General features: G+C 37.1%; 4 protein-coding genes and 1 pseudogene across 5 annotated transcripts in view; all 5 read left to right on the top strand.

Annotated features, from left to right (window-relative positions):
* DEFB110 (defensin, beta 110 locus) overlaps positions 1 to 4,163 on the top strand; it is a 4,618-nt gene extending 455 nt beyond the window's left edge. Inside the window, exon 2 of the mRNA NM_214443.1 lies at positions 3,846 to 4,163. Within this exon, the coding sequence (NP_999608.1) occupies positions 3,846 to 3,994 (149 nt within the window). The 3' untranslated portion in view covers positions 3,995 to 4,163. The remainder of the gene's footprint in view (positions 1 to 3,845) is intronic.
* On the top strand, positions 14,539 to 15,064 carry LOC110261742 (annotated as a pseudogene).
* On the top strand, positions 23,466 to 24,749 carry DEFB113 (defensin beta 113). The gene is made up of 2 exons (XM_021100003.1): positions 23,466 to 23,744; positions 24,398 to 24,749. The coding sequence occupies exons 1-2, from the start codon at positions 23,687 to 23,689 to the stop codon at positions 24,685 to 24,687; spliced, it is 348 nt and encodes a 115-aa protein (XP_020955662.1). The 5' UTR covers positions 23,466 to 23,686; the 3' UTR covers positions 24,688 to 24,749.
* DEFB114 (defensin beta 114) lies at positions 30,712 to 41,649 on the top strand. Its single transcript, NM_001129973.1, is given in 2 exon segments — positions 30,712 to 30,800; positions 40,926 to 41,649. Coding segments are annotated over 2 exon segments (210 nt in total). The 5' UTR covers positions 30,712 to 30,742; the 3' UTR covers positions 41,078 to 41,649.
* On the top strand, positions 48,835 to 53,466 carry DEFB133 (defensin beta 133). 2 transcript variants are annotated; one of them, XR_002345754.1, is made up of 2 exons: positions 48,835 to 49,546; positions 52,425 to 52,557. XR_002345754.1 is itself a non-coding variant. In XM_021098813.1 (2 exons), exons 1-2 carry the CDS (start codon positions 49,334 to 49,336, stop codon positions 52,616 to 52,618), a joined length of 252 nt encoding a protein of 83 aa, XP_020954472.1. In that variant the 5' UTR covers positions 49,273 to 49,333; the 3' UTR covers positions 52,619 to 53,466. The 2 variants fall into 2 exon arrangements, 1 of the variants encoding a protein (XP_020954472.1); XM_021098813.1 differs by having other exon boundaries at positions 49,273 to 49,391; positions 52,425 to 53,466.

Genomic DNA, 72,089 nt, shown 5'->3' with positions numbered 1-72,089 from the left:
CATCTGCAGATCAGTACATTAGTCTCATCATCTTCATTCTGAAACACTTAGCTACCATCAATTCTTGCTGGAAAAAAATATTCTTTTGCATAATTGACTGGTAAGTGATAGGTGGTTCAGTGTTAGCGATGTATTTATCTTTTCCTTCATTTTAATCTATGCCAGTGTGCTACTTCCAGTTTGGGAAGACTTTCTTAATATTCTGTCCTTGGTACTACAAGCAGATCATGTCCCTTGCTGACCTTTCTTTAAATATGTCTGGTTGCTGCCCTTCTATCTTTAAGAGCTACAGATCACATGACTGTTGAGTGTAATAATTGCCCATGAGCTATATTTTTCATGAGATTTTCCCCCTCAAGGATTAGATCTTCATATCAGGTATGTAATGAGATTTTCTTCTCCTGAACTATATGTAAGTATGACTTGTTCAGAAATAAAGTAATAAGTTTTAGAGATGGAGAGATCATTGGGTCTACTTCCTTCTTCTTAAAGAGTTTCAGATGAAAGAGTGAGCTCAAGTATGCCCAATTCATAATACTGGCCCTGAAATTAGGTTCAATTCACTAACTCTCAGAAAAATATTCCTCCCATAGTACCTGGATGACAGGTTTAGGAGAAATGGAAATCATAAGAGAGGCATAGGTGAATGAACTAACTTATTCTTTCATGTTATAAAATCCATAATGACCATCTAAATTGTTCCACATAATAATCTAAGTTATCACTTAAAGGTTGAAAGTGGATAAAATTCTACAGAGGGGCCAAACATTGATGAAGTAACAAAATAATAGTTAATTGTTAATTTAACTTAAAAATAACTTCCTGTCTCTCCATTCAAAAATTGTTGGAAAATGATCTCTGGATTTTTTTTTCCCCAGACCTATAAAATGCCAAAAGGAAATTCTACACAGATTCATATAGATTTTAAAATGTGATAAATCTTTTTTTTTAGTTTTTTCTTTTAATTTCAGTAATAGCTAGCATTAATAGATCACTATGTCAAGTGTATCTATGTTTAATAATTTATTTTTCCTTATAACAGCTATATCAGGTGCCCCTAATAATGAGTAATGTTACTCATGCATTTATCAACAAATTTAAAAATTGTGGATTTTGCAGATTTAGAAATTATCAACCACTTGGGGGATACAGTAGCATAGATTATAACATCAGTATTATGGACTGTGTGTGTGTGTGTGTATGTGTGTGTGTGTGTGTGTGTATTCAAAGTGAAGCCATTGTTCTTGTTAATCATGCATATACCAAACTTTCAGAAAATTCCTAGCATTAGAGATAAAAATATACAAAAGTAAAAGAAATATGTCAAGATGCACATTTTCTTCACAAAATTAGAAAAGGCATCTATGAATTACAGACACCTTAGAAAATACTGAAGCAATAAGAATCTTGTCTTTCATTTTGTAGTTCTCCAGCATATGGTGGTTGAACAAAACTGGATAATAGTAAATGTTTTCTATGTGACTCCTAAGAGTTCCTCAGCTATTTTTCTAAATTTTACCTTCATATAGTGAAAGCTCTTACTCAGTCTTCGTACAAAAACTCCCTTAGACAGTTACAGATGCAAAGGTGTCTGGATAAAAGCCCTTATATTTTCTATGCAGGGAAATTTACAGTGAAGCCACTGAGTTTTCCTCTTCATTTTTTAGAGGTTATAAAGGTACCCAGTGTCTAGAAAGGAAATATTTTTTCACTCCTACCTATTATTTTACTCTATTTCTCAAATTGAAAACTGTGTTATTGCCAACCACTTTTTTTTTTAAAGTCTGATCTGTACTTTAGATATAGAAGAGTATAGTTTTGTGCTGAAAGGGTAGTCATGGTTTTCCCCCATTTCTAAGAAGGTGAATGGGAGCCTAAAGAGTAAAAGAGCAAGTCAGGGAGAATAAAAAGAAACTATGGGTTGAAGATAGAGTTTAGGAGATAGTGTGCCCATTTTTAACTTATACATTAGGTAGAGTTGTATATATTGTTTAAATATTTTAATTCCCTAACATGTGAAAATGTTATTGATGTTATATGAATGATACTGTGAAGTGCTTTGTGAGAGTGATGGAGAGATGATTTTCTTGCAGGTGATCAGCAGAGATTTCAGATAGAAGATAGGATTTGAACAGTGTATCCGAGGATAGAGATGGTATATGTTTGGCTTATCACAGCATGCTTAGAACAGTGGTTTTCAATAAGAGGAATCTTTGTCCTCAAGGGGACATTAGGCAATCTGGAGACCTTTTAATTTGTCACAACTAGTACTATTGGCATCTAATGAGTAGAGACCAGGGAGGCTGCTAAATACCTTTAACTGAATAGAATCACATCCCGCAGCAAAGAACCACCCCCAAAGATCCATAGCACTTATAGTGACAAACCCTGCCCTCCAGACTGTCACAGAGTTTGGCAAGAAATGGACTTAATAGTTGCATGAGTGGATGAATGCTTGCAAAGATGAGTATTCATGATCCAAACATATAGGCTTGAAGAATATTCATATTTAGAGGTCAGATTGAAGAGAAAGAAGAAAATAGTATTTTTAGAAAATGAAATAAGACCAAGAAGGAATAAGAAAAGGGTGAGGTCTATTTAGGGTGGTTATTGGACAATGGTATCAAATGTGACAGAACTCTGGTAGAAAGTGAGTGTTAATTCAGGTTTCTACCATTGGCAAATCATATATGGGCTTGAGGATAGTAACTCCTTAAAAATTGCAGAATAAATAATGATATTTAGAAGTTAGCATTTAAAGTGTGCAGAGTCAACTATTTTTTGGCTACTCACACTCACTGTTGGAAATGGAGACAGAATACTTAGGCAAAAAGACCTGATCTTTAAAGGAATCACTGGACCTCAAATCTTAACGGATAGCAGAAACTAGTGGCCAAGATTTATTTGCTTTCATACCATGAATATATATAAAATATTTGAGTCTGCCTTTTGGTGAGCCACTGCAGAATTTAGAATTCTCCCACTTTAGTTTTTCCTAATCTCACTGTATCATAAAGTGAGTGCTTATCCAAAGCAATGTTTATATTATAAAAGACTCCAAAATAAAGATCTTCTTTATAGGTCAGCACATAATGTGAAATACGAAATTAAAATAGATTTGGTTTAGAATGGATCTTACAGCCTGTCTATCCAACATCCCTCAATTCCCTGAGCATTTCCAACTATCCTAAATAATCAGTTTCTAGTGAGAGTCCGTCTCAAAACTACAAGATGGAGCTGGGACTACAAGTAACTTTAAAAATCATGCAGTGGCCAAAAATGGCCCCATAGTCTGGTCATTCTCTCACTCTTTTTTTAAAGCAATACTGTCCTCAAACATATTCTAAGTTAGTTTGTTTCTTTGGGGGAAGTCAATCTCAGAATATTGTTGTAGGAATTTAGATAAATTGCCTAACATTCCCTCTCCTGACATTAAAGAAAAGTCACATCAGGCTGCAGTAAAAAGCTCTTAAAAGAGAGCTCAGAAAGCACAACATTCAGTCTAAACAATGCGTGTGAGAGCAGAAGATAAACTACATGGACTTCTCGTATTGTCAACTTTGAGAACAAGCTTTCCGTTGCTATCCGGTCCCTTGTGAGGAAGCAAGCTGGCGCTTTCCAAGTCTTCAGTCCAAGACACTTTCTAATTTCCAGGACTGACCTTGCTTCAAAGAGCAGTCCATCCACTTCAACTTTCCTCCGTCAAATTCTCACGGTCATAAATTAGAAGGGGGGTTTTTCTTTTGCCCTGCTCTATGATCTTTTGCTTCTCAGCTTTTCTCCTTTTAAAATACGGAGGTGTGACAGCTAGATTGCTAATTCCAGTCGTTGTTTCCTTCTTACAGCCAGAAAGAGATATCCTCAGTATGGTGGCTTGGATTTGAGGAGAGAGTGCAGAAGGGGCAATGGTCGATGTAAACTTGAGTGCCGTGAGGGTGAAATTAGGATTGCTTACTGCATGAGACCTGCAACTTATTGCTGCTTGCAGAAGTAAAAATGACAGAAGAAAAGAAAGAGACACATGCTCCAAGAAGAGAAGACCACTGTTACTAAGCCTTCCTTCCCATCTTTTCAGCACATCCTTCCAGGCCTGTGTATCACTGTCATACACAAAGAATTAAATAAAAGTTAAGAGTGAACCATTCAGAAGTGGTTCGAAGTCACCCATGCATCTGGTGCCTTTACATTGCATTTCCTCTTGATCTCTTGGTACCAGAAGCAAGCACGATTTAATCTATGCAAGTTCTTCAAGAACGGTGCCACGTCTAGGTGCCCTGTGCTAGTTTGACATACACAATGTGGGGAGAAACCCTTGGTCAGGGAGAGGGACACACCTTATTTCTGAGATACAAGTCTCCAGTAGAGAGGCGCTGTTATTGTGCGACTAAACACTTCCTATAGATTATCCCATGAAAAAATATAAATCCGCTGGGCATGGGAGACTAGACCTTGTGAGAGCAATTCCTTCTCTTGAAAGACACAGAGCTGGAGTGAGAGAATGACAGAGTCTAAAGGCAGAGGAGCAGAGGAAAAGCACATCAGCTCTGATTTCCATCTGTATTTGTCATGGAGTGGAGAAAAACGTGCACCAGGAAATTGAAGAGGGAGTGCCAAGGGAAGAGAATCATTTCCTAAGGAGAAGCGACTACATCTAATTAGATATTTTAACCAAAAAAGTCAGAAACTATGGCCAAAAGCTGAACTCAGCCCCTTGTCCTGAGAGGTGACTCTTTGGGGAGATGCACATGGCAGAAGGAAGGAGGAGAGACCCTCTCCCTTCAGCCCCATTCTGCTGACCTCCTCTCATTACCTCCCCTGAAGGTCCCAGATGTTTTCCCAAAGTCCTAGCAGCAATACATCCATATCACACATTTTCTACTCAAAAAATGTAGATTCTGCTCCTTTTATCAATTTAGGAATGCAATTTAGGAATTTGTATTCATTTACAATTTTTTAGAAAAAATGATTAATACCAAAGCATAGTAATGAAACAGAAACATCTCTTCCTCCCAAAATAAAATTAAATCTTTTGGCGTTCCCATTGTGGGGCAGCAGAAAAGAATCCAACTAGGAACCATGATTTTGCGGGCTCAATCCCTGACCTCGCTCAGTGGGTTAAGGATCTGGCATTGCCATGAGCTGTGGTTCAGAAACCATATTGCTCTGCTGTGGTGTAGGCCTGCAGCTGTAGCTCCGATTTGACCCCTAGCCTGGGAACCTCCATATGCTGCAGGTGCAGCCCTAAAAAGCAAAAAAAAAAAAAAAAAAAAAAAATTAGGAATTGAACTAAAGGAAAAGGAAATTGGGACTTGCACTCAGAAGGGTACACGTATTTCAGGCCCCAGGTACTCTCTTGATGTTTTTGTTATGGCTTCTCATCCCATTTACTAAATGCAGATATGAGACCAAAGGTCTGTGTTTGTATTAAGCATTATCTATTATAGTGAAATGCTTGGGAAATAATTTTTCCCCACTTATATAAAGTTTCTAGATCTATTTCCATCACATGGGACAGTTTAATTTATAGTTTTGTTTTAATAAATGTGAGTACCCATTAGGAAACATTTTTTTGTAGGCATACATCAGGCCCTTACATGCATGGCCTTTCACATTTTCATAACTTGAAATGGATGTGACTGTCCAGTGTGTTTCCTTGCTGTATAAATATCTTCAGAAGTATTTTTTTTTTTTTTTTGTCTTTTTGTCTTTTCTAGGACCACTCTCGTGGCATATGGAGGTTCCCTGGCTAGGGGTCCAATCAGAGCTCCAGCCCCTGGCCTACGCCAGAGCCACAGCAATGTGGGATCTGAGCTGCATCTGTGACCTACACCACAGCTCACGGCAATGCCAGATCCTTAACCCACTGAGCAAGGCCAGGGCTCGAACCCACACCCTCATGGTTCCTAGTCGGATTCGTTAACCACTGAGCCACGACGGGAACTCCCTTCAAAAGTATTTTTACAATATTCATTGAGGCTGAGTTTCTCAACCTCAGGATCGCTGATATTTTAGCCCAGATGATTCTTTGTTGTGGCAGCTGTCCTGTGCATTCTATCTTTAGCAGCAAGATGCTTCTCCCTATCTATAGATTTTACTGGCCAAGAAGCACACTTTCCCCTACTTGTGACAGTCAAAAACATCTACCTGCATAGCTAAATGTCCCCTTTGAGGCGGCGGTGCAAAATCATCCCCTTGTTTAGAGCCACTGGTTTCTAATTAAGCACTCATTCTCATAGAAATTTAAGAATAAAAATGGAAGCCAAAAAATCAATATTTTCAGATAGTAATTTTTCTGTGTCTTATGAGAACAAATATCAATTTAAATTTTTCAAATATTATTAGAAGTGAGCTGGAAATGATACATCAATGTCCCCAGAAAAAAATTAGCCTGACTTTTGAACAATAAATATATTGGCCACATTGAGAAGGAGATGAGTAAAATGAAATACTTGAGATGAAAGTTGGATGATCATTTACTCTACCTAACCAGATACTGAGCTATTATTACATCAAGGCTCGAAAAGTAGAATTGAGGAGCCTATTCATAGGGGACAAAATAGGAATTGAATTTTCTTAGAGTTCCCATTGTGTCTCAGTGGTAATGAACCCCACTAGTATCCGTGAAGACACCTGGCCTCTCTCAGTGAGTTAAGACCCAGCATTGCCATGAGCTGTGGTGTAAGTTGCAGATATTGCTCAGATCAGGATCCTGCATTGCTCTGGCTGTGGCATAGGATGGCAGCTACTGCTACAATTTGATCCCTAGCCTGGAAACTTCCATATGCCATGGGCATGGCCCTGAAAAGTAAAAAAAAAAAAAAAAAAATTGCGTTTTCCAGTGGTCAACAAGAAGTGGTAGACGGTGAGAGGTTCCTTAGAAGAACCTCTGCACTTGAAATAGTCTGTACTGTAGACCCTCCCTCTCTCTGTTCTTAACAGAGAAAACTAAAACCATCTAAGTTTCTAGGCCAGGAGTTCCTTTCGTGGCTCAGCGGTTAATGAACCTGACTAACATCCATGAGGATGCGGGTTCGACTCCTGACTTTGCTCAGATCCTGGGTTAAGGATCTGGTGTTGCCGTGAGCTTTGGTGTAGGTCATAGATGCGACTTGGATCCCGCATGGCTGTGGCTGTGGCATAAGCCAGTGGCTACAGCTCTGATTGGACCCCTAGCCTGGGAACCTCCATATGCCCCAGGTGCAGCCCTAAAAAGACAAAAAAATTTTTTTCTAAGCTGGTCTCTCCTTGTGTAGTCTACTTGAGGATGAATGTAAACCTATGCGCATCAGTTGTAAAATTAATATCCTTCCATAAAATCTTTTAACTGTGTATGATAGCAATCGAAAATTCTACAAGCCCCTTGGTGAAGTTCTGCAGCTAGTTTTCTTAAAAAGAAAGAGGTGTCACTGATTATTCATATTGCCCTCAAAATTTATTAACAAAAATGGAAGAGAAAAAAGGGGGCAAATGCTTAAAAATGAGAAGATTTCTGCTAAATTTTGCTCGCACACTCTAATTTTCATCGCATTTGTTGACAGAGAGCTAGATAATCTTAAAGTAATTGGCCTGAAAGAGCTGAAAGTTTTGCATTTTCCCTTCCTTTGGCCTAGAATCTAAATTTCCATGACATTATGTATTTTGCTTCATCATGACAAGAGAAGTCATCTTGTTTTACAGGTTTTCCCAAGATTATCTTGTTTTCTACAATGACTTCCCCTATCAACAACTATTTTTTCTCAATATCTTTCCCAAATCGCAAAGCTGTATTTACTACTAGTTATAGATCTTACTTATTTGGCTGACTTCCAAATTCTTTAATCCTCATATGTCCAAAAGAGAGCTCATCTGACAAAGTCTAAAATCAGTCCTCTTCCTTTTATTTTGTGTTTCATTTATTGTTATTATCAACTACACAATATCAAGGGCTGTTTTCACTGGTGCTGTTTCCCACTAGTATTTTTCCCCCAAATCCAAAAGTAATGGGGCTGTTTCTAATTCATAAATATCTTCCTAACTTCTCATCCTCCTTTTTATTTTAAATCCCATTAGCTCAATCACATTTCTCATTATTTTGTGTTTAGAATGGTCTAAAAACCAACCATCTAGCCAGCCTCTCTGCTACAAAACTCTACTCCCTTAAAGTCAAAACAGTGCTTAAAATCTCTCTGGTTTCACCTCTCTAATCATGATAATATTCCATTCCTCAGCTTTGCAGGTCTTTTGCCACCTATGCCCAGTTTGATCCTGTATTTTATGAAGTCTGTGTCCACACCATTTCCCTTAAGCTAAAAGTGACAGCATCCTACATATATCATACATTCTTTCAAAACACTGTATCTATGTTGAGGATATGTGCGTGTGTGTGTGTGTGTGTGTGTATATATATATATATATAGATAGATAGATAGATAGATAGATAGATAGATAGATACAATAGTAAATATATGTATCTATATATATATATCAGTTGGTCTTATGGGTGAAATGAGAATGGTTATGCCTATCTCATAAGGTCACTAGAGCATTAAATCAGGTAATGAATGTAACTTGCTTTGTAAAGGATCCGAAACCTAAAGAACACTTAGTTAACCATAATTGTTAATAATAACATATAAACCATAATGATCGATGATAGTAGGAGTTATAGTAGTGTAGTAGTGTTGGTAAAAATAGTCTTTTCCAGGAGGAGCTTTTTATTTTTTGCCATGAATACATTTTATTTATACCTCAAAATTGCCTTAAGAAGTGACTTTTTTTTTTTCATTTCTATGCCATCCTCTCCCAAGAAAAGACATAAGCAGTCTTCTAAGGCTGGGAGTTTAATTATTTTATTTATTTTTGCATTTGCAACCAGCACGGTGTCAAGTACAACACATGCTTACTAACTGTATGTTGTATGAACCACATATTTTATTACATTATTACATTTTTATTACATATTTTATTTTTATTACATATTTTATTTTTATATATTTTACATATTACATTTTATGTGTGTATTAAATATGTATTTATTTATTATATATGTCTTTTTGTCTTTAATTTATATATGTATTTTATTACATATTTAATTACATTATTACATTTAGTTGCTTAATAAATGTGTGTTGTGTTGTGTGAACCACATACTTTATCACATTATTACTTTTAACTCTTCATTTAATGATGAAAGTGAAGAAAAATTGGTGCATTAATATGGTTTTTATCATACTAAGCAAGTCAGAAAAAGAAAGACAGATACTATATGATATCACTTATATGTGGAATCTAAAATGTGGCATTAATGAACCTATTTACAGAACAGAAACAGACTCACAGACATGGAGAATGGTCTTGTTGTTGCCAAGGAGGAGGAGGAAGGAGAGGGATGGACTGGGAGTTTGGTGTTAGTAGATGCAAACTCTTACATTTCAAATAGATAAACTACAAGTTCCTACTGTATTGCAATATATCCAACTATATCCAATCTCTTGTGATAGAAAATGATGGAAGATAATATGACTGGGTCACTTTGCTGTACAACAGAATTGATGCAACATTGTAAATCAACCACAATTTAAAATTTTTTATTTATTTTATTTTATTATTTAATTTTTTTAATTTTATTTTTTATTTTTTTTAGGGCTGCACCCATGGCAAATGGAGGTTCCCAGGCCAGGGGTATAATCAGAGGGAGCTACAGCTGCCAGCCTACACCACAGTCACGGCAACATCAGATCTGAGCCATGTCTGTGACCTACACCACAGCTCATGGCAATGCCAGAGCCTTAAACCACTGAGCAAGGCCAGGGATCAAACCTGTAATCTCATCATTCCTAGTCAGATTCGTTTTCATTGCGCCACAATGGGAACTCCTAAAAAATTTTAAATAAAGATTTTTCAACCTGCCACAAGCCTATAAATCATTCCTATTAACGACAAACATGGGCTACAGAATAGTTCCATTTGTGTTAGCTCATTTGATTGGTATACAAGCTATAAGTAAGCAGTTACTATTAAACGCATTTCACAGTTGAAGAAACTAGCATAGGTGTTAAGCCCTTTGCTTTGTTGACAGGAAATAACTGATGGAGATTGTAATGAAGTCCAGAGAAGCTTTCAGTATGTAAGACCAGTTAGATTCCTATCTATGATGACATGTTTGTTTATTCAGCCATTTTGTCAGTTATTTACAAGTTTAGTGAGTATGTTATGTTTCAAGCATTTGGCTACATACTGAAATAAATCAGTAAACAAGGTGGGTAGCCAACTTGATCAAATGCAGCTTTAAGACTGGAGGTTTGTGCTTGCACCATAGCAGAGCATAAGCACTAACAACACTTTTTCATTTGGGGTCAGTTTTAAGGGTAAATCCAAAAGGCAGGTAAAAACAAGGGAATGAAAGTAACCTGATTTTGAAGACATTCATATTTTAGCACTATAAAAGGAGTTTACATATTTTATTGCATTATGACTTTTAAATCCATTTCATGATACCTTCGGTTTCATGAAGAAATTGAAATACAGTGGATTAAATCATTTATCCAATATATCACAGATAGTAAATAGAGTATACAGGGTGGGAATGTAGTAATATCTGATTCTGAAAGATGGTACCCTTTCAAAAATAGCACACAAAATAGGAACTTGCTTCTACCTTGATAGCAACTTGGGCCCAGTGAAAGTAGACATCCTCCAAACCCACTTCTTCTTACTTCGAACTCTTTCCAGATCATGAGGTGGGCAGAAGAGTTATCTGTAGAGAAGCTCCTCCCTCCGAGATGAGGAGATATATGCCAGACATTTTTTTCTGGGAGGGTGAAGAACCCACCCCCTACACACACATAGACACAGAACTTGTGAAAACAAACATTTAATAAATGAACCATTGAGCCTGTTGGTTTTCTAACAGAGTTTTCCATATGGATAGGCAAGCAAGGACTTGTTACAAGCTACCATCCACCATAAACTTCCACCATATTTGTAGCACTTCACCCCCCCGCTTTTTTAATTTTATGGCTGAACCCACGGCATATGGAAATTCCCAGACCAGGGATTAAATCTGAGCCACAGCTGTGACCTACACGAAGCAGCAATGCCAGATCATTTAACCCACCGTACCTTTAACCCGCTCTGCCTGGCCAGGGATTGAACATGTGCCTCAGTAGCCACCCAAGCTGCTGTAGTCAGCTTCTTAACTCACTGCACTTCAGCATGAACTCCTGTAGCACTTCACTCTCGCCCAGACTGCTAAAAAATCTTTCCAGGGTACATATTCCATATGGTGCCTCCAAGCTCGTGTTTGTATTTCTCTTACCGTGAAAATTTGTTAGCATCAACTTCATTTCTCCGGTGATGTTTAAAATGTGCAGAAGTAGCAGTAGGTGAAACAGATACTATGTGTCCTTCTTCCAAACAGTTATTTATTTTTCTTTCTAGGTAGTATACCTCAACTAGTTGTAACCACCACACACGAATGCTTCTGTGCTCAGGGATGACATTTATATAGCGTTATACAGATTATAACATGTTACATACCAATATTCACAACAACGCTGAGAGGATGTTTTATTCTGATTCACAGTTTTCACATAACATAGTTGTGATTCTTAAATTACACCTTATTTGGGAGTTCCCATTGCGGAGCAGCAGAAACAAATCTGACTATTATCCTTGCGGATGTAGGTTCAATCCCTGGCCTCGTTCAGTGGGTTAGGGACCTGGCGTTGCTGTGAGCTGCAGTGTCGGTCGCAGATCTGGCTTGGATCCTGCATTGCTGTGGCTCTGGCTCTGGCTCTGATTTGACCCCTAGCGGGAACTTCCATATGCTGTGGGTGCAGCCCTAAAAACAAAAACAAAAACAAAAACAAAAAAAAGTATACCTTATTTGCAAATAACTAAGAAGTGATAGGCCCAATTTGGGGGGTGCATGCTCTTTGTTTCCAGATCATGTAGTTCTATACTTCATGGTTGTTTTAAACATTTTTACTCTTTGAAAAACTGAGAAAGTAAAAGCAACATTAGAATATTTTAATGTTACTCATGCATATTTCTCTTTCCTAAATTCAACAAATCTTAATGAACATGGATTTGATGGATTGACAAGATATTAGGGTCTCAGGAATGTTGATTAGCTGACTCAAAAGTCCTACCCAGACAAAAGATTTTTAAAAAGCAAAATGACGTCATACATCACATTCTTTCCTACTTTAAATTATATTAACTATCGCTCTGAAATAACTTTTTTTGTGTGTTTTTTAGGGCCACACCCACAGCATATGGAGAGTCCCAGGCTAGGGGTCGAATCAGAGCTGCAGCTGCCGGCCACAGCCACAGCCACAGCAAAGCCAGATCTGAGCCACATCGGCAACCACAGCTCGATCCATAGCTCATGACAACGCTGGATCCGTAACCCCCTGAGCGAGGCCAGGGATCAAACCCACAACCTCATGGTTCCTAGTTGGATTCGTTTCCACTGTGCCACAACGGGAACTCCTGAAATAACTTTTGATTTCACCAAAATTCATCAATGGCCAGGGATTCTGTTTTCATGAATTAGCTTCCCTTTCCCAAAGGAGATACATACATTCACATGTCAAAGCCTTTCTGACAATCTCTGACTTTAAGCTTAACTTCTTTCTCTTTTCTACTAACTGTATTAACAACAATAGAGTTAGTACATTTGAAGTCTTCTGTACATTCTCTAAGTTTGAAGTTTTTTCTCCAGTTCTCAACCTAATGCTTAGAGAATGCTATGTACTCAAATGAAATATCTTTCTGAATTTCAGTTAGACTCAAGGCAGACAATTAGTTTCTATGAGTTGACAATCTATAACTAACCTAAATTCAATTCAATTAATTCTCCAAATTTTAATGAAATTATTTTGCTTTTTTGTGGACATACACGTGTAAAATTTAACATTCTAAATATTTTGTGATAGCTATGTTTATTATACTCTGTAATACCAACAGGTGGAATGACTCATCCACGATAAATAAGCAGTATGAAAAAATTGGAGGGAGGTGTTTCCGTCGTGGCTCAGTGGTTAACGAATCCGACTAGGAACCATGAGGTTGCGGGTTCGAGCCCTGCCCTTGCTCAGTGGGTTAAGGATCCGGAGTTGCGGTGAGCTGTAGTATAGGTTGCAGACGCGGCTCAGATCCCACATTGCTGCGGCTCTGGCATAGGCCGGTGGCTACAGCTCCAATTAGACCCCTAGCCTTGGAATCTCCATATGCCACAGGAGCGGCCCAAGAAAAGGCAAAAAGATAAAAAAAAAAAAAAAAAAAAAAAAAAAAAAAAAAAAAATTGGGGGGAAAAATACACCTGACTTCAAAATATCTTTTCTATTCTAAAACACTGGTTGCAGTACAGTTGAATCATTAAGAAAAATAAAATCTTAAGATACCAAAAATATTTGCTTTTGTTCACTATAATTTAATATATGAACACAAAACTGTGAATTTGAACTCTCAGAACATCATTCCTTTCATTGTCCTAGATGACTCACAACAACTAGAAGGCTAACATGGGGGTCCACTGTCTACTAAATGCTTAATGTACAACAAAACTGTTTCTGTGTGCATATCTAAAGTGGTTTAGGTTTTTAATAAATTATTCTATCAGTATTTTCATGCCACTATGTTACAATTATTCAGGCCATATTGGGTAGGGGATAAAAAAGAATCAAGAAATCATAACTATCGGATAAGGGTTTATATTTTGGCTGTAAGAATAAAGTATTATAATAAATGTTTAAGAAACATAAATAAGTACTAAATTATGTTATGTAGGCTTTTGAAAGGAACCTATCCATATAATCTAGTATAATGAAAACTTTTCAATTAAGAGTAAGATCTGGAATGGAGAAGAAAGTATTAAACAAATGATACCATGAAAAGGTGATAAGAGTAGGTTTTGAGAAAACATGAAAATTGTAGGCTTTGGAGTTCCCGTTGTGGCTCAGTGGTAGGGAACCTGACTAGTATCCATGAGGATTCAGGTTCAATCCCTGGCCTCACTCAGTGGGTTACGTATTTGGCACTGCCAGTGAGCTGTGGTGTAGGTTGCAGATGTGGCTCCGATCCTGTGTCGCTATGGCTGTGGCGTAGCTGCGCCGCTCTGATTCAACCCCTAGCCTGGGAACGTGCATATACCAAGGGTACAACCCTTAAAAAAAGAAACAAAAAAAAGAGGGAGAGAAAATTACATGCTTCTAAAGAATTACAAACACCATCTTAACATAAGAATGGGAGAGTAAATCTGTTTTTAATAAGGTAAGACAAAAGATAGGAAAACAAGGCTCCCTACCAGCCAGCTGAAATTTAATACTGATGTGAGCTCTGAGATAAGGGCATACACAGTTTGTACTACTAAAATGTCTGGAAACCGTGGTCATTTTTCTGCAACAACTGATAAACCGTGGTATAAAACAGCATGACATTCCAAACACTCCAGGAGTCTCCCACACATGATCTTGTAACTCGAACAACTTTGGTTTTTTTTGTTGTTGTTCCCTTTAGTAAAAAAGTCATGACAAATCAGGTCGATGACTTCAAATGTCTTTCTTGATTGCAGCCAGAAGTGAACTTCAACCCAAGTATAGACTTGAGTGATGCCAAGAAGTGAAAGGAAAATGTAAACCATTTCGTGATGATGCTGAGTATGATTATGGATACTGCATTAAATGGAGAAATCAGTGCTGCATCTAATCTCTGGAAATCAGAGGTACGACTGAGCATCAAAGTCGGGAAGAGAGATGCATCTTACGGACTCGAGAGTAGGTAAAAAGAAAATGTTTGGGATCGTTAAAGGAAATACGTGCTATTAAGTCTTAAATATCACTATTTATGTAAATAAAAATAACTTACAGTTTTTAATCCGTCTATTCTTTGCTCAGTTTCTCTGTATTTCAGATGGATGAACATATTAATTAAGCATGGGAACAAACGCTAACTGTGCTTATAATCTCATTTTGGCCAGTTTGCCATTCATATATTCTTCCTACTTATCTGAGTTGCTCTGTTTCCTCACTAAATAAATCTAGGTGGCCTTATTGCTGGGTTTACTGTGAGAGTCATGGTTCTCTTCATACATCCCTTTTTTCCAGATCAAAATCTCTATAGCCTTAGTTCTTTCTTAAAATAAAAGGCATTTTTTTCTCCCTTTCAGATGTGGAAAGGTTTAATCTTGATTTGCCTAATGATTTTTTGTATGCATTTAACCAATTCCTGTGAGATGACACAGTTTCATATTTCTCAGTAGGGCAGTTAAATCCTATGCATGGCACAACAAAAGGCTGAACAGCAAGGTCTTAGAAAGAATGAGAGAGAGCTCCTTTTATTGATGCAATCTTTTTTATTTTATTTTATTTTATTTTTTGCTTTTTAGGGCTGCACCTGTGGCATATGGAGGTTCCCAGGCCAGGGCTCTTATTGGAGCTACAGCTACAGGCCTACACCACAGCCACAGCAACACCAGATCTGAGCCATGTCTGGAACCTACACCACAGCTCACAGCAATGCTGGATCCTTAACCCACTGAGTGAGGCCAGGGATCGAACCCACAACCTCATGGTTCCTAGTTGGATTTGTTTCTGCTGTGCCACGACAGGAATTCCAATCCATGCAATCTTTTATTCAAACAAAATCCATAAAGAAGCTTAGTAATAGGTATTCTTTTCTCAGCAATTGAGGATTTGTGTTTGGCCAACTCAATCTGCTCTTCCCAAAGAACACATCATATGAGGGAATATTTAATTTTGTTGGAGGAAAACTTGGAATCCCACAATCTATGTAGCGTCTTAGGAAGGAAGCTCAGTAAGCTGATGTGTAAACCTGACAGCTGCTCAGAACACGTGTCTCTGAGATCCGCTGTGAAACTGAGCAGGGTTGGTTTTGTCTAAAAGAGTGGGGATGGAGAAGTTTGTAAGAGTGGCTTCACTTTTCACCACTATACAGCTGATGGAGAACTTGGGAAATGTCCTAGTGAGCCCAAGAAAGATGAAGACGGCTAGAAAGCAATGATCACCTGGTAGCAAAAATTAGGTCACTTAAAGACCGAATTATTTACCCTGGATATGACCCCTGAGGAAAGGACAACTTTTGCATTTTCAGAAGCTGTGCTACTGTGGGGGCCAGGAATAAAGAGATGACCCTTCGTTTAAATAGACATTATTAAATCACATACACTATGTGTTTCAAATTAATCAGGCTACTCTCTTTGAATTCATTGTTATACTGTTTGCATACATATCAATGCATCTTATGATTCCATTTAATCAAGACAAGTAATGAATTTCTCCACCAATGGGGAAAAATATCATTGTTTTTGTGAAAATGCTCTTTCTCTGACCACAAGGTCTTTGAAGATAGGACTGCTTAACACAGAACTGAACTTTTCTTATTCTTAGTATGCTCCAGAGAGGCAAGAATTCTCTTTTGCCTCATTTCAACAACACAGGATATGAGAAGGAATTTCTTTTCTTCTCTGCTATGGAATTTTCTACCATGAAGAGTCTTCTTTTCTCTCTTTTTAAAAAGTATTCTGTTCTATAAGATCAGAATTTCATGAGGCAACAGATACATTTTTAGAGGAATATTTATGCTGCTGAATTAAAAAGTAATCACCCATTTCTTAAATTATAATATTCTAGGCACCAAAGGATCATGACACTCTTCCCATTGCTATCATCCCGCTACAGTTATTTTTATTTCAATCTTCTTGGACATTGCACCTAGTTAGAGAAAATTTTAGATATAGTTTTTAGCACCAGTCAGAAGCTTTAGATAAATGCATTTTTTAACTTATTAATTGCCAACTTAGGGTCATTAGACCTAGAGAGCTTTACATCTAGGCAAAAGAAAAAATCAAAAGCCCAAAGAGAGGCAGCCCAACATAGGGTGGAAGTAGGGAAGTTACAACACACCCAGCAAGCCTTGAGGTTTTATACCAAGGCTGTGAGAGACATAGTCACAATTCTATGCAAGACAGATAATTGGGGGGGGGAGCACTGTTTTTAATAGTGACATGGAACATTACAGCCATCTCATGAGGAATGCTTCTGAAATTAAGAGTGTATGGATATCCCATTTGGGGACCTTGCAAAATGAGTCACTGAATTGGTCAAGAAAAGAGGAGACCAGACTTCAGCTGGAGCAGCAATGATAACAATAGAAGCATGGGGAGCAGTGACACACCCCCGTATAAGAAGATGGGAAGTGCGATATCACTCAAACAGCATTGAAAGTCAGAACTGTGAACAAACCACAGAGTTGCTAGTCAATTCAGAAGGAGGTGAAGATTGACCAGCCACTTCAAAGGAAAACGTAATAGCTGTCAAGCAGGACACAGAAGCCACCACAGGACCCCACAGGAAACAAGAGAGACCTGTAGGCTGCAAGTTTGAAAGCAGAATGTCTGGGACTCAAAGACGAATTGTTCAAGAACTTTCACCCACATGGTTTTATTATGTTTCCACGGATAACTATAAAAGCTGGGGAGTTCATTTAAAAAGGCTAATAAAGTCTTCTAAATGAAAATGAGAGGGTCAGAGATCGGAAACTTAAAACCATTACCCAGTAGACTGCCCAGGAGTCATTAACGAATTTACAGTCCTTGAAAACTGCTAAGCCCTGGATGACAGCATGCAGGTTTTCTTTAACTTTTTTGGAGGTGTGTTGCTGAAGTTTTTCAGCTATAATCTTGCTTAATCAGCTACAAATTCAATAATCTTCTTAGATTTAGAACTGAACTATAAGCCATCCCAGTAAACTATAAATATGGATATATATGTCCCTCATTTCAACCTCTAGTGAGCTTCATGTGTATAATGTCATTGTTTCTTGCTTTAAGAAACTTCCTTAAATTTTAATCTGAAACTCTCTCCTGTGACCTTTGTTCAGTAGAGGCTTAAGCAATACTTATTTAATGAAAATGAGAGAGTTTCAGATTAAAATTTCTATATTATTGTACAAAAAGGTAAAACGATAATGGGCTCTGCTCACTTAGCTATGGATTTCTTTTATAATGTTTCTCTCACTATTCATTAATGTAGATTTCAGCATCTCTTTTACCTTTCCTTTATCTTTCTTATCATCCCCCTGTCATTAATACCCCCAAACCCTAGCCGTGAGCTTAAGGACACTTTTGAGAGTGCAGAGGTAGACACCTTCGTACACACTGGAAAAGGTCACTATTGGAACTGAACAACTTAGAGAAACATACCCATTGTACTAAAATGTAGAAGTAGTAAGAGTAGTTTTGATTAGGCAGAGGGCTTCACACTGCAACATCAATGTGGTATGACTATAAGCAAATTCTCAAGATCAATTCTTTCACGTGTAAGTTTTTACAAATGATCGAGCACCCTTTGTGGCTCAGTGGGTTAAGAACCCAACATAGTGTCCATGAGAAGGTGGGTTTGAACTCTGGCCTTGCTCAGTGGGTTAAACCTGCAGCATTGGTCACAGACGTGGCTTGGATCTGACATTGCTATGGCTGTGGTATAGACCAGAAGCTACAACTCCTATCCGACCTTTAGCCTGGGAACTTCCATATGCTGCAGGTGTGGCCCTAAAAAAAAGAAAGAAAGAAAAAAAAAGTTAAAATGATTCACAAGTAATAAGGAGGCATAAAAAATACATTTGTTAGACTATAAAATTTGTCACCAAAATCAAGATGAGGCACACGAGCCAACAGACACTGAACATTTTCCCACCAGACTATACATTCTAATTTTTATCTTTAATGTTGGTTCAAAATTCAAGGTTTGTTGCCTTTAGCACCCATTTATGTCTTAGTATAGAATAAGAACAACTAGTCACACCAGAGGTCTGCATGAGAAATTGTTTTCGACTCATCTCAGTGACAAGGTATGATATGCAAGTTTCTTCTACTCCTTAGAATGCTGAGGAAGATTCAAGCTGGGGTAGGAAAGATATCTGTTGGGATGAGAAGAGTTTGCACTATTCTCTGAGGTATTTCTAGGTTCTTCTAAGAAAACAATTCCTGGGCGTGATTTCTTTTCAAAGTTTCTGCTTTCAGAAGTGTTCCTCGGTGTAAAAACAAAGGTTGAGAACAAATGAATTGTAGTATTTCTTTTACCTTGGAAACCATTTGTTTCCATAATTATGTAAGTCCCTAAAACAAGCATTTCAGGGAGTTTCCTGGTGGCTCAGCGGGTTAAGGATCCAGCTTTATCACTGCTGTGGTGCAAGTTCAATCCCTAGCTCAGGAATTTCCACGTGCTGCAGGTACAGCCAAAAAAACTAAAAATTAAAAAAAAAATTTCAGGTGATTTGGATATGTAGTAGCAATAAGAACTGTTAAGAATATGGACTCTGACAATAGACCATGTTCAATTCTAGTTTCACCACTAATTAGCTAGCTGATTCATTTTGGGCGACATAAATCTCTATGTATTAATTTCCTTGTATGTGAAAAGGGGGTTAAACATTATACCTACCTCCTAGGGCTTTAATGAGGCTTAATATTAGTATATGTAAGTTACACAGAAAAGTACCTTGCACATAACCCATATTTTTTCTTTTTTATTAAAGTATGGCTGATTTACAATGCTCCTTCAATTTCTTCTGTGCAGCAAAGTCATCCAGTCACACATATATATACATTCGTTTTTTCATACTATCTTCCATCATGCTCTAACCCAAGAGATTGGACATAGTTCCCTGTGCCATAGAGTGGAACCAACTGCTTATCCATTCTAAAGGTAATCCATATTTACAGATATTTTTAAGGTGCAAAAAAAATTACAGATGTTTTTAAGGTGCATGGCAGAGACGCTGAGCCTCTTGGACTCATGGATTCTAAAGATAGGAAACATCAATAATTATTGGAGCTTGCATAAGAGGATTTTGTAGTGGAAAGAAGTAGAAATTGTAGCAGAAGACCTAGCCACTGATATTTATGCAATTTTTCTTAGTAATTTAATCCCCAAAGTCCTCATCTATAAAATGTTTTATGATTGTTTCCAATTTGAAACTTTCCAATCTGTCATGGGTTTGTAAAAATAATCCCATAATGACTTTGTAATCTTTAATCCTAAGCTTTTGCATCCATCACTGAACTTAAATATACAGTGTTTTTAAGGGGGGTTGAAATAAGGCATGATGTCTAGCAGTGAAGAGCAAAGAATGAAAATCACATCATAATTTTGCAGTACAAAGAAATCATGATGTTATTTTAGGTTTCATATTTCTAAAATGTGAAAGCTAAGACCCAGTGCAAGCCCAAAAACTGAAGAATTTGTGCAGGAAAGTGGCAGAAAGTGTCAAGTGTTTTACTGGAGACTCTTGTAAGAGAAGAGCATTGCACTTGGAATTTTCTTTTGGCAATCGAAATCTCTTCTTAGCATCACACCTATTTTGCATTCCCATCATCTATGCCTTCCTAGAAAAGTTTTCGTGATAGACATATCTCAGCTGAGCATCCCTAAGCTTTGCCACCCCCTCTTCCTAAGAACTTACAACTTTGAGAGGCCTTACATACAGTTCTAAATGATAAAATTACTATGATCCTCTAACTTCATAGGAAGAAATTTAAAACATTTGCTTCATCTAAAAATCCAAAATCCTGACTCAAGTAGAAATATGAAGGCTTACTCATCTTACCTTTCATTTCTTATACTTTAGGTCAGTTCTCCACCCTTAAAAAAAAATCCCCTCTCTCTCTTCCTTTTTTCTCTCTCTCTTCCTTTTTTCTTAATAACTACTTGCAATCTCATCCTTGTCCTTCTTTCCACATTTTTTCGCTGCCTTCCCTTCTCAAAAAAGTTTCTTTATTAATAGAAATCTAGCTTCTGGATCTCTCCCAAATGAAACCCTAGGATATCCATTTTAAGCAATAAATCAATAAGTTATCTTCTCTCCCATGCATCCAGTTTGGTACTATTTATGTTGCTTCCTTTAGAGAATTGAAATGAGAGTCACTCACATCCTTATCTTTGTTCTGAGTGGCCAGATGTCACTGTTGCTAACTTCATATTTAAGCAAGGAAAGAAAGGGTCATGCAATTTATGTTTAGCTGATATTCCAACTTGATAAGACTGGCTCACTTTGTACAGGTGAAATGGATACAGCTCCACTGAAGTAAAAATGGTCCATTTAGTCCTTGGCCATCCTCTTATCCATGCCATCATTACCATGCCTGGCCTTGCAATCTTCTGTTGTATTTCATAACTGATATTTTGCTCTGCTAACATATAATAGGTCTTTATTAAATCTCTAGCCCTTTAAAGGGTCATTTTTTTCCTTTTTAGGTCCAAAACAGCAGCATGTGGAAGTTCTTGGGCCAGGGGTCAAATCAGAGCTGCAGCTGCCAGTCTACACCACAGCCACAGCAACACCAGATCCAAGCTGCATTTACAACTTACACTGCAGGAATAGTGGATACTTAACCCACTGAGTGAGGCCAGGGATTGAACCCACATCCTCATGAATACTAGTCAGATTCCTTACCCACTGAGCCACAATGGGAACTCCTAAAGGGTTATTTTTTGTATTTTAGAAAGATGATATCAAGAAAATAGATTTTCCATGGTTTGACTATAAATATATAGTCCACTTTGAGATAAGGAATGGAGCCAGAGGTTTATAAGAGGACTAAATTACTATTTTTAAAACTCAGGTGATAAGACCCTGGATAACTTGTTTTTCCTCAATGACTCAAGAAGTTAGACCATAAATCAGGCAGCTGTAAGTGGATACCTTTTTGGATGTTCATTCCCAGGCAAATGGCTTAATATTTAAATATAATCTTTACCATAAACCTCTCAGTCTGGCCATTCCTACCCATCCAGCCTTAAAAGAGGGAATCTTGAGGCTCATCTAATGAATATTTATCCCCAATATACAGCTAGTAAACAAAAGCGTCAGATCTCAAGATTACTTTTCTGCGTATAAATTGAGTGTTCTTTCAAGGGAAAGAAAAATACCATATGATATCACTTATATGTGGAATCTAAAATAGGGCACAATTGAATCTACAAAACAGAAACAGCCTCACAGACATGGAGAACAAACTTGTGGTTGCCAAGGGGAGAGGGGAGGGAGCGGGATGGACTGAGAGTTTGGGGTTCGTGGACACAAACTATGACATTGAGAATGGATGAGCAATGAGGTCCTACTGTACAGCACAGGAAACTCTATCCAATCTTTTGGAAGATAATATAAGAAATGTACATATGTATGACTGGGTCACTTTGCTGTACAGCAGAAATTGACAGATACTATACTTTAATAAAATCAACTATACTTTAATAAAAATAAGAAAACAAATTGAGTGTTCTTTCACTTTTTTTTTTCTTTTTTTTTTTTTTTTTTTTGTCTTTTTGCCATTTCTTGGGCCGCTCCCGCGGCATATGGAGTTTCCCAGGCTAGGGTTCTAATCAGAGCTGCAGCCACCGGCCCACGCCAGAGCCAAAGCAATGCAGGATCCGAGCCGCATCTGCAACCTACACCACAGCTCACGGCAACCCCGGATCGTCAACCCACTGAGCGAGGGTGGCAACGCCGGATCGTCAACCCACTGAGCAAGGGCAGGGACCGAACCCGCAACCTCATGGTTCCTAGTCGGATTCGGATTCGTTAACCACCGCGCCACGACGGGACCGCCTCTTTCACTTTTTAATGAACTATTTTTCCCTACAAATGAGGCAACCGTATGACTGAGTCATTCCACGGTATACAAAGAATTATACTGATTTTTCTTACACTCTGTAACTGTGATCATTTTTAATGTTAGCTGTCCTAGAACCAAATCCTAGAAATATTTTCTGTTTGCGGGAAAACTGAATTTCAGATATAGTGTCTAACTCAGGCCATATGTACAGAGAACAACTTCACATAACGAACTCTCGTTATTCATTATTCAGTTATGAGAATGAAGAAGGTGGGGTTGAGTATGGACTCTGGCTTCCCATTCCTGGAGTCCATCTCCATTCAACATGTGTGATTTGAGTCAATTATATAATCCCTCTGCACCACAGTTTCCTTGACTGGAAAATGAGAAGTTTCTATGTCACAGACATTGTCATGAGGATTCAACTAATTAATCTGTATAAAGTGCTTAGAACACTGCCTGGCCCATCATAAACACTTAAAAAAACATGTGGCTGAAAATGTCAATGCTGAATATGAGCTTTCACTTAAAAAATGAAGAAGACCTGGGGTTTCTGTTGTGGTTTAGCAGTAATGAACCTGAATAGGAGCCATGAGAATGAGGGTTCAATTCCTGGCCTCACTCAGTGGGTTAAGGATCCAGTGTTGCCATGGCTGTGGTGTAGGTCGCAAACGCACCTCTTGCATTGCTCTGGCTGTGGGTGGGCCAGCAGCTGCTGCTCCAATTCAACCCTAGCCTGGGAACTTTACACAGCAGATGCAGCCCTTAAAAAAAAAAAAAAAGGAAGGAAGAAGAAGACCTTAACCCTATTATTTGTTTGTATAACTGAACATGAGATCACATTTGGCTCTTTGAGGTGCTAATGGAACTAAGCCCTCTCTTCTGCTGGTTGCTGTTTCACAATACTTACATGAATATCTGCTCGATCTTGAAAGGCAGCATTAATCAGCATAGTAATCACCCTAAGAAGGCTATAAAAACAAAAGTTTATCTTCCTTTGATTGAAGAATAGCACCTCTCTGTCCTTTTGAACTCTGCCTCAACCTCACTCAAGTGATTGTATCAGCAATGAAGATATTTTGTATTTTCCTGACCTTTGTCTTCACTGTGTCTTGTGGTCCAGCAGGTAATATCTGTTAATACGGGAAAAGAGGGAAAGCCAACTTTTTTATATAAATGCTTGACTCTGGAAAATATATTGTTAGGAGGCTCCATATGAATTCATAATGCAATTCACTGATGATTTTGCATGAGAGGCAATGAGTGGAACTGATAATTGAGAATATAATAGGGAAGAATGACCAACATAGTAGAACTAAACCTGTTTCTTGTTTTGTTTTCGTTTTTAAATGCAATTTAATTGATTCAAGCTTCTACAACTGGTTTGGTAATACAGGGTAAAGGAGAGGGGTCTTGGGATGGATGGCTATTTACAACACAAAATATATAGATTACACTTTCCACATTCTTTTCTCTTTCTCTTGAGGGAGGATGCACAGATTAGATATTTAAGAGTATTCTATTTACAACAACAACAAAAGAGTTAATGGCAAAGAAAATATTGTTGGATAAACATGTACTTACAGTGTACAAATCTCTAGTGAATATAACCCAAATTCTTTAACATGGTTTCCTGGGCATGATTTTAGAAACAAAATAGTTTAACTTTATACTTTAAGCAACTTTATTTACTCATCTATCTCTCTAGCTATCTCTTGATCCATCTACCTACACAAGGGGATTAAGCCTGGATTCATGATCATACCTATTTTTTCCTAGTTTTACAGAGGAAAACAAGAGAAAAAACAAGAGAAATTGAAGAAAGAAAAAGTCAATGTTACCTTGTTCGTGGTGCTTGCAAGACTTCATGCAACACCTGGGAATACGTATTTAATTACTGTGATTCCGAGCCCTGCTGTGTTGTACGGGAATACGTAATACCAGGCAGTCAAAGCACCACCACTAAAGCTTATGAAGATGTAAATTATAGTTTTATTACACTACCTGCTACTACCCATGCAAATTATAATTCTTCTATTTTGTTACCTAACAATACTGATGTAAATTAAAATTCAAGTATGTAACACTACATGGTAACCATATTACTAATAAAAATGAACTTTCTACTTTCTGTAAGTCTATTTTCAAATCTTCTCCTTTAGCGTTCTGGGTTATACAACTATGTCACGGCAGCTGGTGAGTTCGATGTTAGGATACTACAAGAGAAATAAAGAAGAGTGGCAGTGTCTATTCAACTGCCAAAAGTGCTCTCTATATGCACATGGCCAGCATTCGGCATCGTGAAGACTTCCCTTTACCTCCGGCCTATTTATTTGCCCTGTGTACTACTCTGGTTAATTTCATATGCTCTTTTAGGTATCAGCCATCAATCATGGTTTAACACTACCTTTCCATAGTTTCAGTAAAAATGTGCTTGGACCTTGGACACAAAGTCATATATATTTTAGTCATGTAACAAGACAGTATTGATAATATAATTATGAGAAAAAGCAATCGAACAAAACTTAACATGGAGTAAAACGTGATAAGAATAAGAACGAGTTAAAAACATTTGAAAGATATATTTTTTCTTTCTGATAATAAGAGCATTTGGAGGATTACAGAAATGTTTAACTATGAAAAGTCATGTCCAGTTCTACCATCCAGTGCTATTACTTATAATCATCTTTGAACGGAGGCAACCAATCCAAGGATATTTTCTCCTGGTCCTTAAGAATTGAACTACTTCATCTTACAATTCTGTATTTCATGCTGTCTGTCCTCATCCCTGTCTTCAATGAACTCATTGTTTTCAGTTTTCCACATTCCACCTTAGTTTTATAATAATATGAAATTGTTAAATGATCTTATGAATTATAAAGCTTTTCATTAGTAAATGACATTCAGAACTTAAAGTCTTCACTGAGGGTTTTTCACATATAGCCACAGCGTATATCTGGACGATGTAAAAATTTAGGTGAGAATCTGATCAGAGGAAATGATATACATTTAGTCAATTTGAGGTTTAAGAGGAAAAGGGTAAGTTTCAGCTTTCTTACTTGAAGAAGTTGATGAACGATGCAATCACTCATTAGGAAATACAGGAAGAGGTGCAGATTTAAAGGAAACATGATGTTCTAAGTTTAGATTTTCCTACTGTATACGTGTGTGAAACTCAGGGCAGAAAAACCTGCTTCAGATACAGACCTGAGGAGCCATTTGTTGAAACAATGAGATAAATCACCCCAGGGAAGATTGCAGACTGAGAAGAAAAAAAAGTCTAAAATTTCAAGGAGTAAGATTTTAAGATTTTAAATTGGATAGTACAAAGGAGGATAAGAAGAAGGTGGCCAATGAAACCTCACTCCCAGGTAAGGTCCCAGACATAAAGGAAAAGAGGCAACCCATTCTTGCCATGCTCTACATTAATTTTTATTTATTTTTTATTTATTTATTTTGTCTTTTTAGGGTCACACCCACAGCATATGGAGGTTCCCAGGCTAGGGATCCAATTGGAGCTTCAGCTGCCGACCTACACCACAGCTACAGCAATGCAGGATCTGAGCCATGTCTGTGATCTGCACCACAGGTCATGGCAATGCCGGATATTTAACCCACTGAGTGAGGCCAGGGATCAAACCCACATCCTCATGGATGCTAGTTGGGTTCATTACTGCTGAGCCACAACAGGAACGCCTATGTTAATTTTTAACCCACAGAACTGATGAACATAGTAAAATGTTTCTTGTTTTAAGCCATCAAATTTCAGAGTAGTTTGTTGCATAGCAATATTAACCAGAGGTGTGTGTAACTTCCAAATAACAAAAATGTTAAAAAAAAAAGAAAGAAAAGAAAAGAAAAAGAAAAAACATGTAATGAATTATAGGCAGGGCTTCTGAAATGATGAAGTAAAATACTCCCCAAATCTGCCCCTTCTTAAAAGTAACAAAATACTGGCAAAAAAAAAAAAAAAAAAAACAAACACGTCAACATCAACTTTTTAAGACTTCTGCAAATTAACCACACACTTGCAAAAGTCCTAGGAGTTTTTGTCAAGGAAAAAATGCTCAATCTCAGTAAGGACATCTACCTTTGAGGCATTTTAACTGCCCTATTACCATCCAACTCTCCCTAGCTCTACAGTAGCCTTGAAAACCAGCAATCTCCCAACCATGATACCTGAGAATATGTAAAGAATATCTACAACTGACTAATTTTTTTAAAAAACCACAAAATATAAAATAGACTAAGAAGTTGGATAGATATTTCACCAAAGAAGAGATGCAAATGTTCAACTAGCATGTGGAAATGTTTATCCGCAATAGCCATCTCAGGTGTGCAAATTAATACTGCAATGAGTTACCACTTTCCACCCGTTAAACTGGGTTGGGCTGTAAACAAAACAGGACACATTAACAAATGTTGGTGAGGATATGAAGAGATTAGAACTCTCATATGTTGCTGATGGGTAAATTGGTACAAACACTTTGGAAAACAGGCTGACATTTCCTGAAAAGTTTAAGCATGGAATCTTCATTTGATTCTGCAATCCCACCATTGGGCATATATACAAGAGGAATAAAAGCATATGTCACACAGAAACTTGCACATGGATGTTCATAGAAGCTTTATACATAAGCCAAAAAATAGATGTCCAAAAAATCCCAAATGTCCACAAATGGATGAATGGATGAACAGTACATGACATAGCCATACAATGGAATGTTATTTGACAATAAAATAAAGGGAAATATTACTCATGCTACAACATGGATAAACCTTGAAAGAGCATGTTAAGTAAAAGTAAGCCAGTCACAAATTGTTACATATTATATTATTCCATTTATATGAAATGGCAGATCTACAGGTTCAGAGAGTAGATGAATGGCATCTGGGAAGAGGACCTTGAAGGTGGGGTAAATGATAGCTAAAAAGTACAGGGATTTTTAGGGGAATATAAAAGGTATTCAAAAATTGATTGCGAGGATGGTTACATAACTCCATGAATGTACTGAACAACACTGAACTGTACAAGTTAGATGGATAAATTGTTTGGTACCGGGATTAATTCTCAATAAACTTGTTACAAAAAAAAAAAAAGAATACAAGCAAACTTCCTGTCAAAAACTATGCAAGCCAAAAGACAATGTGTCAACATTTTTAAATACTGAAAAAAATTCTGTCAATCTACAGTTCTACTCAGTAATGCATTGTCAGCAGAACTTTCTTGAACACATATACAAAATTCTTCCAGTGGAAGGAAAAGTGTACAAGATAAAAATTTGGATGTGCACACAGGAATAAGATAAACTGGAATCTGTAAGTTTGTAAGTAAATGTAAATATCTTTTCCCTCAATTTTTATTAGTAAAAATAAATTAGTAAATGCTAATTCATTGCTTAAAGCAAAAGTAATCATATATCATGCAGTTTATAGCACTGTAGAGGGAAATAAATGACAATAATAGCTCAAATCATAGGAAAGGGAAAATAGAAGTAAGGGATTTTAAGACCCTTATATTATAAGTGATAGTTAGAGACCTATACTACAGACCCTAAGGAAAGGACAGAAAATATATACAGCCCATGGGATAGATAAAATGTAATCATAAAAAAATACACAGACAGGAAAGGAAAGAAAAGTGAACAAAAGTAGAGAGAACAAGTAGAAAACAAATACAAGAGAGCAGATTTAAATACAATCATAATATAATTTTATTAAATATAAATAATATAGTGACTATAACAATTAAAAGGCAAAGATTTTAGGACAAGCTGTTGTAGTAATTATCTGTTTCTATATAACAAATGACCCCAATAAGTGACAGCTTTTAAAAAATCATAGATTCTTTTTTATTTTTTAGCTTTTTTAGGGCCACACCTGCAGCATATAGAAGTTCCCAGGCTAGGGGTCGAATTGGAGCTGCAGCTGCCAGCCTACACCACAGCCACAACAATGCCAGATCCAAGCTGCATCTGTGACCTACACCACAGCTCATAGCAACGCTGAATCCTTAACTCGCCAAGTAAGACCAAGGATCAAACCCGTGTCCTCATGAATATTAGTCAGGTTTGTTACCACTGAGCCAAGATGGGAACTCCTCATCTCATAGATTCTGTGAGTAGGATCCCAGGAACAGCTTGGCTTGGTGCTTTTGTCCCAAGATGTCTGATGAATTTCCACTTACGTAGGTGGCCTGAGCTAAAGAAATATCTATACTCAACAGGGCTGAAGGATCTTCTAAACTCACTCATGTCGTTGGTAGGCTTCATTCTTGAAAGCTACTGGACTTAGGGCTTCAGGTTTTTTGTTTTTTGTCTTTTTGCTATTTTCGGGGGCTGCTCCCGCGGCATATGGAGGTTCCCAGGCTAGGGGTCGAATCGGAGCTGTAGCCCGCAGCCTACGCCAGAGCCACAGCAACGCAGGATCCGAGCCGCATCTGCAACCTACACCACAGCTCACGGCAACGCCGGATGGTTAACCCACTTAGCAAGGGCAGGGATCGAACCCGCAACCTCATGGTTCCTAGTCAGATTCGTTAACCACTGTGCCACAACGGGAACTCCAGGTCTTCAGTTCTTTACATATTGTAAAATAGAAGGTTACAAATTCAAAGGCCATAATCTGGGTTATCCCATAAGGATTCTCATAGCATAGTCTGTTATTTCTCTTCGAACAAGTGATGAGAGAGACAGAACCAGAGACAGAGACACAGTGATACACAGGAACAGCAGAGAAAGAGACAAAAAGACAGCTCAAGATGATAACCATTATCTTTTCAAATGGTTATATTTGAGTTCCTATTGTGGCTCAGAAGATATGACTCTGACTAGCATCCATGAGGACGAAGGTTCCATCCCTGGCCTCACTCACTGAGTTAAGGATCCGGCATTGCCATGAGCTGTGGTGTAGGTCGCAGATGTGGCTCAGATCCCACATTGCTGTGGCTGTGGTGTAGGCCTGTGTCTACAGCTCTGATTCAACCCCTAGACTGGGAACCTTTGTATGTCATGGTGCAGCCCTAAAAAGATTAATTAATGAATTAAACGGTTATATTAAAAATTAAGAAATGTCTGAAAACAAAAAGAATGCTGGTGAAAGAAAGGGAAGACACAAACAGATGGAAAGATATACTGCATACTTGGATTTGAAGAATCAATGTTGGCTTGAATGGTTAGAGGGCTAATATCTTCATTTAAATAGAAAAAGGTTAATGCTGTGACTAAAGATGGTGGGAAAAAAATAAAGTATTTAAATATTTAAAGATAATCTACTGATATCTTAACGTAACTTCCAAATATTTGAGGAGAAGGACATTACAAGAGAAACTATAAGTGGTCTAAATCCTTTTTTTTCCCCCTAGTGGAAACCAAAATATATACTCTGTGGTTTCCAAGCCAGACAAATTCTTATGTTGATAGCAACCAGAAGACATAAAATAAGGAAACTGAGGTAGGAAATTATTTATATCCATTACAAGTTATTTTTTTCAATATTTATTAAGTATATGTATTACTGTGATAAAAACTATAAAACAAGTGGACACCATTGGACTTTTCTAGGAAAAAGCAAAGCTGTATAAATATTCAATTCACATGTTTTAAAAATGTAATAAAAATCAATGGAAAAATGAGATATAATATCTGGACTTTGGTAAATGAATCATTGATATAAGGTAGGCTTTTGAATATATCAACATATTGATGAGTTTGCATACCAGATTAGTGATTGGAATATATTTTAAAACAAACTCAAGAGTTTAACTGTCATAGTAATGTTCAGTTGTTTTACATCTAAAATGGTATATAATTCTCTTAAGCCCACTCTGTGCATGATCCTTGTGTTGGTATTTAATTGATCACCGTTGATACAAAAATCTCCTGTTTACAATTGTCTTCTTCATAGAGATTCCTCTCTAAAGATTACTTAATTTCGAGTATTTTCAATTTGGGTGATTCTGCCCACAACCCTAGTCAGTGGAGCAGAGATAAGTACACAGACTTAAAACAATATCCGGATAAAGAGCTGTTCTTCTATTAGAAAACTATAAATAGTAAATGTCTCTTGGCTTTTGGAAAGTGTTCTAGTTATTACCAAAATCCTTTGGCAGCTTCTTTCTACAGAATGAAGATCTTTTACTATCTTCTTCATTTTCTCTGTTATATGACCTTCATTCTACCAGGTAATAGATGCTTCTGATGTGTTTGTATATATCCTACAGCTTCTAGCTAAAAATAGAAATGGTAAAATATGAATTAGAAAATGCATATTCTTAACCCAATCTTTTCAATTAAAGAGTCTCTTCATTATGTTGAATCTCGGTTTTCTCATTTAGAATAGTATTTTACTAATGTACTTTATCTCATTTTGAAAGTTAAAATGCAGGTAACATAAGTCGATTAAGGTGAAATTCTTTTGGGTGTCTTTTTCTTTAGACATTCAAATTACTAAGAAAATCATAATTTCTTAAATTTATTTATTCTTATATCAGTGAAGACTTCACAATCAATTGGACCTCAGGGAAGATGATTGGAGTAAGAACAACAGTACATAACTCTTAAGATATCAATAACAAAAATCTATAAAGTAATCCAGGATGTAGTCTCAGAATATGCTGGAAATGAGACACCATAGGAATAGAAAAGAAAGAAAAGAAATAGTACCTCAAAAATCTTTGTTGAATTACTTAAAACATTAGGAAAGGAATATAGCAATGGTTTTATGAATCAGTTAAAAATAAATGATCACAATATGTAGTACAACAAAGCCCCTGGTGTTGTGTCTACATGCTATTCTTTTTTTTTAACACCAAAATTAACTATTTTTTATGATGCAATTATTACTATTATTATTTTTTTTATAATTTTTTTATTTTCCCACTGTACAGCAAGGGGGTCAGGTTATCCTTACATGTATACATTACAATTACATTTTTTCCCCCGCCCTTTGTTCTGTTGCAACATGAGTATCTAGACAAAGTTCTCAATGCTATTCAGCAGGATCTCCTTGTAAATCTATTCTAAGTTGGGTATAGCCACCAAGGCAATCCAGACTCTCTAAAAAGGGAGATATAAATTTATGCCCCAAAATGTTCTAATTTGCCCCTGGAGAATTGAAAGTTCTAAAGGTGTGACATGTATTAGAAACAGATTTTTTTTATAATTTTTATTTATATTCTCTGAGCAAGGTTCACAAGCTTTTGAGTAGGAAGCTAGTAATGAATCCAGAACTGAAATTAAACTTAGAAAATCTAGATTCATTACTAGCTTCCTACTCAAAAGCTTGTGAACCTTGCTCAGAGAATTTAAGTAAAAATTATAAAAAATGAAATATCTGACATAAAAGTTTGTGCCAATTAATTATATGCACCTCAGTTAAGATTTACTGAAATAATGTATTGAAAAGTAGCTCTATAAACAGAAAATTAGTTTAAAAATTTAGGTACTATTACTATTATTACTATTATAGGTTTGCCATTGTTATGGTTTTTATTAATAATGAAAGGGACCTGAGTATGTGAGGACCTCAAATATGATTAAGGGATGAGTTGATGTACATGGTACTAGTGTGTCAGTCAATAACTGTCTAACATTGAGTGCCTAGTAAACTACTGTGCAAAATCCTGGACTCTTGAGGAAACAGAAATAAAAGGCACAGTAATTCTCTAGGAATACTTACAAGCTAGATGACTAAACCCAGATTAATCAATGGATTTGCTTCAGTTAGAAGGTTTATGTTAGCATGTTTTAAAGTGTAAGACTGGTGCAATCATGGCCATACTGGAAATTTGGGAGAATATCCTAAATTCTCTGATGAAGAGTTTTGAAATTAGGGGTGTTTAGATTTTGGAAGGTGAGCGAAAGAAAGGGAAAACAAGAAGCAAATATGAGTGTCTAGTATGTACCAAACACCATTCCATAACTTTCCGTGTAGGTATCTAATCTGATCTTCTAGATAACATTGTGAGACAGCTGTCATTGCCCCTTTTAACAGAGTGGAAAGTGACATAAAATATCGTGTTTCAAGTTCATACTTATATAAATATCTGTGATAAGGGGCATGCAAATCCAGGCTTTTCAGATCCCAGCATATTTGTTCTTTATATGACATCAAACTTCCTATAATAGAAGGCACCGAGGTTAAATAAAAGGCTGAATAGATAATTTTATCAAAAGCACTGAGGTCATGTGGGAAGACGACTACACTTCAGGTGTATCGGGTCTATACCATCAAACTCTACATTTATTCGCATTGCAGAAAACTCTGAAGAAGCCTATGAAGACACTTGGTCTATGAATACGACCACAGTCTTTCCTTCTCCCTTTGATCATTCTAACAGATACTAAGTTATAATGTCAGCTGGAATCAAGAGAATGCTCTATATTTGGCCTTTGATAGATTTAAAAAAAAAAATCAGGAAGGGTAACACCAGATGTCAGAGTGGGTGGTTTTGAAGGAGTTCATTGAGTAGTACAAATTAGTTACACAATAGTGTGGTTTGACTATTGGTAAGACCTTAAAGTCACAAAAGAAGCAATGAAAAATGTCCAATCTAAATGAGTACTTTATGAAGATGGAAGATGACCAGTCCAAACAGGGATACAATGCTAGAGAAACCAGTCATAACATGATAGAGACCAATATCAATGTTGGCTAAAACATAAAAGTATTTTAAGGGAAGTGCAAGCATAAAATAATCCATAGAGACAGTTGAACATTGCATACGACAGTAGTTTCTAGAGTGAGCTTGCCGTTAGATAGATTAGGGTTTATATGAGGACCCAAGCCTACTTTGTAACTATAAAAAAAAAAGCTTTAGTTCTCTTAACTGGCATCATGGATGGTAATATCATTAAGTTTATAATGTTTGAGGAGTTCCCTTGCAGTGCAGTGGGTTAAGGATCTGGCATTGTCACTGCAGCAGCTAGGGTTCGCTGCTGTGACTTGGGCTTCCACCCTGGTCCAGAGTTTCCACATGCCCTGGGTGTGGCCTAAAAAAAAAAAGAGAGAGAGAGAGAGAGTTTATAAGGTTTTGAAAAGATTAAAAGAAACAATTTAAGTAAGTATCACACTGAATGTTGTATTGCAATATTTCAAGTAAAAGAAGTGGAAAGAAGAAAGAAAAAGAAAGAAAGAAAGAAAGAAAGAAAGAAAGAAAGAAAGAAAGAAAGAAAGAAAGAAAGAAAGAAAGAAAGAAAGAAAGAAAGAAAGGAAGGAAGGAAGGAAGGAAGGAAGGAAGGAAGGAAGAGAAAGAAAGAAAGAAAGAAAGAAAGAAAGAAAGAAAGAAAGAAAGAAAGAAAGAAAGAAGGAAGGGAAAGAAGGAAAGAAGGAAGGAAAGAAGGAAAGAAAGAAGGAAAGAAGGAAAGAAGGAAGGAAAGAAGGAAAGAAGGAAAGAAAGAGAGAAAGAAAGAAAGAAAGAAAGAGAGAGAGAGAAAGAAAGAAAGAAAGAAAGAAAGAAAGAAAGAAAGAAAGAAAGAAAGAAAGGAAGGAAGGAAGGAAGGAAGGAAGGAAGGAAGGAAGGAAGGAAGGAAGGAAGGAAGTTGAAAGGAAAAGGAAAGGAGAAAAAGTAGAGGAGAAGGAACAAAAGGTAGTGCTCTGGTGTAGCCAGTTCTTAAGAAGTCTTAGAATAGACTGTGGATCTCCAATGGCAGAAACATGGTGGCCTTGGCAGCTTAGTGACCCATTGCAAGGGGAATGAGAGGCTGAACCTAAAATTGTGAAGGAGAGTCATTCCTCTGTGTTGAAATGTTGGTAAAAAGAGAGTATCAGTCTTTGTGCTTCAAGTTTTATTAAGTTTACAAGTAAGTAGAATCAGTCACCAAGACAATTTTGTTACTTGAGAAACATGATAAAATTGTTGGGAAAAAAGCAAAACCCACAATAATAAATAACCTTATCAATGTGGTCAGGATTTTATTGTTTAGCTAAGTGTGCAAGTCATAGTGCAAGTCATAAGATAAGAGTAAGTATAATTCTTGCCAAACTGATAATATTTCAGGAATAGAAAAAAAGTTTAATCCTAAGATCTGAATAAGAAGTGGGTAAGAGATGGGGAACAGAAAGTGAGATAAAATTCCCAATTATCAAAACTTTGAATTAAGACATGTCAAAGTAAATGGAATTGATTTCTAAAATTCCAAATAAAGGAGCCAGAATGATTTTATTTTAATTTGCCTAAGGTAGAATTTTTTCTATTCAGATTGCAGCCTGGAAAAGCACTTATTAAGTATAGAGAGAGAATTACCAAGAATGTAATACCAATGATTCTTTACACATGTAAATATTAATTTTACCAGAATCCCTTTTATTTGTCATTAATTAAACACTTCCAATTTTTATAAGACTGGAATTTTTTTTAATTTTTAAATAATTAAGGCTCTTAGGGACAACCAGATCTATTGCAAGAAGTATCTAATTTGAGGCAATATTCAGATACTGGCTGAATAATTTTCATGAATCAATTTCCAAATTTTTCAAGGTAGAAACCATGGATTAAATATTTAAAGTATGATTCTGGATTTAGAACAATTTAAGATTAAGTTCTGGGTTAAGCATGCATTAGTTTTGCATCCTAGGGAAAATTATTTAGTCACCCAAATCCTCAGGTTTTTGAATCTGAACAGCATCTACCTCTACGTTTTATAATAATTGAATGAGATAATGCCTACAAAATATTTAAAACAATAACTGACTCATAGGTTTTCAATGAACAAAAACTATTTTCATTATTATTTATTTGGGGACCCAAACATATCATGTCCTCTTTCAACTCTAGAATAAGCATCTCTTTGTTTTATCTCCAGAATAGAGCCCACCATGTGGCCTAAAAGTTGTACTGAATAATGATTTAGTTTCAACTAAAGTCTTTTGTTTACCATTTAATTACAGTTCTTAATCTGTCAGAAGTTATTATCTTCCACCATTGTAAACATACATATGAACTCATCATGTCTCAAAAAGACCATGAACTACATGGTACTACTACTGTCTCCACTTTACAAGTGGGGCAACTAAGGCTCCCAGAACTTGAGTAAGTAGCTTACTCAAAGTTCCATAGCTAATAAATGGCAGCATTAAAATTCAAGCTCAAAGTCCATGACTATAAACCCATCTTCACTCTGCAGTTTGAAAGGACTATCAATCTATACCACACAAGGATTTTGAAAAATAAGAAAAGTGATTTGTTTGCTCCATCAGCTGATGTTTTGTTTTGTTTTGCTTTGCTTTTTAGGGCCACACCTGCGGCATATGGAGGTTCCCAGGCTAGGGGTCCAATCAGAGCTAAAGCTGCTGGCACATGCCACAGCCACAGCAACATCAGGTCTGAGCCACATCTGCCAACTACACCACAGCTCATGGCAAAACCAGATCCTTAACCCACTGAGCTAGGCCAGGGATCGAACCTGCAACCTCATGGTCCCTGGTCAGATTCGTTTCTGCTGCACGACAGGAACTCTTCTATCAGCTGTTAAAACAGTATAAAATTATAATAGTCTATTTCATATAGCAATCTGATATTAAAACATACTATAAAATTATAACAGTTTTTAAATATAGCTTCTCCACTGAGAGGCATAGATGAACAGAAAGAAAAGAAAAAACTCTGTTTAAAAGCATTGTAGAGTCACTTTGTTGTATAGCAGAAATTATCACGGCATTGTAAATCAACTATACTTCAATAAAACTTTAAAAAATTTAAAAAAAACAAAAAGTTTTACTTAAAAAACATTATAGAGTTAACAGTTCAATTAACAATTAAAGAAAAATTACATAGTTAACAGATCTGGTTGATAGAAATTTTTCAACCATTCTTGAAGAGGCAGGAGAAAAGCAGAAATCTGATAATCCTATGCTACTTCTGGGACAAAAATTGTAATTCAGAGCCTGAGAAGGAAGGAGAACTATGGAAAAACTGGCAAGTTTTAGATTTGGATCCCTCCAAAATCTATTTTTAAAAAAGGCCTATGTTTGGGGATGTTGGGTTTTTTTTTTTTTAATTTTTATGTATTTTTTAAGTGGGGGCTAAAGCATTTTACTGCAGGGTGTGGGGAGTGGGGTAAGGAGACTTTAAATTATTACTTAATTAAGGCAAGGAGGGGTGAGGGGGGAGAGAGCCCTCCCCAGCCCCTGTTTCCTCTGTCCATCCGTCCCTCGGCGTGCAGCTACACAGGCACCAGCATCTCATGGTACTCGCCCACACGCTCCCCCTCATCTGACACCTGCTCTGCCTCATCAGCAACCAGCCATTTCATCTCCCGCTCAGTGAACACCACAATGTGGAGAGGCACTGTGAGGATGAGGATGAAGGGGAAAGCCAGGGAGGCAGCTGTGGAGCTGACAGCCCACAGCAGGGCCAGGCAGAGCAGCTGCAGGGCCATGGACGGGCGCATACAGAGGGTCTGCAATTAGTTCAGTTGTCCTAAAGACTAGTGAGCACTCTCACATTACTTTAAATTCTATAAATGGCTTAAGATCATCCAAGCAGGTTGGTTGGTGGTTCTACCCACCAGCAATAATAATAATAATAATAAATCATTTCTGGAGAGAGAATATTTTTCTGGCCCTCGAGTTACTTCCCAAATTTTTGACTATGCATATAACACAAAAATAATCAAGAAGAAATGAAAATAAGATTCTCCAATCAAAAATCAAAAAGCAACACATAAATGGACAGATTAATGGAGGATCCAGATAATGGAGTTATCAGACCAAGTCTTTAAAATAAGAATGTGTAAGCAGCTTAAGGATCCAGCATTGTCAGGGCAGGGGCTGGAGTCGCTGCTGTGGCACAGTTTAAATCCCTGGCCTGGGAACTCCACATACTGTGGGAGCAGCCAAATAAATAAATAAAATAACTAAGTGTAATTTGTTTAAATAAATAAAAACAAGATTAAAAACATGTGTAAAAATAAAAACTATAACAAAAAACAACAAGACTCCAGGACTGAAAAATGAAGCAAAATAAAATACATAAGAAACAGGTAAAGCGAAGTCAATGAGACTAATATCTCAATATTAGTGAGATATTTAATGAAGATGAAAGACAAATCAGAAGAAATTATCTGGAAGGAAACAAGGGTAAATTAATTATTGAAAAATAGAAAAAAATACTGGAGGAAGAGAGGGAAAGATAAAGGAAACAGGAAAGGAAAAGAACAAAGAAAAAAGGAAGGAAGCAAGGAAGGAAAGGGAAGGAAAACAGGAAATCACTTTCAAAGGACCAAATACCAAATTGCAAGCTGACTTCTCAACACCACCACCAACTATGCAAAAAAGTGTGTGATAAATATCACAGATAAAAGTTATTATCCTTAATATAAAAAGACTTTTTGGTAATTCTCCAAGAAAACAAGACAATCCTTAATATGTTTGCATCTGACAACAGAGCATAAAACTATGTGAGGCAAAAAAAAAAAAAATGGATAGAACTGGAAGGAAATAGAGATAAATTCATTATCATTTTTGGAGACTTCAAAAGCCCTTTCTCAGAGACAGACCTAACAGGCAGAAAATTCATATGGGCATTGTTAAACTCAAAAACACAATCTATCTTCCGGATATAATTGACATCTTTAAACCACTTCGATCCACCAAGAGTAGAGTACACCTTCTGCTCAAGCGCACATGGAGCATTCATCAGAACAGAACACAGCTGGGCCATAAAACGGATCTTAACAAAGATAGAACAATAGAAATTACACAATGCATTCTGTCAGAACACAACAAAACTAGAAATTGCTAACAGCAAGGTAACTGGAAAATCCCCAAATACATGGAGATTAAACAACACATTTCTTAGTAAACACGTGGGTCAAAGAAGAAATCTCAACAGAAATATAAGGCTATTTTCAATGAAATGAGGATGAAACAAAACCTTACCAAATATGTGGCATACAGCAAAAAGCAGTGTTTGGAGGGAAATTAATAACTTTAAATGAATGTGTTAGAAAAGGACCATCTAAAATCAATAATAGAAATTCTCTCTTCAGAGAAAATCAAAGTTGGAGAACAGGAACTACGTTAAGACTTACTATAAGGCCACAAAAATCAAGATGATTATTAGTACCAATGGAGGAAAAAAATGACAAAAAGATCAATGGAACAGGATAGAGAGCCCAGAATTTATTTATATCCCATAAATATATTCGACTGATCTTCAATAAAGGATCAAAGGAAATACAAGGAGCAAATATCAATAAATGATATTGGAACAACTGGACATCCGCATGCAAAAAAAAAAAAAAGAAATTAGACACGGACCCTACCGGCCACCAAAAAACTGACTTAAAATAGATCATAGACTAAATTAAAACACAAAGCTACCCAGCTAGAAGATTACATAGAAAAAAAAAAAAGTAGCCATCCTTGGGTATGGCAATGATACCAAAGGATGATCCATCAAAGAAAGAATTGATAATGTATACTTCATTAAAATTTAAAATGTCTGCTCTCAAAGACAATAACAAGATAATAGAAAGCCACAGACTGGGAGAAATATTGGCAGTAGACACATCTGGTTAAGGTCTATTACTCAAAAAGCGTAAAGAACTCTTAAAACTCAACGGTAAGAAAAAAACCAGTCCAAAAACGGATCGAAGACTGTAGTCTCACCAAAGAAGACATATATGGCAAGTAAGCATACAAAAGGATAAGTCACATAATATGCTATCAGATGAATGAAAATTAAAATAATCACATGCTGTCTCATGCTTATTGGAATGGCCAAAATCCAAAATACTGACAACATTTTGGTGACAATACCTCACCAAATCCTGGTGAGGATGTGGAGCACAGGAACTTTCATGTATTGCTGGTGGAACTGCAGCAAGTACAGTCACTCTGGAAGACGGTTTAGCAGTTTTTACAAAAACAAACATTCTGTTACCATGTAATCCAGCAATCTTGTTCCTTGGTATTAACTCAAAGCAGTTGAAAACTTATGACCACACAAAAATTCACACATGTATGTCTAAGCAACTTTATTCATAATTTCCAAAACTTGAAAGCATCCAAGATGTCCTTCAGAGGGTGAATGAATAAACTGTGGTGCATCCAGACAATGAAACATTATTCAGTGCTAAAAAGAAATGAGCTATTAAGCCATGAAAAAAATAGGCGGAAACTTCAAATGTGTATTACTAAATGAAAGAAGTCAATTTGAAAAGGAATCTGTGATTCCAAATACATGACATTATAGAAGAGACAAAATTAGGAAGACAATGGAAAATGTGAAGGCTATCAGAGAAGTAAGGGAAAAGAGAAATAGGCAGACCCAGAATTTTTTTTTGCCTTTCAGGAGCACATTTATGGCTCCTGAAAGTTTCCAGGATGTAGAATTGGAGCTGCAGCTGCCCACCACAAACACAGCAATGTGGGATCAGAAAATTTTTAGTGCAGTAAAAATATTCTGTATGATATTATAATAACAGATATATATCATTATACATACTGTATAGCACCAAGAGTGAATCAAAGTAAAATATGGATTGGGGGTGATTATGATGCTTCAATGTAGGTTCATCACCATTAAGAAAAATGTACTATTCTGATAATAAAAAGATATTTATAATGAGGAAGGTTATGCATGGATGGGGCTGGGGGATATATGGAAAATCTTTATACCTTCCTCTTAATTTTGTCTGTATATATCTAAAACTGCTCTAAAAAATAGTCTTAAAAAATAAGGTAGAAAATAAAAAGATCTCTAATGAATTCATTAACAAAAAAATTATGCCAATAGCATAACAAGCAAAGAATATAAACAATTAAATAAAGAAAAAGAAAGGAAAGTTGTTCAAAATAAATAACCAAAGACATAAAAATTAAAATTTCAATGGATATCATTTTATTTGGGGCTAAAGTTTAAATATAGTGTTGGTGGCAGTATATAAACTATGAGCACTAGAATAAAACTCTTTCTTTTACAAATTATCCTAAATATAAATCATCTAAATAGTAAAATATGGACTACAACTTTTCTTATCTTTAACTTTAAAATGGTAAAATTTTAAATACAATGTAATGAAAGTTGATAAATTGTCATATATAATTTCAAGGGAATTTTATGTAGTTCTAAAAATCTTGAATATTGTTAAGGAGAATAATATGTGTCATAAAATTTAATCCTATATTAATTAAAAACATTTCGACTTTATATATAATGAATATATGTAATACTTTTTACTGTCTTTTTATTTTTGGTATATTACAAATTTGTTACAATGTACACAAAGTACTTTTTGTAGTCATAAATGATATGTTCTCAAATAAGTGATCAGTAATTTCAATTACTCTTCTTTTACTGCAGCCATATGTACCTTGGTGGATCCTGAACGATGCTCAAAAATGTACGGTCAATGTAGAACACGTTGTTATAAAATTGAAAAGCAGATTGATATATGTTACTCACCAAGTAAGATATGCTGCATTCAGAGGGCGTTTGAAGAAGATTTATCTTGAAAAGGAAGATGTACCTCTGACCAAAGATGCAATGTGTGCACCAGTACAGAGAGGTGTAGGAATGTAATTAGAAGGTCTGTAATAAACAAATGCATAAGCTGATATCACTATTTTCCTTTGTAGATGTTAATTACATTTTCAATGGAATGAGGTAGGGTCTTCTAATCTTCTCTGGGCTGGAGCTTTAATAGAGGCATATTTCATATTAATTTCTTATCATGAATACCATGTTTGCATCCATGTAGGATGATTTTTGATGTGTCAGTGGTTTACCTAAATGTACACAGTTGAACATTTCCCAACTTAACTACAACTTCACTACAAATTTAATTCATGAAAATTAATACTCATAGGCTTATCAATTGTCTAAATAATCACATTATTGACTTGAAGAGATGGGAAACTTAAGTACAAGATGAATGCTAGAGCTTCAGTAGAGCATGGTGATGCTCACTGGCCTTCTGCCTCTTCTCCCAAGGTCCTTTTCATTCAAAAAGACATATTATTTTAATACTATCTCATGCTGATACACTTGACCCTGGAACAACACAGATTGGAATTGCGAGGTCTACTTACGTGCCAGCTTTCTTCAGTAGTACTCTACCATGCAAGTTGTTTGAATTCAGGGATGCAAAACCACCAATACAAAGGATACAAAGATACAGAGGAACTGTGCATACAAAGCACCAACTATAAAAGAACTGTGCCTACGAGGGCCAACGATAAACTACATGTAGACTTTCAGCTGTGTGGAGAATGGGGACCCCTAAATCCTTCTTTGTTCAAAGGTCTCCTGTATTATTAAACTGGGTTTAAATACAATCTGAATTTTGGATAGTTTAGACTCACAAAATATAAGCTCTGCTTTTTTTCCTACTTAGGTCTGGATGGGATGGGAAAATGCATCAAAATCTCCATATAAAATCTAGACAACACAAAGAATCTCTTTAGTGTTAAAAGAAAAGAAACATGAAGACTAGAATTTGGTTTTTAGCTAAAAAACAAGGATAAGTCAACCCTTTATCAATATTCTACAAGGTCCCCAAACATATTTTTAATCATCATGGTCTTTAACTTAAATACTGGCCCAAGATTATCGCTTTAAAAAAAAAATTTAAAGTTGAATTTTCGTCATAATCCAGATCACTAATTGTGGATGTTCCCTCAATTTTAGTCCTTGGGCCTCTGTTCTTTCTTTAGTTCAGCACATAAAAATCCCCAAATCCTATTCTCTCCAAGGCTCTCCATGATCTTTTGCAGTTTCCTTCTGGGAACTTCTACTTGGAAATTCTGCTTTCCATCCAAACCGAAAATGCCTAAAGGAGAATTTTGGAGAATATAGTAGAGTGAGCAGAAGTATTTTAGTATTTATCTAATTCCATAAGGAAAAAAAAATCACTCCAAACCTAGTGTCTTGAAAACAAATAACTATCAATTGTTTTTCATGGTTTCTACAAGTCAGGAATTGAACAGTCGCTTGGCTGAGAGAGCTCAGGTCAGGGCCTCTCTGAGATTGTTGTGAATATTTGAGTTGCAACCATATGAAGGTTTAAGTAAATGTGGAGAATGTGCATGTTGTCTCAGGTGGCAGCACGCTGGTACAAGCTCTTGGGAGGGAACTCAATTTCTCTCCCGGGAGAATCTCCCATTGGCTTGTGCTTACTCACAGAGTGGTGCAGTTCTAGGGTTGAACATTTGGAGAGACAAAAAACCAGGCACTGGTTGACTGTACTGCATTGTTTAGGGTAGACACAAACTCCCACCCAAATTTGAGGAATACCCATAGACTCCCAGCTTAGTAGGAGGAATGTCAGTTACACAGTTAGAAGAGAATGTAAGGCAGGATGGATATACCACTTTGGAAATTATAGTCTGCCCGTGTTTACTGAGGCTTTTTAAATTCTGTCCTCCTACGATGTTTACAAAATCGTAAAGCTTGGGTGTTCCCATTGTGGCTCGTGGTAATGAACCTGACTAGTATCCACTAGTTAACCACTAAGCCATGACGGGACCTCTAGTTTCTGCAGATATTGAAAATAATATGGGAGTTCCTGTCCTGACACAGTGGAAACGAATCTGACTAGGAACCATGAGGTCGCGGGTTCAATCCCTGGCCTCACTCAGTGAGTTACAGATTCGGCATTGATGTGAGCTGCGGTGTTGGTCAAAAATGAGGCTCAGATCTGGCGTTGCTGTGGCTGAGGCATAGGCCAGTGGCTACAGCTCCCATTTGACCCCTATCCTGGGAAACTACATATGCCATGGGTGCAGCTCCAAAAAGACAAAAAAATAAATGAATAAAATTTTTAAAAATAGAAATAAGTAACCACATGCCATAAATTTTAAAATATGTGCACTTGACATACATATTTAAAAGTACAACTTAAAACTGAGGAAAGAGATGGAAACAATTCAAAAGAATAATCCTGTATGTATTTAGTAAATTAAATCATAGTTAAAATTCTTATCAAAAAGTAACTCCAAACCTACTTAGCATTGCTGGTGAGTTCTACAAAATGTTCAAGAAATGAAATTTTCTAGTATTGCACAAAATCATTAGGGAAATAGAAAGGAAATGAGAGCATGTAATCTCTAACTCAATTAAGGAAACTAGAATTTTGTAAGTGGTAATACATACATTTGATGCTAGTTCTTGGAAATCAGTTTTTCTTATATGGCAACTCTTGGCATCTAATTTGAGAAATATCTTATGTACAGAAATAACTTTTTAGCAGAGCTGCCCCTATGGTGTACAGGATCCCAGGAAAATATTTCTTACAGAGCAGCTGTTTACAAAAATCACTTGATTTGAAAATGCAACACAAAACCCATGTGTCCATGTGAACTATAGCCATGTATCAATGAAGCTTTAGAATAATAAGTATAGAAGAAGCATGTTATGCATTTGGCTATTGTCCAATTAGTGCCTGGGAAGGTTATTCATAGTTTACAGGCCATATTTCTCTGTGTCCTTTATTGTCAAATGTCTGTCCCTCATGAATTTCATGCCTCCCCCACACTTAACCAAAAGTGGGAATGCTGTTATTATCATGCCATGATTCTTCAAAACAAGTTCTTGTTAAAATAATGTATCTTTTTATGGTGTTGCATCATTCATTTTGCTGCCAGTGAATGCTGGGTTCCAATGACTCTCCCCATGTCATGGTGAGGGGTTTTTTTGGTGATTACCACAAAGGCAGGTCTTCCTGAGATTGCCAAGAAAGGTGTGAATGATCCTTTGCTTTCTGATCACGTTAAAGTTACGGTTAGGAATTTTATAGCACGTAGGCTGTACCACACATTCTAGCTACTTCTTAAATGTCTTAGGTCTCAAACACCACGTTCTTAGGATCTATTTCAATGTTGTCCATTCCTCTACCTTCCTTGAATCACTCTCATACTAGAAGAAGGAAGAACAAGAATTGTCTCATTGAGCAAGGAATGTTACTCCTCCTTCAGCAGAGCTTAAGAATAAACTGGGAGAGAACAATATCACCACATCCATTAGAAGAAAGATAAAACATCAACTGACCCAGAGGGCTATACCATTTCAAAATGAGGAGCAACAATTTAGAAAATTCTCAGAAGATGGGCTTACTCATCCTCAGAACCACTTGACAACTGGTCCACCTGCAGAGGGAAGTGGTAAATGGAGTGACCACTCTGAGCACCAGCAGATAAAGGAGAAGGGTGGGTTTGTAGAGCAAAAAGTAAGGAAACCTACCCCCCCCGGGTGCCTTCCTTAGGTTCTCCAGACTGGAGGTGCCATTGCTATGGAAACAGAGAAGAGAAAGAAGCCCCTATTTTATGATCGCAAACTCACAGCTCAATTCCAAGGGCAGCCATGAACCACTGATAGCTCTCATCTTTGCATTCCTTCCATGTTCCATCTGAGTGAGCATTGCCCAATATTAGGGTGTCAACACCATTTTGGCAGCCCAATCTCTCCTTTTCCTGGAAAAGAATATCATGCCAGCCAGCAAGATCAGTTCACCTGCCAGGCCTCCTGCCCAAATGGGGCCTCATTATGGGTCCCTAGGATGAACTTTAGTCATGAAACCTAGAGCTCCCTGAAGTATCTGGTCAGGCCTTCTAGGAGAGGATGGGGAGTCAAGAGATAACCTATATGAAAGAAAAATAACCAGAGCCAATTCAGGTCTGGTCAGGGCTTAAGGAACTCACACAGATGGCTCTGCCAGCTGTCATGGTCCAAAGATCTCAGAAAAATTCTGGAAAGATACTCCAAAGTACAGAGATGGTAAGGGAGTGCCTGGTGTAACAGGGTCCAGGATAAGGTCTTCCCTGATAGACTACCCATGTGGTATATGTTCTAGCGTAATGAACTGTGACAAAGAAACTTTATACCTATTTTCATCCTATCAGAGTATTCCAACTCCCAATGAGTGATTTTCCTGTTCTTTTCTTTGCATTTGTTCATTGCTACTTAGAGAGACACACCTGAGATCTGAAAGTGGGAAAAGCAGGAGCACCATTTTAAAACCTACTTTTTTATTTTTCCAAATCATTTTTGAGCAGCTTAGAAGGTAAGCATGCCTACAGAAACACTGGAAACACAAGAGCGGATAAGAGGTGATCCAAATTCTCCCGTGTATGAGGTGCACCTGTTGGAGATAGAAAGATATTTATAGACATTTATGAAGAGTCTCAATTTACTTTGATATGCACAAGTTCACAAACTGCTAAAGATATTACAAATGATTCTCTCTCTCTCTCCATATATATTCATCTTTTTTCTTTCTTTTTTTTTTGTTTTTTTGTTTTTTGTTTTTTGTTTTTTGGCTTTTTATGGCCACACCCACACCATATGGAAGTTTCCAGGGGTCTACGGCTGACCTACACCACAGCCACAGCAACAAAGGATCCTTAACCCACTGAGCAGAGCCAGGGATCAAACCCACATCCTCAGGGATATTAATTGGGTTTGCTACTGCTGAGCCACAACTGGAATTCCTACATTCATCTTTTTAATGACTACTGAGTCTATGCTGGTGTATAGCCATGATAAGTATATTTTTAATCACCTCCTTAGTTATGCTCATTTCAATTTTTCCAGTTTCTCATTACGTTGCGTTAGGTATCTGTGCTCCCACAGTTTCATACATGGTTTTAGGCACACTATCCGTACAAGGAACATGAACTTTTGGAATTCCTGAATCCAAGCACATTTTTAATGTTTTTACATAGCCAGGATGTCCTGCCGATTTTTCCACAATAAGCCCACCATTCATGATTACTCTTTAAAGAACAAAAAAGTGCAACACGTGATTATGAAAAATATCATAATTGTATCTATTCATGTTTTGCTCATTCTCAGTGAGTTAAATATTTGGCGTAAGTTTATTAGACTTTTGTATTTCTTCTCCCATGATTTGCCTTTTTATAAGTACCTCTTAATTTCCTTTAGGATGAGCTGTATTTTTAAAATAATTTTGCACTCATTCCTTTTGTATAGCAAACTTTTGGTGATTATGTGTTGCAAATATTTCATTCAAGATTTGCTTGATTTTTCATCCATCAAGATATTATCAGTTTCTGGATAGTTAAATCATATTATCTTCTGAGACTTTTATTCTTGCTTAGAAAGGCCTTCCCTGTGACAAGTTTAGAAAATGTTTCCGTATAAATGTTTGATGTATTTTATAGACATACATACACAAAATCACAGACTCATACATATTTCACATGTGATTATTTTTACTTTAAAGTATATATATATATATATATATATATACACACACACATATATATATATATATATATATATATATATAAGTGTATATTAGGAGACTTGGGTTTCTGCAGATTTTTCTGATAGTTTCTAATCCTACTATCATTTATAAATATGCCAAATATGCCTTATTTTCAACAGAGATTTGAGATGCTATATTCATGATACACTAAACTTACCAATATATGTGTGGGCCTGTTAATCAATTGATATAATTTTTAAGGAATACAATCTCATTTTTATTGTTGTAACTTTGTGGTATGTTATGGTACCTAATAAGGTTTATCCTTCTTTGTACTGTTTTTTTTTTTAGGAGACCTAGTCTTAAGAAGATGCCCTCGATCCTATCTGTTCAAGTATCAGAAATCAATGTTACAACTCTAATATCACACAGAGTCTCACCTTCTGGGGTTCTTAAAGAAGTTTCTTCCTTTGAAGAACAAAGAGACTTTGCTATTGTACTTTTGTTCAGTACATGTGACAGACTGATCATTAAATGATTAGATGGGTGCAATGCTTCGCCTTATGAACACCAGCTAAAATGATGTGCGACATGAATACCTAAAACATTTAACAAGCTCAACTAAGCTGTTCCAGAAATTACAAAATTATGTTTTGAAAACCATATTAGCAGGATTCGATATCTCAATGATTTCATAGTAATCACATCACTTACAATTTTCTAGTCTTTTACATTTACAAACCTTTTAATCTATGTCATGCCATGATCAATGGAAGAAATCAGAGTAAAATAATGTTTTCACTGGTGAGGTGTAAATAGTTTAATGATAATCTTCATTACACATTGTATGAAGTGGTCAAGAGAGGCACCTCTAGTATCCAAGATCCTCAGTTCAATTCCCTTCACTACAATTTATTAACCAGGTAAAACTGGATACCTTATTTAATCTCCTTACATCCCCGTTTCCACATCTATAAATAGGAAACAATCATTTTACCTACCTTATAGGATGTTGCAAGGATTGAATACGTTAATATATATATAAATTATTCAAAACAGTTCCTACCCTGTAAATGATGGACAAATGTTAGCTTTCATTGTTCAGCGATAAAGGATGTGAAGCCTGGGTAGACACATTGACAAAAATATTTCTTAGCGAGTCAATAACACAAGGAAAAGAACTCAGGTACCCTAACTCCTACATAAGCACTCTTTCCAGATACAAAAGAGGCTATGGTCCTTTGAAAGGAGCTCACAGTATGTGGAAAGATGGGCTTTTGCTATTTTCATGCTCATGTCTCCTTTCATCTGTTTCTGTAATCTCTGTTGCAGCAAAAGCAGCCTTTGCAATGACTTTGCTGAGAAGGAGAATAAGTCCTAAAAACATCAGTCTTGGAGGAGCGCCAGGGCTTATGAACTGAGAGTCATGCAGATCTGAAGCTCTCTAACTTCACTTTTAATAATTACTAAGACTTTGAACATACCCTAAGAATAAGGATAGTTCAGAAGACCCTCTTCTATTTTTGCAAATTTGTTGCAGAGACTGGCCCTAGGAATTCAGCAATTTCCTATATAACAGCCACTGAATAATCTTGCAGTGTTCAGGTTTCTTATTTCAGCAATTAAGCATAAGGGAGTTTATTGTATTTTTTTAAGTATTTAATAGAGAAACTTTCCTTGCTTTCTAAGAACAGAGAAATCAAATACCTTTAAATTGGGCATTTCATTCACACTTCTCTTTAATGAACATGGTGGCCACATTTTCCAAAAATCTTGTTACTCCTAGATCTAAGAAAAAGATCACCCAAAGCAAAGCAAAGCAAAATTTAACCTGGATCTTTAGCTAACATTCCTTGTATGTAATCCTAATTAAATCAGCTCCTTACAGACACCATTCAAATAATTCAGTCTTTTACTAAAATGACTTAGTAAGCATTTACTGATGGTGTCATCATTTTACATTTTACATATTGTTATTTGGCCGTGTGTGTGTGTGTGTGTGTGTGTGTGAAATTTTCTTATGTATATTGTGTCTCTAAGATCTACATGGCCTGTGAGAGGCAGTAAATAATTATTTCTATAATGAAGAAGAGGGTTTTAATAATGATCATAGATCATCACAGGGAGAAAGGTGGTTCTAGTGTCAAAATAAAAGAATAGACCAGAATTTCTACCGCTTTTAAAATTTAGTAGTTCTTTTTGCATCACTTTTTAAGAAATAGAAAAAAAAAAGCAAAAATTGTATTCTCATATTTAGACTCCTCAGACCGCCTGTGGGAAACTCCCAGTGATACGGAATTATTAGACAACTATTTAAAATCATGATAATCAGCGATGTCATAAGCCTTTTATATTTCCAAGATAAAAGAAAAACAATGCCCAGCACTTTTGCCCCAGGCACTGCTAAATAGGAATGTTAACTTTTGATAAACATGAATGATTAAATTCCTCTCACTGCAGGGAGAGAAATATAAAAAGATACACTCTCTACCTTCTTTTTACTGAAAGACTTCAGAGCTACTGATTTGATTGGCTTTCTTCCATCATGAAGATCTCGGTCCTTCTCTTTGTTTTATTTTTCTTTCTGATCTCACTGCCACCAGGTAAAATGGAAATGTTCATTTGAGTGGTTAAAATCTTTACGGAGGGGTAGGTCTTGGTTGATGTAGACTGGAGGTAGAGGAGGGTCGGAATTTCCAAGAGAGTGGTTTGTGATGATCCCAAGAGAAAATCATGGAACTCAGGATCCTACTAAAAGGTGAGCCATATCCTTATGGGACACAGTTTAAGGACTGGATCAAATGCTTTGTTCTCACCCTAGGCTGGCTATCCAGAAAAACCAGTTAGATCGGACGTTAAAGGAGAATCATCTGGCTCTTTGAGAAAATAATGGGGCACCCTGTCCTGGGCAGTAACGTGGATTTCCCACTAACTTACCCTGAAGGATAGATTTGGTTATAATATGTGGCACAATGTGCTTTGAGAATTCTCATTTTTAAAAATAAAAATGTGTTTTTAGCTGATTTAGAGTAAAAAAAACCTTTTAATAGCTCTATTACTGCAGGTCCAATGACATAGCAATTACTATTAATCAGATAATGAAATGAACATGGCCTTTGGATAACTGATCGCTGTGCTCAGATTGGTTTTTGCACCTAATGGGGACATAACCCTATCAGTTCATTAACTTTCTATCAGTATCAATTTCTACATCTGTTAATTAAGTATAATAAGTCTACTTCATACTATTATCATAACAATTACTTATATGTAAATATGCAAAGTGCCTAATATAGACTATTGAATATATTATATCCTTCTTAAATTACTTTTACATTGTCTTAGAAAGAAAGTCACTTCTTTGTGACTCATTTTGGAGGGATAAACTCTTTGACATTGAAAGCACTATTTCCTCTTTTGGATTTCATGTGCTTGGACTATGTACCCTCCTTTGCAAAACTTTGTGCTTATCACCCTTAGGTTGGATTAGCAGCCAAGCGATGTGTCTTGATGGATATCATTGAAAATGATGTTTTGACATATTTCAGGCTGCCTGAGATAAAAAAATATTTTTCATGTATATTCAAGAACACTGTGAAAAAACACACCTTAAGAAAATAACTCCACTCACCTTAAAAACAAGCAAGCAAGCAACAACAAAAAACTTTAGGGACTTCTGATTTAGGAGTAGCCTAGAACTTCAATAGTTTACTAATTGAACTCAAATTCCATTCCTTGATAGAATAAATGAAACCAAGTGTTCTCACAATAAGTTTATCACTGAATAAATTTAAAAACTCAAACACCTAAGTGTTTTGGATAATCAAATGGTTTGAATTATTTTATAACATATAAATTTTCTTAGATGAAATTCATGAGGATTAATATTGCGTTACATCTGTATACACACAGGACAAATTGAATTAAAGCCCAGGTTTTGTTTTTTACTAACCCCAAACAAAGGTTTCCTTAAAGTAAAGAAGATTAGTATATCGGATAACCACATTCAAGTAATAAAATATTACCTTCAGTTTTGTTATCATGATTTGCATGTGTCCCTCATGTCACTACTTTTGAAAAACATGTGCAAATCTTCATGACATTTTCAGCATCTTCAGCAACATAAGAGACTTGTATATGTTCATGGTTTCATCTAAAAGTTGAAAAATCTATAATTCCTTCTTTTGCATAACCATGAATTTTTATATGATGCAATACCTGTCATCTACAGAGAAGATACTTGTTGTTTTTGTTACTAATGGAAATATGCTAATTTAGAATTGCCACTTAAATAATGCTATTCTTTTCCTCATACTGGTGCTTGACAGCTGTCATCTTCTGTTATTTGTAAATTCCAATTAAGTCAACATACATGCTTCACACCCCTCGTGTAGGACAATGTAATTTGAGGATGCATTTTTAAGCTGGTGAAATAATGTCTTTTCCCTCTGGCATCAAAGGCAATAAATAACATTTCTCTAGATATTACAAATAAAGAGACATCATTAATTATTCAGTGAAGCAGTGATATCACATGGCCTAAAATATATAGCCAAAAAAACTAAAAAGCCCAATGTAATATGGGTTTGACTTTTTTCCTATAAGTCCTAGTTTTCCAAAGTAACAGGCAGTTTATGTCAATATAAGTGTACTGAAATCAGAGGGCCTCCATATGTTGGGTTATCAGCACCATCAACTCCATCACATTTGGGTCCTAAGTAGTAAGATTCCAGGGAAAGAAGGAGGAGCACTGTTTATATACCTTCTTTGCAGATGCCTAGTAGTAATAGTAGTAATTCACCATTGTGCTGAATGCTTTTATTTTGGGAGCCTCCCTCCCTTAGTGACCCATTTAAAAAATGCAAACATTTCTTGAAGAGGTCAAACAGCAAGTCTTCTATCCATGACATGGATGAGTTTGTCAGCTGGTACATGTTTAGATGATGGAGGTTTGAGTTCTTTATTAAGGAGAGGACTCTGAGAAGAGAAAACACGAAGAGGTGCTAAGCCATTGTACCCTTCTTCACGTATCGAAGACTGGTCATGCATGTCATCACTAGTATGGCAGCCTCTTCTTCCTGAGAGCCTTGGAGCTTTGTGTGTTCAAAGAACCTCTCTCAAGCCAGTGCCTGCTAGGGTTCTAATCATTCTCCTCCTCAAAGGGAGTCCTAAAGATAAAAGCAAGAGAGCAATTTAAACATAAACTGATTTTCCCATTTGTGAATACTAAAGCCCCCCAGATTTGTATTTAAGTTCCTTTGCATTAAAGGAAAAAAACTGTCAGATGCGTCCCCTTAGCAATCTATGATGTCTGTCCCAAAGCTACTCTGGATCTAACAATAACTGTTTATACCTTTTCCTAGAAAACTTAACTTGAGCCACTTGTGGGTCCAGCCAAAAGCTGGAGGGGTAGCGGATAACAAAACAGGAAATATCACAAGATGTTCATCATTATGAAAAACAGGAAAAGAAATGACTTCTGAAATTCCCTACTGCAGGTGGGGGTGGAGGGTAGAAACTCAGCATGTGCAGAGGCTAAAATAATTTTCAGGTCAACAACTGATTTATTTCAAGTTCGAGGCCCTACATCACATATGATGTCTAAATGGTTTATGTGATTTTCCCCCTTTTAATAGGGAATTGTGCCATGAAAGACACCTATAGTTGCTTCATCAAGAAAGGCAAATGTAGACGCGCATGCCATGATCTAGAAACGCCTGTTAGTTTCTGCACAAAACTAAATGCCAACTGTTGCATGGAGAAGTCTGAAGTAAAACTCAGCATCCCTGAAAAACAAAATGCAGGGAATATCAGGAAGGGTAACAAATAAGCCTGAACTACTAACCACTCCTACATAGTTCATATTGCTTTCTTGGTCACATGGCATCATTTGAAGAACTAGGTTCTCTTCAAAGGGCCTGACGATATTGGGAGATGGCCAATATACCGAGCGCTTCTATGAAAACATTTCATCATCTCAGACATTTGTTCTTTATGAACTGACAAAAGAATGCTAATTGACACCAAAAAATTATCACCAGGACCCTTCAATTCAAAAGTATCCAAATTTCTCCAAAGGAGCAAGAAGTGGAAAGAGACCAAAGAAATGGAACAAATAGGATATTCATCCAGTTATGGATCAAGGGACTGGCGGCACGGCAAGCAAGAAGTACAGGAGTCAGTTAAATTCTTCTGTTGTATGTCTCTGTTCTCTCAAATGAGGAATTTTAAAAAGAGACCATATGTGGAAATGAGTCCTAGCCACTAAAGTTCATCAACACTAGCAGTCTTGCCCAAGTCGTCAGCCAAGCTTGTTCTATTCCAGCTCTGAAGTCAAAACTCAAACACATGATAAAAAACTGGGAAAAGCCACAACCGTAGGATGTGGTGGGAACTGGAGAACAGGCCAGCTTGCTGGGGAGTCAGAAACCTGTTGTGACAGTGATTCTTAATGGATGCCTGCCAAGGAGATCATTACCTAGCCCTTAGCTGCTGAAGAACATCAGTGACAACTGTAGCAAAAATGATGGCACTAGTGCCTCTGTTTCTGTCTGGTGGCCCCATCTCTCTCTCCGCCAGATGAAATTTTGTTTTCTGGGTGTCTGATTTTTGTACCTTATCAGTGGAAATTCTAACAGGTTTCAATAAATTTGAATCTCAGATGAGACAGTATAGTGAGACTTTGTTCTCTTCTTTCTCAGGAGGTCCCAGCAATCCTTTTTCTACTTTTGGCTATACTGTCTTAGGCAACTTCCAATTTCAATTTTTCTCAAAAAAAAAAAAAAAAAAAAAAGGAAAACAAAACAACAAAAGCACTCTTATTTCACCCAGAAACTCATTTATGAGCAATAGTTGTGGACCTCCGATAAAGGGGAAAAGGCAAGATAAATTAGCTTTGCCAAGCCTCCAATTTATTAAATTATTAAACTTCTAATCTGATGAGAAACAGGAATCTTATAGATCAATGCTACTCTAATAGTTTAATGTTCCCAAACTGCTCTTGCATAAACACCGTGTATGTGTACAGAGATCACATTGTCATCATCAGAAGCCTATCCACACATTTAAAAAAATGAAAAATCAAAATATGTTTAAATGTGGGCTGGTTCGAGAAGTCTTAAGAAAGAATTCCTGAGGGAAAGAGACAGCCCTGGGATAATTTAACATTTTGATTTCTTCTTTATTTCTCGTCCCTGCCCTGGGTCAGGAGGAAAGCTATGCCTAGCAGAAGCTATTCACATGACCCAGAACAAGCTGACGTGGTAGTAAAGATTTATGGGTTCTACAGCAAGACTAGGATAATAAAGCTCAAAGACAGATGACATAAAGCTTTACTATAAGGTACCAGGTATTTTCCATGTCAGAATTCATCTGTGTCTTGGAAAATGAAGAAAGAGGAGTAAGCAGAAAAGGTGAAATTCAAAATACTTCTGCAAAGCTAAAGCTCTGGGGACATATAGTAATAAGGATGAAAGTCATTTAAAAAGTTTCAAAACTAAGTCATTTTAGAAGTTGCCCTGTGGTTCAGGGGATTAAGGATCTGGCATTGCTGCAGCTGTGGCAAAAGTGCAGGTTTAATCCCTGACCTTGGAACCTCCACATGCTGTAGGTGCAGCCAAAGACAAAAACAGAGAATAAACAAACAAAAAACCTGGTCATTTTTATTTTCTATCCATTTTATTTCCAAACAACATTAAACTCCGTGGGCCTCATACATCACAATAGAAGAATAAACAGTTCCTCGGAGTTCCCATTGTGGCGCAGTGGTTAACGAATCTGACTAGGAACATGAGGTTGCGGGTTTGATCCCTGGCCTTGCTCAGTGGGTTAAGGATCTGGCGTTACCCTGAGCTGTGGTATAGATCACAGATGCAGCTCGGATCCCGCGTTGCTGTGGCTGTGACGTGGGCCGGCGGCTACAGCTCCGATTCAACCCCTAGCCTGGGAACCTCCATATACTGCGGGAAGTGGCCCTAGAAAGGGCAAAAAGACCAAAAAAAAAAAGAAGAAGAAGAAGAAGAAGCAGTTCCAAAGTCCCAGAAGCACAACCTTGGTCCACTTTTCTAAATAATATCCTGAGCCAACATCTTTTAGAAGCACAATTTCAACCCTATGAAATGCATCCCTAACTCACTTATTTCTATAGCTCAAGATGCAAGTAGGCCTATTGGATCTCCCTTATGAAAGTTGTTCTGTAGATTTCTTAGACTCACCATCATCCACGTATTGACTTTTTCTCTCATTCTCACCCCCTTAGAGTGACTTCTCCAACCTGGTTTATCATCATTGTTGGCAACACCTATAGTACAGGATTACTTTCTTATCATCTCCGTCGATAAATACATTTATTCCAGTTCATAAATACCACTCGAAACTGCCTTTTCAATTCTTACCAACATACACTTGGCCAAGCCCTCACTATCAGCCCTGCCCAACCCACATCCATGACACACACCCACAGTAATATTGACTTTTCAAGCCAGTCTTTCCTCAATTACAGAAAGGATCCATAGGAATCGTCACGATGGGCTTGGCATGAGGGGTATAATGCTGAAAAGAAGGAATATAGTTTCCACAAAAGTTGTAACTATTAAATATATACGTACTAGTGTGACGTGTGCTAAAATAGAAGAAATGTAAGTTCTAAATTTACCTTGAAATAGGGGTTCCAGAAAGACTGCATTAAGAAAATGGCATTTAAACTAGGATCTGAAGAAAGAGGAAAAGATAAGTGGGATGTTACCATATAGTTGAAAAGGGTGTCAGGTTGAGAAAGATAATTATAGAAGGACATGAATGAGTCTAGATTTTCTTACTTTCCTTCCCCACATTCTGTGATATCAAAGCCCTTTTTTAACATCTTCGTGTTTGTCCTTTTGCTGCTCCTTGTGTTTACTGTCACTTCTTTTACAGTAGTTTCTTTTTTAAAATTTGTATTCTTTCTACTTTTAGATCTGTATGCTGGCTTATTTAAATGATTGCTTTTCTTTTTTTTTTTTTATTTTCCCACTGTACAGCAAGGGGGTCAGGTTATCCTTACATGTATACATTACAATTACGTTTTTTCCCCCACCCTTTGTTCTGTTGCAACATGAGTATCTAGACATAGTTCTCAATGCTATTCAGCAGGATCTCCTTGTAAATCTATTCTAGGTTGTGTCTGATAAGCCCAAGCTCCCGATCCCTCCCACTCCCTCCCCCTCCCATCAGGCAGCCACAAGTCTCTTCTCCAAGTCCATGATTTTCTTTTCTGAGGAGATGTTCATTTGTGCTGGATATTAGATTCCAGTTATAAGTGATATCATATGGTATTTGTCTTTGTCTTTCTGGCTCATTTCACTCAGTATGAGATTCTCTAGTTCCATCCATGTTGCTGCAAATGGCATGATGTCATTCTTTTTTATGGCTGAGTAGTATTCCATTGTGTATATATACCACCTCTTCCGAATCCAATCATCTGTCGATGGACATTTGGATTGTTTCCATGTCATGGCTATTGTGAATAGTGCTGCAATGAACATGCGGGTGCACAAATGATTGCTTTTCAATTGTAGTTTCCTCCATCCTATTTCTTCTTACTTCTTTTTTATTTAGAGAAGCCCTTTCAGTATTTCTTTTAGAATGGGTTTAGTATTGCTGTACTCTTTTAGCTTTTTTTTGTTGGAGATATTCTTTATTTCCCCTTCTATGTTAAATGATATTCTTGCTGGGTAGAGTCTTCTAGGTTGCAAATTTTTTCCTTTCAGCACTTTAAATATATCTTTCCACTCCCTTCTGGCTTGTAATGTGTCTGTAGAGAAATCAGCTGATAGCCTTATGGGAGTTCCCTTATAATTAACACTTTGTTTTCTCTTGCTGCCTTTAGAATCCTCTCTTTAACTTTTGCATTTTTATTATACGTCTTGGTGTGGGCCTGTTTGGGTTCAACTTGTTTGGGGCCCTCTGTGCTTCCTGTATCTTCATAACAGTTTCCTTTAGATTTGGAAAGTTTTCAGACATAATTTCTTCAAATATATTTTCAATCCCCTTTTCTTTTTCTTCTCCTTCTGGAATTCCTATGATGCATAGATTGGCCCACTTTATATTACCCCATAGATCTCTTACATTGCTTTCATGGTTTTTTTTTTTTCATTTGGTTTTCTGTCTGCTGTCCTGATTGTTTTCCCTTATTCTATCTTCCAAGAATTCATTCCTCTGCATTATTCATTCTGCTGTTTCATGTCTTTAGCTCAGTCTGCATCTCTGCAAATGAATTTTCTAATTTTTCTATATTCTTCCTTATATTTTCTAGTTCCTTTCTAAAGGAATCTGCATTACTGTTCATATCTGCTCTTAATTTCTTGATATTCAGCCTTAATTCCTTCAGTATTTTCACTGTCTCCCTTTCGAACTCAATGTCTGTCAGACCACAGAGGTCTGTTTCATTGTTTGCTGCTTCAGGTGAATTCACCTGTTCCTTTAACTGGGAATGGTTTCTGAGCTTCTTCATCTTGCTTATGTTTTTGTTTTTCTGTCAGTTTAGGGAAGCCAAACTGTAGTTTTGGAGGGCTACTTCTAAGCAAGAGCACACCTTTGTATTTTGTGGAGGGTTACTATTTATTTTTGGTGTGGGAGTCTGAATATTTGCTGTCTCTTTCTTTGGTATGTGCAGGTTGTTATCCCCAGGGTGCTGAGAGTGTTTCGTGGGAAAAGGAGGCAGTGGGCAGGACTAGTAGTCAGTGCCTGGTTGCTGGGCTTTTAACAGCAGCAAGGACCTTCAGGAAGGTGGCACAGGCTTCTCCTAGTTGCAGGACCCTGAGAAGTGATAATGAGCCTTAGGCAGATTTACAAGGTGCCCAGAGCATTTGGCAGTGGCAGCAGCAGGGTGTGTGAGTTCCCAGGGGAGTGAGAGCAACAAAAGGTAGTGTTTAGTTGCCATGCCCTCCTGTGAGGTGATTGGAGCTGCAAGTAGTGCCTGTTCAGGCACCCCTAGTGGTAGTGGGCCATGCCCACCTCAGGAATCAGTGATGACTGTGGCGGTTTGTCCCTGCCACTCTGGTGGTTTGTCCCTGCCACCTGCAGACCATAGAAGAAGCACCCTGTCCCACTTAGCCTACACAGGAGGTGCTGCACAGGCTTCTCCTAGTTGTAGGACCCTGGGAAGTGACAGAGATCAAGCATATGGGCACTGCCCGCAGAGTTCAGTAGTGGCAGCTGCAGGACCACTGTGATCCCAGGTGTGCAAGAGCAACAACAGGTGGTATTCTATTGCAGTGCCCTCCTCTGTGGTGCCCTTGAGGTGACTGAGGCTGCAAGTGGTGCCTGTTCATGGACCACTAGTGGTGGCAAGGCTCACCACCTCTGGAGTCAGAGATAACTGTGGTGGTTTGCCCTCCCACCTGTAGACCATGCAAGAAGAACTCCATCACATTTAGCCCACACAGGAGTTGCTGTACCAACTGCTCCTGGTTGCAGGGTCTCGGGAATGGACAGTGGTCAAGCATCTGGGCACTGCCCAGAGTGTTTGGCAGTGGCAGCAGCAGAGCGGGTGTGTTCCCAGGGAAGTGTGAGCAACAATGTGTGGTGCTTGCTTGCAATGCCCTCTCTTTTTTTTTTTTTTTTTTTTTTTGGCCTATCCCTGAGGTGCCTGGGGCCGCAGGTGGGGCCCACTCACAGGCCCCCAGTGGTGGCAGGACGTGCCTCCCTCTGGCCTCGGAGACAACCTCTGCTGTCAGTCCCTGGCACCTGTAGATCACACAAGGGGCACCACATTGAATTTAGCCCCCCACTGCCCTTAGCCCACCCAAGAAGCGCCAGGTCTCCCATAGCCTGAGCAAGTGGCTTCTTGCCACCTGTAACCTGCACCAGAGGCACCCCACCCTCTGGGAGCCCACACACGTGTGTGCAGGGAGATTCCTATGGTGGTCCTCCCCTCCACCTTTTGCCCTACCCAACAATGGCACCTTGTTTCTTCCATGGCCCCAGACCTCCTCCCAGGTTCCCTCTGCTGTGGTATTCCAATCCCCAGCCCATAGCACTGTGACACATCACTCTCCCACCCATGACACACTGCTCCTTAGCTTCTCAGACTGTCCCCACACAGTCAACCCTAGTCCTCTCCTTAGAACTGACCTCTGGAGCCTAAGTCTCAGCTCCCAGCCCCTGCCCAAGCATCTCAGGCTGTGGTGTCCGTGGAAGTGGTGCAGATGATCTGTGCAGCTCTCATTCTATTTTGCCCTCCTCAGCCCAGCTGCTGTGCTTTTCTCAGGGATTTTGAGGTCCCTCCATCTCAGCTGATCTCCCTGTCGGTTAGGTGGCTTCCCAGGATATGGGCTCCTTTTCTCTTTCACAGCTCCCTCTCAGGAATGCTAGTCCCACCCTGATTCCTTTTCTCTCTCTCTCTCTCTTTTTTTCTTTTGTTCTCCCCAGTTATGTCAAGAGTTTCTTGCCCTTTTTGGAGGTTTAAGTTCTTCTGCCAGCTTTCATTGATGTTCTGTGTGCATCGTTTTACATGTAGATGTGTTTTTTTTGATGTGTTTGTGGGAGAAGGTGAACACAACTTCTTACTCCTCTGCCATCTTGATCCTTCCCCCTTTTTGCTATTTCTAAAATCACTTTGATAATTAATGATATTTGGTTATTAACAATCAAGTTTTTCCTAAAATTACTACTGAGTTGTAGTTCTCATGTACTTTAGAACAATTTTCAAGACAATTTTGGTTACAGATTTCAGAATCAAGACAACTTTGGATTTATTGGACTCCTTAATTTTCAAGTTTGGATGAGGGATGTTCATATATTAAAATGGAGCCCCCTTCTCTTTGTGTCATTTGGCCAGCAGCACAGAATTTCTGACATTGGTTATCCTGATTTGCTATATTGTAATGGTCTGTCATTTGCTTCTTCTTGCTGTAACCATTTCCTGCAAAACTGTCACTTCACAACTTCACTGGGCTTGACTTTAGAAAAGAAATTTTCTTCAGAAAATTTCTAAAGTCACTCTCATTCTTAAGCATGCTGATTTCTCATTTCTATAGAATACTTATCCTGTCAGTTTCACAAGGCCTATTCTTCCTAATATATCATAAACTCCTCACATTTAGTGACATGCATAGTGCCAGGACTAGGCTTGTTGAGTTATATATATTTTTAATATTCTTTCTTATTTTTAGTCTGTGAAGTTCGTCATTCTTCAGATGACAAGACTGTTATACCTTCTATGAAGGCTTTTCTACTTCCCCACCTTTGGGTTAAACATTGTCCATGATTATATAAAACACTTTTAAGAGAGCTTTTTAGAAATCTTCTGCATGAAATAATGCTTATACTCTAGTCTCTATAGTCATAACATGGAATAATGCTTATATTCTAGTCTCTATAGTCATAACACGGAATAATGCTTCTGATGATGTCTTGAATCCCAAAAATGAAATTTTCTCTTTATGGAATCAAAAATAGTACACCCACATGAGAAATCTTAAAAAAAAAAAAAAAGTGATGGCTAAAAATTCAGTATGCTTACAGGCGCCTCAGAAAATCTCAAGTAATCAGAACTCTATTCTATGAAACCTTAGTAAATTTATGTGTATATATTTATTTTGAAGTGTAGTTATACACTGCCACCTATGTGCTACTCTAGCAACATGTCCATACATCATGTCTCATCAGAAAAATAATTTTTTCTAATTATTTCCTTACAAATTTTTCTCTGGTGCAAAATTTCAAGCTTCTTTGGGATAGAAATCATATCTAAATCATTTTATTGTGCCTCCAAATTTGGCTATTAACTGCTTACTGAATAAATTAATAAACCCACTGCAGTATTCATCAGAAGGATATAATCTTAAAAAAAGAAGCATTGTATACACCTGTATCCTTGCTTTATAAAAATTCTCTAGTTGGCCTTCTTTTAATAATTATGTTGGACTATGTATTTATATCAAATTTTTAAAAATTGTCTCTGCAAGGGACAGATATATGCTCACATACAGATATATGGGAGATATATCACCTTTTCTATATTTGGTAGAAGAAACATCTTTTAGAATATAACTTTCAGTCAATAAATTTCATCCATTTTGATGGAGAAGACACCATTTTTAGCCTGTTATTTAAGAATCTCTTCTAAAGCAATTCTATGACCACCCTAGGTTCCCAATGCTGCCAGATTCAAATAGAAATAGAATAGAAAGAAGCTGTGGTTACCAGTCTTCTCACATCCCACCATCACTCACAGACCATGGCTATGTCTACAGAGAGCCAGTAGAATTTCCTCTCTAGACAAAAATTGTAAAAAATCATGATGACACAAAACATTATTATTTTATCTTATTATCAAGTGCATTCTCATTGGATTCCGAGAATTGCCATACTTCCTCTCAAGGATCTCCAATTTTTTCACGAACTCATTTCTCACTGTAAGTGAGGGATGGAGTCAATAGAAACCATTAGAATTTTACCAAATGATGGATATACTTGTGGACATATTACCTTGAATACTTGAATATCACTAGCTCATTGCCACAGCCAAGACTCCACGGAGTATGCAGGAATTTTGGAATTTTGTACCATGGGACCAGAACTCTGGTATCCTTCTTCTAAGTCAGGCTGTCATTCTTCATCTTTATATCTCTGCTGTATGTGTCCTCTAAGAAAGCTGACCACCAGGCATAGCGATCTCCTGCTAGCATCTTCCTTGAGCCCTCAGGGAACTGAACCTACCATCCGTTTCCTAGGGAAGTAACTGGAATCTCTCCCTTGCCTGCTCACACTTGTACTTTCTTCCATAAACCCATCCTTGTGCATTGGACTGAAGCAGTGCAAATACAGGTCCAGGGTGACATATTTGACAATCAGTCTGTAATCCACATATTTCCACGGCTACTTGCCCTATTCTTCTCATAGGGTTTTAAAAACAGTCCATCATTCTGACTGACAAATTAACATCACCAAGCCATTCCTCTCTAATGACCTAGCTGTATTCTTACTTAAACCTAAATACCAAGCTCCAAAATATAAACTTTATCTAATGAGAAACATCCACAAGAACTATAGTCTATTCATCCCTTAGTTGGCCAAAGTCAAAATTGCATTTTCACCTAGTTGGGATGTCCCTCTTTAATATATCTTAGGAAATAGAGTGGCATCTATTTCTTTTAACATTGCTTTTTTCCATCCATTCAAATACCAGCACCACTTTGATTCTGTTGACTTTTGTAGACGCATGATTCAAAACCTCTGACATAATGTTTCTGAAAAGATGACATCCAATAAGTCATCAGGGAATCTGAGATAAACAGCTTTTGTCCCAAAGAATCCAAAGAGTTCAGAGACTACATAGCGGTAGGCAGGCTGGTGTTAAATTCAAGCTTCCGAAGCAGTGATGATGCAAGACAGGAAAGAGACTGAGGAAGATATTACCAGCATCCATTTATAAAATAACTTCAGGCCATCAACAGTGGACTTATTAATAAATCTAATTATATTCACACAATAGAACTCTGTACAGCAATGACAAGGAATGGTCTTCAACTGCACATAAAGATATTGTTTATGTTGTCTATTTTGGTATCTTTAATGTTGAATCTCACAAAAATATTGTGTAAAAGAAGTTTGATGCAAAGGAATTTATCACATATAAAAAGTTTATTGTATCATGATCAATAGTGATTAATCATTGTCATTAGCTGAAATTAATGTATATATAATTGAATATTTGGGTTAAGTAACTAGCATAATATGTACCATACTATTTACGTAAATGACAAAACAGGTACACCTGATCTATGCTGTTGGAAATCCGAATATTGGTTATTCCTGGGGTGTTAATGGATAATGACAGGCTGAAATATGAGTGGTACCTGTAATACTGCTTCTGGATCTTGGTAAGTGCATAGGTGTATTCAGTTTGTTAATGAGCTATATATATACTTTTGTATATATATTGATAAAATGTTTTTAGAAAGATAGAAAAATGTACAGAATAAAATGGGAAAGTCCTCTATCAGACATATCTTAAACCCACTCTTCTCTGCAGAGAAAACTGATAAAATAATCTTTATGTATTCTTCCAGACCTTCTTTTTCTATGCATACACATAAAAATATGCATGCACCTATATTAAATATACATATACACATATAATATGCACACACTAACTTGCACTGACAGGGCTCACCCAAGACAATATGCATATCTCTTTCAAATTTGCAGTCAGAAAATTCTTGCTGGTATCTTGAAATTGGCCATGTAGGAGTGTTGATAATGCAGAAACTAGCCATTGCTACAAAGCAGAGGTTTTGTTTCTGCTTTTGTTTCTGAAAGCTGGATGATGACTTCTAAATTTTGCTCTTTAAAGGATGGTGCTTTAAGAGTTCCCTGGTTGCTCAGTAGGTTAAGGATCCAGGATTGCTATGCCTGGGGTAAGGGTTACTGCCATGGTGCAAATTTGACTTCCTGACCCAGGGAACTTCTGAATGCCACAGGCATGATGAAAAAAAGAGAGAGAGAATAAAGACAAAAATAAAATTGTATAAAAAGATGGTGCTTCAGATATAAACATACAGATTGAATATATTTGTTCAATATTTCCTGTTATCCAACATTGCCAGTGAAAAGCCTGAGGTTTGAGCAATTCTTAGTATTGGTAGAAAAAATTATGTTGCTCACTCTCTTGCCCTCTCTGACATTAAATTGTGGGCTGTGGGGATTTTACCACATCTCTCTTGGTGGGATCCAAGTTCTTAAGAAGAAGCTCAGAGGAAAGCACCTGGTGAGGAGTTGTTTAAATTAGACTTCCTAGTGCCCAGGAACAAGTGACAGCCTACGTAATTCATTTCTATACCCAGCTCTTCTCCCAAAGACAAATAAATTCTAGGTAAATTGAACATCCCTAGGAGAAGGGGCCTTATTTGCCTTAGAGGATTAGGATTATATAATAGCCAAGACTGAGAAGAGACAGCATTACCATAAAAGCGGTCAAAGAGCACAGATTTTACATTCACAGAAACGTGGGTTAACATTTTGGCATTCACATTTATTAGCTGTGTATTTAACTTTTGCCGAATATAATTTCTTTGAGCTTCATTTCCTCAATTAAGAAGTGAACAGAGGGAGTTCCTGTGGTGAAGCAGATTAAGGATCTGACTTTGTCACTGAAGCAGCTCGGGTTGCTGTTTGGTGTGGGTTCAGTCCCCAACCCATGAACTTCCACGTGCTGTGTGCATGGCAAAAACAAACGAGCAAACAAAAAACAACAAAAACCGAAGAGAAATTTCATTCATATACTTTGCTTTTGTTGTTGATGATTAACTATATGAAGAAACTATCTTAGTGCTCAGAATATAATCAGCACTAAAAATATGTTAGTTTCTTAAATTATTCCTCTTTTTTCTTTCTTTTTTTTTAAAGGCTGCTCTAGCGGCATATGGAGGTTCCCAGGCTAGGGGTTGAATTGGAGCTATATCTGCTGGACCACGCCACAGCCACAGCAATGCAGGATTCAAGCCATATCTGCGACCTACACCACAGCTCACGGCAATGCCAGATCCTTAACCCACTGTACCAGGCCAGAGATCAAACCTGCAACCTCATAGTTCCTAGTCGGATTCATTTCTGCTGCACCACGATGGGAACTCCCAAATTATTCCTTTTTTAATACCCAAAGCAATATTGTCCTATATGCTATTTAAGGTGATAGATCAAACTCACCTTCTTCCTTTTTTTTGTCCACACCTTCAACTTACTCAAAACCATTTTCAACTAGGAATACTCCTCTACAGAAGAGGAGTACACTACTCTGCTATTGAATTGCTCCTATTAATTAATTGCTCCATTATCTGAAGAAGGTCAGACCTATCTTTCTTCTCCAAGTTTCCTCATCTCTAAAAAGAGTGGATTGACTGGATACTCTCTGGTATGTACAACTGAGAATTCTATGACATCATAGCATAGATTTGTCCCTCTCCCCGTGTAAGGACAGAATTGAGAGTAGAGGTATGGAAGTGTGGAGGTATCAACTGAAGTGAGAAGCCCATCCATCGCCAAAGCAAGATAGTATAACCAAGGAACAGAGTGGGTAGTGACAGTGTGGTAGAGAGGAGTGGTTTGTTGGAGCTTCTAATGACCCAGAATAAAAACGTTTCCTGAGAGGCTGTAAGGGTAGATAGGATACTAAGTTTGAACAATATTATAAAAGCTAGTAGTGAATGAATAAACACCTACTATATGCTGAGAGCTATGTCCATATCTTATTTCATCCTCACTATGAAGCTGGTTCTTTCATTATCTTTTGCAAATGTGGAAACAAAAGCTTAAAGGGTTTTAATAATTTTACCAAGATTATACAGCTAATAAATGACAAAGCTTGGGCTGAAATTTGTGTGTAGTGTGAAGTAAAAACACAAGATGTTTGGAGTATTGAAATATGCAGGGAAAGGAAAGAGAAGAGAAAGGGGAAAAGAAAAGAGAAATAAAGTGAGCCCTTTGAGTTAACTGAACTGTGTCAATACATCTCTGTATACCCATAGCACTCAGTAAAGTATGCTGCAGATTAGGCACTTAAAAAATAGTTGTTGATTAGCTGTTTCTAACACACGTACAAGCTCAGAAAGAAGAGCAAAGAATATTTAAATGCACTAATAACTAATGGCTCTAACACTGACCATAGAATTCATTTTAGGGAGCCAAGTGTTCCAGCATGTTCAGTTCAATGGTTGTACAAAATGCATCTTTCATGCTCTTTGGGCTTTGGCATAGAAATAGACTATTCCAGGCACAAATAGTTCTTTCAGGGGAGTAATGGGCTAGGTTTCATGCTCATTCATTTTGCAAGTGGTATTTAAGATTAAATGATATTATCCTTCATTTGATGCTTGAATTCTTTCTAACATGTTCTCACCAAGTAGTTACCCAACTTGTTCTTGAATAATCCCAGTAACAGGAAATTTGCAACTTCCTGGAATAATTTATTCCATGTTTAGAGAGCTAATCTAAGAGATCTAAAAACCATCTTCCTTGTAATCAGCCTCAATCAATTTCCCTGAAATATTCACATCTTAGTTCTATATTTGAGAATTTTATTTAACAAGTTTAACCACCTCCCCATGTCCACTTTTAAATATGTGAATACATCTCCACAGTCTCTCTTTGTATTTTACATTTCTCTTGTTAAACCTTTCATTTTCTTTTCCGTATAATACAGTTTCACATCCTTATACCATTCAGGCACTGTTGCCTAGGAACTGCTCCAGGATTTCCATCTATTCTACTTTCCTTCCTAGAATCAAATGCAAGACTTTAGGTAGTGTTTGATTGGTAATGAAACACCTCCCCTGTTTGGATTTATTTTCATCTACTCATATAGTCTAATGTAATTGTCGCAATCAAAAGCATGTCTCTATCCAGGGGTAACTTAACTAACCTTCACTAAGTTAGCAAAGCTATCATTTTCCTTCTCACTTTTTTCTTCCAGACATCATGTGACATATAGAGCACAGAGTTAAGGCACACTGATAGGACCTTTCTCAAAACTACGTTCACCTTAGAAGCAAATTTTTCCCATCTGTATATTGTGAGTGATTTCTCTGAAATTACATATATGCATTATAAATAATATTCATATCATGTAAAATATATATAACATGTGTGTGTATGCTTTATATATAAATAGCGTACATATTACAGTATTATAGTCAGGCTTATTTTGGAATGTTTCATATTATCTAATGTCCTATTGTTCAGTAAAGCATATTAATTCAGGTCCTTATTGACTCTCACTAATTGGCAGTTGCAACATATTAAGAAATTCAAAGTGTTTCTGCCCTCCACCAGGTGAATCCTCTACTGTTAATGACTGCTTTGGCCAAGGTTACATTACAGAAGTGTCTTTCCTCTACTAATTTGAGCTTCTTTCTTTTATCACTTCCCATCCTTCCTCTTCTTTCTGGTTTGTTGATGACTATCAGTATTGCTCAAGACAGAAAGAAGTGAAACTTCAATGGAGCAGAGGGGCTTTATATATATAATGGATTTACTTCAGGGAAGACGAGAGGGCAACTTACCTCTCTTGGGTTGGACTTGGTAAAGAACTAGAATGAGTGTGTTGGGGCAAGTCACCCCCAATCTACATCAGAGGCTTCCTTGTGCTGATATATCACATAGTACTACAGTAGACATGAGATTACACATTGTAGGAATTTTAAAAGTCTTTTTACTTTAAAAAAATTATATTTCAGAATAATTTAAGGACGCAACCTTTAGAGCAGTTATCATTATCATTTTCCTTGTGCATTGTTCTCCGTACGTACCAGTATCATATTTGTTAGCTCTATGAAGACGCAAATGTATCATAGCTTCAAGATCATACTTGAACTTAATTAGATTGAAGTATAATCTCATAAAAAATAAGCCAGCCTCTGGTATAAGGAGTCACAGAAGCATAAAAGGGAGAACTAGAAAATTTCAAATACTGAGTATATGATCTCATGCATTTGTAAGAGAAAAGGTGGCAAAAGCTTTTGGGTTTCTCTAAAGTAATTTTCAGTGATTTCTCAACGTTTCTGAAGAAACAAGGAAGGTGAAGCAGAAAAGAAAGAAAACTAAATTTGGCTAAGTCTGAAATTGGACTTTAAGGAATTCTTTCTCTAAATGGTGTGGGCAGCCATCAACAAAGGGCAGGCCAACCTTATGGCACCACCACAGTGCCTCTAACTCCACAGGCAAGGGGCAAACCATTTGCTTCTTCTGGTTCTCAGTTTTCCCATCCATGAAACAAAGTGTTGAACTGAGTGATTTTGGATAGCTCTTCCAATTCTAAAGTGCATATAATTCTAAGTCATTCTAGAACATAATTTTGGAATAACTCCAACATATGGCAGTTTAATCTCTGAAGATACTATGTTTCTAAGTAAGCCTGGCTTATGTCAACTCTAGATACTGGTCCGTGTGCTGAATATGACTTTGCCACTAGAAAAGTGCTGTAAGGGACTTGTTTTCCCAGGGAAAAAGAAATCATATTATGAAAAGTAAATTGAATTTGCCTTGCCTTTGACTTCTCTCTTGCCCCAGTTATAGCTGTGAGAAGTGGACAAGTGAAGGAAATTTGGGGGACAAGTGGATAAGCAATGAGATCCTGCTGTATAGCACAGGGAACTATATCTGGTCACTTATGATGGAACATGATGGAGGATAATGTGAGAAAAAGAATGTGTATATATATATATGTGTATATATATATATATATATAGGCTATATATATATAGGCTGGGTCACTTTGCCCTACAGTAGAAAATTGACAGAACACTGTAAACTGGCTATGATGGAAAAAATAAAAATAATTTTTAAAAAAGAAGGCATGAGCACTAGCCTAATACAGCATAGCAGTTGTTATACAAGAGCAAATCTGTGCAGTGATATTGCCTTCCATGCTATCACCAGCATGTAGGAGATTTTTAGTTCTTTATATTGGTAAAAAAAAGAAGCTACCATAAGAATTAAAAATGGTGTTTTCAATTTCTATATTAGCTTTAGTTTATTTGAAAAAACCATATATTTATGTCATCTTCATATTTTAAATGAATATCTTATAGTAGAATATGTATATCTGCAGACTATACTACTTGATCTGGTCTCTCAGACAATGAATATTCATTCATCCTGCCAAGATTCTTCTTGATTTTAATTATTATTCTATCCCCAAGTAGATCTCATATTTTAAAGATATATGGAAATAGATGTCTAAAATTTAAACATTAAAATAAAGCGTAATAAAGCATCTTATTTTTTCACATATGCATCAAACCTCTATATGGGGATTTAGATCCATTGTTGCAAGCACTGTTGATGTTTATGTGTTAAAACTAAAGAGGTTTTTTGTTTGTTTGTTTGTTTTTCTTTGCATCTGCACCCATGGCATATATGGAAGTCCCTGGGCTAAGGGTCAAATCAGAGATGCAACTGAGGCCTCCACTTCAGCCATGGCAACAATGGCTCTGAGCCACAAGTGTGACCTACATCACAACTTGCAGCAATGCTAAATACTTAACCCACTGAGTGAGGCCAGGTATCAATCCTGCATCCTCAAGGACATTATGTCAGGTTCTTAACCCTCTGAGCCACAACAGGATCTCCAGGAGTTTCTTTGTTTGTTTGTTTTAAGTAACTAAACTACTCATTCTCCCGAACAATCAAAGACTTTCAAAATAAGCCACAAAAAAATTTCACTCAGATGTTTATTAAGCTAAAATTGTTTTACCAACTCCACTAGGGTAGTCTCTAAAATACTTGAGGTCCTATATTCTATCATTCACCTTATTATCCTCCAAATGCCTTCCCTATGCTAGGCTTTCGACAGAGGAGTAGATGAAGAAGATGTGGTACATATACACAATGGAATATTACTCAGCCATTAAAATGAAAGAAATAATGGCATTTGCAGCAACATGGTTGGACCTAGAAATTACCATGCTAAGTGAAGTTAGTCACAGTGAGACACCAACATCATACGCTATCACTTATATGTGGAATCTAAAAAAGGACACAATGAACTTCTTTGCCGAACAGATACTGATGCACAGACTTTGAAAAACTTATGGTTTCCAAATGAGACAGGTTGGGAGTGGGGAGATGTGCTGGGGGTTTGGGATGGAAATGATATAACATTGTACAACTATGAATGTAATAAAATTCCTTAAAATAGGCTTTCAATAGATGGGAAATATCCACATTTACACTTCAACTGAGATCAAACGTGCATGTATATCTGAATTTTCTCTTTAACCATAATTATTCACTTGACTAACATTGAACTAATGGAGGATCGACTGAGTTCAAAGTATAAGATGAAACAAAGATGAAATAAAACACAGAATGTCATCTCCTAAGGAGTTCAAAAAAAGCAGAAAGATAAATCAAATATTGATTTAAAACATGGAGGAAATAATTATGCAAAAAATACTATTACATCTTCTAAAAAATCCCAAAGACCTAGAAGAATGGCAATAAGTCAGGAGTGTTATAATATCCTAATTTTCTTCAGGATCATTACTGTAGTGTTATGTCTCCCAAACCTCCACCTCAAAACTAAGGAGAAGACATAACCATGTTCTCCAAGCTTATTAACGGTCTGGAAAGAAGTTCAGAGTGACAGTAATAAAATATAAGGGTCCTGCCAGAGAGTCAAGGTGGGCAGGGGCCAGCCTTTGTGAAGTGCTGAAAATTTTAAAGTACTCGAGTGAAATTTCCTAAATATCTTTTAGAAAGACAACTCTGAGGGTAGGAAAATAAGTTAACATTAGCTAAGACATTGAATATTATGTCACATAAATAGAGTAAACTCTAGACATTAGGGTATGCAATGTCAACACTATTAGGTAAAGAGGTGCAGGAAATCTTTGGACAGGAAAGCAGGTGTTCACACTGCTCTTCAGAGCTTGGACTAGATGCAGTTATATGATGATTAAGGAATTCCATGGAATATAGAGTCTATGCCTCTGACTGAATAACTTCAGTTGTAGCCATACAGTGGTTTGACAGACAATATAAGGCAGGGGATAATTGGGAAAGGACATTGCTTATTAACTTCTGGGTCCTTCCCTTGGTATCATGGTCATGATCTTACATTGGTATGTTGAATTTATATAGTTCATTGAAGTGAACCCTTATGATTTGTGCATTCTTCTGTGTGCATGTTATACTTGAATAAACTTATTTTAAAAAAAAAAAAGGATTCATCAGTATCGCACCCAACATGCTCCTTAAGGCTTTCTATTGCATTCAAAGTAAAAAGCAAGTCTTTACAACTGCTGGTGATGCCCTCCAGGATCTGGATTAGATTACTGATGACTTTCTATCCTATAACTCTCTGCTTTGCCACCTCTTTTCTAGCCGTGCTGGCTTCTTGCTCTTTTTGAACAAGGGCAGCATAATTTGGAGGAGTGACTTTCCTAATTGTTCCTTCTGTCTGGAAAGTTCATCCTTTAGATGACAGTTTGGTTAACATTCTCACCCCTTCAGAACTTTGCTCAAACTTAAGCTTCTCAATCGCTGGCCAGCCCATTTAACACAGTAATCTGCTTCCCCACAACTCTCTCAATCCCCTTCAATCTTCAAGCATACTATAGAATTTTATATTTATTACACATTATTTATTTGCTGACTCCCCCCCCAGGATATAAGCTCCTTGAGAATAGGGATATTTATCTATGTTGCTTTTTGATGTTCACAAATAAGTATTATTAATGAATTAAAGCGGTAATATTTACTACTTCTCAAAGCCTAATCAATGATGTAGAAAAAAATATGCAAAATCAGCTTTAAGAAATTTCTCTGAATTACTGATCTTACCTCTACCTGGGTCAATGTAACATATAGTTTCAGTATATGAAAATTTCAAGGAGTTCCCATGCCCTCCTTGAAAACAAATATGACTAGCCTCCATGAGAATGCAGGTTTGATCCCTGGCCTCCCTCAGTGGGTTAAGGATCCAGCATTGCCATGAGCTGTGGCATAGGTCAGACATAGCTCAGATCCCACGTTTCTGTGGCTGTGGTGTAGGCTGGCAGCTGTAGCTCTGATTTGATCCCTAGCCTGGGAACCTCCATATGCTGTGGGTGCAGCCCTAAAAAAAAGACCAAAAAAAAAACCTTCAAGCAACTATTTTATGAAAACTTTAGAAAAGGGTAAGAAGCCAAATATTATAAAGAACTTCAAATGATATGTAGTTAAGAAAACAATAATTACAGGAGTTCTCATCGTGGCTGAGGGGTTAAAAAAAATTACACAATAAATCAATAAATGTAAAGATGATGTAACTTTAGAAAACCTATTACTGTAAATTACACAACAAAATAAACCTGACCATTCCATTCACTGTCGTCTTAAATGCACACCTAATCACCGGCAACCACAACCTCTTCTCTTTTTCTTTTCTTTTTCTTTGGCATCTTCGGCATGTGGAAGCTCCTGGGTCAGGGAGCAGACTCATGCCATAGTAGCGACCAGCCACTTCAGAGACAATACTGGATCCTTAACCCATTGAGCCACGTGGGAACTCCTCCTTTCTTCAATCTTTTTGACATAGTAGGTAGATCTGAAACTTCTCAATATTGTTTAGTTTCCTCTCTCTGAACAAACATGACTACATATTCCCAATTCCTTACTTTTGTTTTTTACTTTAATTCACTGTGTCCCATGAGCCTTTGACCTCTTCTAAGGATGTTTGTGATCTTTCAAATGTCATGTGCTAAATACCCAGCTCAGCGGGTTAGTGATCCTGTATTGACTCTGCCATGGCATGGGTTCCATCCCTGGCCTGGTGCAGGGGA

This window comes from Sus scrofa, chromosome 7 (genome assembly GCF_000003025.6).
Source record: "Sus scrofa isolate TJ Tabasco breed Duroc chromosome 7, Sscrofa11.1, whole genome shotgun sequence".
In the NCBI taxonomy this organism is placed as follows: Eukaryota; Metazoa; Chordata; class Mammalia; order Artiodactyla; family Suidae; genus Sus; species Sus scrofa.
This window is presented reverse-complemented; position numbering and strand designations above follow the sequence as displayed.

Excerpts from the sequence above, each read along its gene's own strand:
- DEFB113 (XM_021100003.1), top strand. The coding sequence starts at position 23,687 with ATGAAGATATTTTGTATTTTCCTGACCTTTGTCTTCACTGTGTCTTGT. Across the intron at positions 23,745-24,397 it reads TGTGTCTTGTGGTCCAGCAG|TTTTACAGAGGAAAACAAGA; the intron begins GTAATATCTGTT and ends ATTTTTTCCTAG.
- DEFB133 (XM_021098813.1), top strand. The coding sequence starts at position 49,334 with ATGAAGATCTCGGTCCTTCTCTTTGTTTTATTTTTCTTTCTGATCTCA. Across the intron at positions 49,392-52,424 it reads TCTGATCTCACTGCCACCAG|GGAATTGTGCCATGAAAGAC; the intron begins GTAAAATGGAAA and ends CCCTTTTAATAG.